Consider the following 71,499-nt stretch of genomic DNA (forward strand, 5'->3'; position numbering starts at 1 on the left):
TCTGTAACAAATCACAAGTATGTGCAATGCTTTGAGGTTAGATGACATGTATGCATCCTTACCTGATGTGAAATATAGGTTACCCCCTTGGATGATCCATCGTCATAGGGTGCCTTTGTTTGCTAACCAAAGCCTTCTTTGCTCTTCCTATGTACTGGCTCATTCGTATGCTAGCCTTCCACTCAAATGTAAGTGCAGTTCCCATCTCGAGCTGTCTACGACGATTACTGCTCTTGTTGTTTATCAAGCTTGACCATGCTTCCAAGTGTGGTGTTGCTGGATTCATCATGAAGGAGTTGAACAAATCATCCATCTCCTAGATTCTCTCAAGAATTGTCCTTTGATTGGTTGTGCGCATCATGCCAACACCAATCAAGATTGTCAACCAGTCATGAACTTGCCTCCAATTGAAACAATACTTTTCAAGTATATGTTATCACCAGCCTTTTTGGAACTGTTAGGTCATCCAGAAATGGATCTCATACCTTGCAGTAAAAGGGCTCATCGTTGTAAGCTCAATGTTCTTCTCTATGGATTCTTCTCAGCTTGTCAAATCAGATCATGAAAGGAAATGCGTTGGCATCATCAATGATGTTCATCACCCATATTCATGCGGTGAAGTGCGCATTTAAGCTTCAAAATAGATGGTCTCAAAGTCAGTCTTGGTGGTGTGCATATGTTCGATGTTCATTCAAATGCACTCACCTGATAACATATGTCAGGAGTCATAGCCATGTTTTAGAGGGTAACCCAAGCTGACGATAATAAAATGCCCTTCAAGTGCAGCGTTGCTCATCAATTGCTGCTGAAGTTCACTAAATCACTGACTGTCTTTGAACAACATTACCCCCCAGTAATGATCTAAATGCTTGTTCTGCTGATTAGCTTTCTTTAAACACCATTGTCCTCAATGCATTGATTCATCATTTGATCATTTTTCATTGCCCCCAGCTGATCTAAATACTGCTTGTTTTTCTTCTCAGGGTCCACTGTATTGCCCTTGGTGGTCAACTTTTCAAGGAGTGTCAAGAAGTATTGAAGTCATTCTTGTCAAGGATTTTGCAAATTCGATTAGTGTTCTTCATGTTGGACAATCTTCCTTGTTCTGGAATCAAATCTCATATTTCAACGATCATGTCTATTCAAGTCTAATTGTTGAAATGAAATCAGAAAGATGTCAATTTTGAAAAGTATTTTTGGAAATCAAGCTTGTTTGGTCAAAGATCCAACACATGCTATTCAATGTAATCTTTTGACTATCTTGTATTTTGAAAACAGAAATGACCCGTTGTAAGATTAAAATGATTTTTTTCATAGTTCTTTGTATCAGTTTTAATCTTTGATCTTAGGTATATCTTTTGATGATCTGTGATGAGGTGACCTTCTGTTAATTTCAAGAAAAACAAAAGACTCAAAGTCAAAACTTGAGGATTCATCAAGAAAGATTGTTTTCTTTTTTAGCACCAATTTTATTAGCATGCATAATAACAAGTAGCTTAATCCATAAAGCCACGACTCTTATGGAAAAGCTCTTCAAGTTTTGAGAGCGCCATTTATCAGTTCAAATTGTTTACTTGATTAAAAAGGGCTTTTTAAAACACGTAATGCAGGCTATGGTTCATGGCTTATGAAAGAAAGGAAAATTCAGGCTCAAAAGGTGTTTGAGGGTTTCAAAGACCTAGGATCAACATCAAACTATTCATCAACTCTTTTTCTATTGTTGTCTTTGTAGAGAAAATGACATATAACCTTATTAACCTTAAATATCAGAATTCTCTTAACATAGGTTATATGCAAATCCAACTTTTTCTTTGATGAATAACCAATCTCAATCATCTGATAACTTCAGGGGCTTTATCATGGATGCCAAAGGTCATGGCTTTCACATAGCATTTCTCATAGTTTTCTAACACGCCCCCAATCTAGGTCTTCTTTCTTTTAACTCTCTCTCAAACGTTGGACTTTTGTTCTAAGCCTTTCACTTTTGTCTTCTCTTATTTGCCCCTAGTGCGGGGTGTGATCCTAGTCAGGGTTTTCTTGAAAAAATATTCTATCAGGCTCAAATGGGGACCGCAAGGGATAATATTTCAAGAAATGTGAAAAGATAACAAAAATGGCCTTTTCTCATTTCAAGCAAGGTCGGTTAGAACCGATAAATTTTGACCTCATCTAGTGTAATGATTAGAACTTGTAAGAGTCATGATTCGAGTCCATAACTATTGAATCCACTACATGTCATTATGCATACTTAAAATTTAGCTATATGATGTGTGGCTTAGTTTCAGGAGGTATGAGTTCAAAATTGTTTGGTCACCTCCTGTCATTTTCAAACATCAAGTCATTTCCGCAATCAAAACACTTTTAATCTTCAAGATTGACTAGCTTTAATTTTGTATGTTGGAGTTTGATCAAAAAAAATATTTTTGTCAAAATACTCTTTGAAAGAAGCATCTCTTGATTTCAAAACGATAAAAAGACAAAGAAAAGACATGTTTCGTTCAAGGATGAGATGTGACCCCAAAACAAAATGCGGAATGACAACTCCACAATAAAATGATGGACAATTCAGCACCATTCTTGGATCAGCTTTTCTGGCCATATCTGTGTTTTGCCGAGCAACTTCGATCACTTGTTATTTTGAGGATGTTCTTGCAACAACATGATTGATGACATCATCTTTCACAAACTCAGCTCGATTCTTGAAACTCTTATGTCTGTTCAACTGAAATGGTCCAGGAACCCCCCATGATATTCACATCTGGTTTGAATTATACCACGGTGGTTGCATGCAATTTGTCGAAGTCCGAGGCACCAAGTCTGGAATCTGGCAGATGCTGGTAAATAAACCCACATGGAAAAGGAATGTCTATCTTTGGCAAAGACATTGGAGCAGTTGATGTTATGGCAAGACCTGACTAGGCAAAATGACTGAGGTTTCTCAATTGAGAGTCATCTTCTGATTCAACTCTCATCACTGTTATGGAATCCATGGTAGATCCTTCAATCTTTCCTCTCTTGATAGCTAGCTCAATTCTTTTGGCAATCCACACAAATTCATGTCAATATTCCAATGTTGTTGTGGTTGGTTGAGGGTTGTCGGAAACCTTTCAACAGCTTGGTAATCTTGGCAGAGCCCAGAAACATGTGGCATCACCATTACCAACGTGTGGAATCACACATTGTCAAAACTGGAAGAGAACCTAATGAATCTAAAACTCCTTTGTCTCCTCTTTGATTCCTCACTAACGATGCATCAAACAGACACCTGTAGAGGGAGCTCTACTCCGATGAAGTTTCAATCTTCTTTCTATTTTTCAGCCGAGGTCTGTATCTTTTCCCTAATTTTGCATTTTCAAGCTAACAACGATGAGAGAAAATTATAGATGATTAGAAACTACTGCATCCCTTCTTGGATTCTCCACTTGCAGATCTACAAACAGATTTCTGCAGAGAGAGCTCTGCCACGGTGAAGTTCTATATTTGCTCCTGTTTTCTAGCTCAAGTCTGGCTTTTCTGCCTACTATAGTGTTTCAGTGCTGAAACTGATGAGCCAAAGTTTTGTAGCGTATGAAAGTATTGCATCCCCTCTTGCATTCCCCACTTGCAGAGCCACAAACAGATTTCTGTAGAGAGAGCTCTGCCACGTTGAAGTTCAATGTCTACTTCTGTTTTTTTCAGGTCAACATCCGATGCAAGAACCAAGGTTGTCATTAGTTGATGACTGAAAGCATTGCTGTTGTTGTTCATGACTGAAAAGGAGAGGTGCAACTTCAATGGGACATGGACGAGCGGTGTTCCCACAGAAGATTGTGCAGACATTCCCTTTCCATTTGATGCTCAACACTTGTTCAGGCAGATCTAAGCCTAGCTACTTCCCCTTTGATGCTCTCAACTTTCTTTGTGATAATGAGCCTCTATCTGACATCTTTCTTCATTTCCATCATCTTTTTCAATCACGTGTAGCAAACCTCAGACATGGGAACCTATTTTTCCTCATGGTACATGCATGATAAATGTATGAACATGCAAACTATATGATGAACTCGCTCTTCGAGGGATGACATATGGTCGTAACTCTTGTATGATGAAACAAGAATCTTGATTCTTGCCCCAAACTCTACAATGAAAATTTTCTGAGTGACGGTCATTGGGTCACCCAAAAGTCTTGAGTTTAAGATGCTTCAAGAAGGGTTTGCCCTGATACAAAACAATGTATACGGAGCACACATCCTAACGGCAGGTTCTAATCTTTTTAAGTGAGACAAAAGGTAGGTTTACTACTTGGTCTCTAAAAAGGGTCTCTTGTTGTCCTAATGATCACCCTCTTGAAGGCAATATAGGGGCCAAGTAGGTAATGAGATGGCACATGTACCAACTGTTACCAGTCTAAGCACTCAACGAAGAGTTGGGGTTTACACAAACTTAAACCTTGACTAAAAGTCATAAAGTAAGCTGCTAGTCCCCCTCCTAACCTGAAGCTTGTGTGTGCTTTAAAAAATTAAAATGTGTGATGCATGAAACAATTCTAAAAATACATGAATAAAACAAAAATAAAACAAGACAAAAATGCAAAAACATAAACACATCAAATACACAAAGCTTAGTCCAATAAGGTCGAAAACAATACCGTCCCTAGTGGAGTCGCCATTCTGTCGCACGTCTGAAAATCCGCGCGGCGATTCGGCTTGGTGATTTTTCTTTATGCGTTTTGCTTTGATTACAAAGTTGGGAGTCGCCACCTAGTAATTTATTGAAGGCTACTAGGAAACCCGGGTACTGATCTTATCAGAGATTCGCGGGTAAGGGACTGGTTGTGGTTAGAGAAGGTATTAGCACCCCTAACGCACCCTACCTGAGGTAAGCTGCTTCGTGGACTTGATATGTTAAAGAAGTTTTAAAAATTATGTTCTTTCATCGAATTTTAGAAATACAACTTACATGTAAGTTCATAATTCTTTATCCGTGAGCAAATCAAAATCTTAAATTCTTCTTTATTCTTGCAATTTTATCATACAAAAAAACATTCATAAACAAAATACAAACAAACACATACACTTTCACTGTATTTTTTCTTTTCTTTTTCTTTACTGTATCTTTTCTTTTCTTGTTCTTTTCCTTTTTTGCTTCCATGTTTACAAAATACAAATTCCAAAAACTCAAAACTAAACAAATATTACATTAAACAATTCTAAAATTACAAAACAGCCATTCAAAAATCCATAACAGTGCTGGGACCAGTTCTGTGAAGCCAAAGGACAGTAAGAACAGTGGCGGCGCGTCTTCCCACGCGCCGCCGCCGCCGATGAAGGTGGCAGAACCAGTAGATCAGGGCCTTTTTCCTCTTCTCTATCTTCCTATGCCGGCGATGAAGGTCACCGTCGCCTTCAACAAAGGAAACAATGCAACAACAGAAGTTGATTTTAGTTTTGCTTTCTCTTTTGGATTTGCTCCTCTACCTTCTCTTTTAGATTGGCCGATCTGCCCCTTCTTTTTTATTTTCGTCTTCTCCTCTTCTGGTCCGGCTTGTGTGGGACGGCGTCTGTGGGGGAGGAGCTGGAGGAGGAAGGCGCTGCTGGGTGCTGCCGGATGAAGAGGGCGCCTCTGTGGGGTTGGTCAGCTGGAAAAGAAAATCGAAACCAGGGGGGAAGATTTGTGGCTCGGTGGAGGCCGGTTCTGTGGAGCTGCTTCTCCGTTGCTGTTGATAGCTGGCAGAGGGAGTGTGGATGGCGCTGCTGGGTCTGTGGGGGTTTCTCTCTGATTGGCTTTCCCAAGGCCACGGAAGGCGGCAGCTGGAGAGGCTATCAGTAGATGATGGAGAGAGAGGAACCGGCTGGGAGAGGGGAGAGGAAGATGGGGCTACGGTGGAGGCTGATTTGTGAGGGGAGGCTAGTCCGGTTTGTCTTGGCAGAGAGCAAGGGAGGAGATACCTGCTGGGGAAGGCTTCGGTATGAGTGGTCCTTGATTCTGTAGGGAAAATGGCGATGGGAGGGGCTGCTGGGTATATTGGCTGTGGGAGAAGGAAGTGAGATAGAGAGGGGAACAGTGTCGGCAGTGAAAGGAGCCAAGCTCTTGGCTGGCCAGAAGAAGAGAAAATTTTCCAACGGGGAGGGGGCTGCCCCGGTTTGGTTTTGCAAGAGAGGGGCTGCTACTTGTGCCAGCTGCTGCTGGTTGAGGGAGAAGAGAAAAAAGTCCTCTGGAGAGGGCAGCTGGGGAAGAAACCAGAAGAGAATCAGCTCTCTTTCCCCCCTCTCCTCGTCCCATACGTCAGGTCTGCATATATGAAGGAAAAGGGAGCAGCGGGGAAGGAAGAGGGACCGGGGACCATCAGTCCTGTTGCCAGCTGCTGTGGGGAAGAAGAAAAACCAAAGGGAAGGGCCTCCTGTCGGCTGGAAAATGGAAAAGAAGGTGGGGCTGCTGTCTAGGCTCCTCCCCTGATTTTCAGCCGAAAGAGAGGGATGAAAAATGGTGTTGGACCCAGGGGGAGCGGCCGGTTTTTGGATGAGGAAAAAGAAAAGTTAAGTTTAACCCTTTTTTTTGTGTTGCCTCTCCCAAATTACAATATCCCTCTTTGAAAATTCAGTATAGCATGGTATTTATAGGAAAAGTTTTGCTAGGTTTTCAAACTAGTCCCTCAACCTTTCCTTTCCTTCTCTTTTCCTCTTTTTTTTGTAAATTTTGGTTTTTCTTATTTTTTGTATTTTTGAAAGCGAGCAATATCAACGTCAACTCAACAAGGAAAATCAGTGATCATAAAATTTACGCGTTAAAAGTTGAACGCGTTCCAAATACCTTTGAAAATTTAAATTCTTTTGAGATGACGTTGAAAATGCTAAAAACGATGCAAATATATCAAAAATGTATTTTTTTTGGATTTTCAATGTTTTTTCGCTATTTTTGGATTTTTTCTGAAAACTTACCGAAAACATGGGTCAAAATTGGGTAGCAACAAATAAGATCAAGTGTTTTCCTGTGTTCATGACATGTTTTCATTTTTGTTTTTGTTTCATGTAAATAACACTCTAAGCACAATATTTATTCACAAAACCACTACATGAAGAATCCTTCAGTGTGTTTCCCTTCTCTTCCAAATTTTTTTTTTCAAAGTTTAGTACAGAAACAAAAATCATTTTGGTGTTTGTTCAAAACTGACGAGTACTGAAAATTCAAGTGATTCCTTAGAAAGGTAACCATACACCCAAAAAAAAACCTGAAAAAAAAAGAACAAAAAAAACCCATGAGGTGACTCCAAAACTGAGTTTTATTTAAATGAATAATCACTTGGCATACTCGCATGAAACCAAAGCTTATCGATCCAAAGTGCATGTGTTTGAGACGAGGAAAAACAATTTTTTGATAATTTGTTCACGAGGCTAAAATATATCATTTGCAATCCCCTTTTGAGCCTAATCCTTTTCTTGTGATAAATAACCTTGGCTAGGATCACACCACACACTGGGGGGCAAGCGCGAGAGACATAGCAAAAAAAAAAACTCAATGTTTGAAAGTGTCCAAGCAACACTAGGGAGCATAAAAGAATTCTCAATCATCAAAGGTGCCTAAACAAAACTGGGTGGCATGAAGAAAAATCCAAAATATCTAAGCTTCAAAAAAAAATAACTGATATGATGATCGACCAAGTGAAGAATGAAGAGAAAGAACCCAAGCCCGACACTAGGGGGCACGATAGATCATTTCGAAAAGACATTCAAATGACAAAAGGTCAAGAAACAAACACAAGTGATCCTTAGTCTTGAAATCCCTTAAAACACCTTTTGAGCTTGTAAATATCCTTTTTCTTCATAACCAACAGCCCAAGCCTATATTACGTGCCTAATCAAGCCCTTTCTGATCAAAGGCAAGCAATCTGGATTAGTAGGCAGTGCTTTCTCATGCGAACCATATCATTATTCATGCAAATAAAGTGAATGCTTTAAACACTGGTCCTTTGAAACCTTCAAATTAAATCTGAAACTTTGACCAACCAAATGTCTCTCCACATTTTCAACAAAAGCAAAACAAAGAGTTTTCATCACTTCTGAAAACCTCTTCATAAGAATCACTTGAATTTCTTCAGAATGAGTTTGCTTTGAATCGATTTCAAAATGATTTCTGTGTCTGGAATAGCTTTGAAATTCTAAAAATTCTGCATGAAAACAACTCCTTGTCAAAAAACCAAATCTTCCTTCATATAGCCTCATCCCCAAACCCGAATTAAATACTTGGGGGCATGATCAAGCTGGGGGGCAAATAAAAATGCATGGTATGATTGGCTCCATTATTCCCTTCCTAAGGAAAATGTCGGGCAAAATTGGCAACCCTTGAGATAAAGGGGCGAAGGACAAAGAAGTATGATGATATCAAGTCTTTCCTAGAGGTCAAGGTCACAAAAGATGACTCGAGTAAGCAAGAGCGAAAAAGCCATCGAAGTCTATTGCCAACACTCCAACTTTTGAGAAAAAAAGACACCATCAAGAAATGGGGACCTATATTTCTCAGGTATGTATACATGCATATTGATCATAATGCATTGCTTTCAACATCGTCAGATCTATGTTTCATCATCACCTTTTGGGTAGTGCGTTTTCTCATTTTGAGTGCGCTTTTATACCCTCACTTCTCAGGTAGTGCGTTTTCTAACCCTACCTCCTTTCGAGTGCACCTTTGAGCCACCATTCCTTAGGTAGTGCATTTTCTAACCCTACCTCCTTTTGAGTGCGCCTTTGAGCCCTCATCTCCTTCCGAGTACGCCTTTGAGCCACCATTTCTTAGGTAGTGCGTTTTCTAACCCTACCTCTTTCTGAGTGCGCCTTTGAGCCACCATCTCTCAGGTAGTGCGTTTTCTAACCCTACCTCCTCTCGAGTGCGCCTTTGAGCCACCATCCCTCGGGTAGTGCGTTTTCTAACCCTACCTCCTTTTAAGTGCGCCTTTGAGCCCTCATCTCCTTTAGAGTGCGCCTTTGAGCCACCATTTCTTAGGTAGTGCGTTTTCTAACCCTACCTTCTTTTGAGTGCGCTTTTGAGCCACCATCTCTTAGGTAGTGCGTTTTCTAACCCTACCTCCTTACGAGTGCACCTTTGAGCCCTCACCAATGTTTTTTGGGTAGGTCACCCATTACAACTCGACCATTCTCCATGTTTTTTTATCTGGGTAGGTCACCTATTACAATGAGACCATTCTTCCACCTGGGTAGGTCACCCATTACAACACGACAACTCTTCCTTTTTTCTATTTTTGGGTAGGTCACCCATTACAACTCGGCCATTTTCCATGTTTTTTTATCTGAATAGGTCACCCATCACAACACGTCCACTCTTTCTTTTTTTCATTTTTTGGGTAGGTCACCCATTACAACTCAACCATTCTCCATATTTTTTTTTATCTGAGTAAGTCACTCATTACAATGAGACTACTCTTCATTTTTCTACTTGGTCAGGTCGCCCATGAAAATAGACTAGGGTAAGCGTGAGTGTGTGGGCTGGTCGCCCCTAGACCACTTTGAATATGTGGGCATGTCGCCCATGAAAATAGACCAGGGTAAGTGTGAGTGTGTAGGTTGGTCGCCCGTGAAAACATACAATTTTTCTTCAAAAAGGGCAGGTTGCCCAAGATAATCTGATCATGTTCTTTTTTTTCTTTTTTTCTTCTTTACAAAACTTACTATGCAAAATCTTTGCTTCATAAGCATTGTAAAGAGGGGGGCAACTGTAATAACCCATTTTTGGGTTATTCTCAATTCACATTTTTTTCCTCTTAAAAAAATAAAATAAAATAAAAAAATATTATCAAAAAATATAACAGTAAAAAGAGGATGCCAGAACGCTCAGAAAATAGTCAAAATTTGGTTGGGGAGGTTTAAAAATACAAAAATTAAAATTTGGCATTATTTCATTGACTGATGATAGCCCTGTTGATAAAGAAAATTCAATTTGAGGAAGAAAACGGGGAAAAGGGGGGGAAACTGAGAGAGAAACTGACTGTGTAGAGAGAGAAACTACCGAAACTGAGAAACACAAAAAACCGGGGATATCGACAAGGAAACTGAGAGAGACAGTCAGGGAGAAGGAAGAAAAAGGATAGAAAGGATAAACCAGCGGGGGAAGAGGACACCGATTGGTATCTCTACACAGCAGAAGCGTCGCTGCTGTCACTGAGTTTCACCGTCACCACCACCGCATCGCCACCGAGAACAGTCACCAGCCCCACCGTCAGCTCAATCGTCTGAGATCATCGCCTCAGGTGATTCTTCCTCCCCCCATAGTCGTTGGTCATAATTCATCTTCTTGCCTGCAGAACATGCATTGTGCACGTTCTGCATGCAAGAAGAAAATAATTAGCCAGTTACTATGCATGCGCACAGTAACCGGCTAATAAATTAACTGGTTACTGTGCTCATGCACAGTAACCAGTCATGGGTCTTTGCTTCTCCAGCGGGCTGGAACATCAGCCCAGCCCACGCGGCTGGGCTGAGTCCAGCCCTGTTAACTAATGACTGGAACATCAGCCCAGCCCTTGTGGCTGGGCCAATACAGGCCCAGCCTAGTCCATTTTATTTTATTATTTTTTTTCCTTTTTGTTTTTGTGTGTTTTTTTATTTTATATATATATAAATTGTGATTTTCCCACGGATTTTTCTACATTATTTTGACTAAGATTGGTTTGTATTTTTATATCATAAAAATACAAATCCGGTATTAAAAATACCCGGTTTTTTCAAAAAAAAAAATTATTTTCATGCATACAACCAAGTCTCTCAAAGCTAAAAAAATCATATCGTATCTTTATACAACAAAGAAAACTTCAAAAAAAATATTATTTTAGCATGTATTTTGGCTTTAATAACCGATTTATTAAAGTCATGAGAACTTTGGCCAATATTTCAAAAAATAAAAAGTAAAAATATTTTGTTTTAATGTCTGGGATTACGAATTTATACGTAAAACGTAATCCTGATATTAAAAAGGTAGTTCTTTTATAGACATTAGACCGGTTAAGTTACGCCCCATAAGATAAGAACCTCCTTACTAAGGAGGGCTTTTCTTGAACCATAGACGGACCAACATGATAAGACCTTAGATTTTTTATCAGACAATAAAACAATGCATCTTACCTTAGGTAGGGCGTATTTGGGGTGCTAATACCTTTCCTTTACGCAACCAGTCTCCGTACCCAATCTCTAAGACCAGTTAGGGTTCCTAGTGACCAAAATATTAGGTGGCGACTCCCATTCCATTTTTCACCGCTAAGAGATAAAGAATTCCTTGTCTCACCATATTTTCCAGAATAGATAAACATACCACACCTGATGATGATGATTGAGGGTGGACGATCGCCGCGGCGCGGCACACGTGCGACAATTGTTAAGATTCAAATACTGCTAAGTGATTGCTGCATGGGTAGTGTTTGGGTTAATATGTATATTTGGTGAAGATTGATGTTATGAGAAATCCTCCATGGATATTATTCTCTATAGCTCTGATACCATGATATAAATTGAAGATGTGAAAAGATCAAGAAAGAGAGAATTTACATGAAGGACGAAAACTTCACTGTGTATATCAAAAATACTTCATACTAAAACTATTTCTTTACATGAGCACTGCTGTATTTATATATAGCTTAATTAGTAGAACAACCTCTAACACACTATATCGTTCTATAGTCATAACAGAATGGGAGAAGAAATACAAAAGATTTATTCTGTTGTATTTACAAATCTTGTTACAGCTGCTAGAGTGGCAAGGGCTGGTGTGTAAATCGTGTTGTAACGTCCTGCATGTCCTGCGTGGTGCTGGCAGAGTGGCATGCATTTGGTGTGTCGTCTAATAAGATTAATAGTTCAATCTATCTAGATAATTCTTCAATATTCTAATTTTATATTTTCCCTGCAAACACGCATAACACGGTCTTTAAGAGCTTCATTACTCTTACATCACTGCCAACTTAAACGTTAAAGAGTTTTTTAAGCTTGACATAAAACCTGTTTTGCAGGTTGTTGTGAAACCAAGTCCAACGGTCTCAATCTGCTCCCTGTCTATCCATCAGCCTACAAAAAAAACCTAAATCTAGTGAGATTTTTCGTCAAACTTGTCTCTTTCTCACACAATTCTAGGGTTGGCTGGTCATATTCATTCGGGCATTTCAATCATCTACATCTATTGTTGTCATTTTATATCAATGGTTTCAAAATCGCAGTCTCCAACAGAATTAAAATAGAATTTCTTGCTCAGTTTTCTTGAATTACTGACTCTGTGGAAGTAGGCTACGTAAAGATCGATAAAGAATTTCTTGCCCTTATGCCTACTACGATTAGGCTAAAGTTTTTCCATCCAATTAAAGGCAAGCTTTGTCCGGTCATATCTAGGCTCATTGACTTGGCAAGAACTTGGACGTGCCTATCCTGACGAAGCTTGTGTTCTCCTCTGGTAATCCTCTGGGATTATCGTTGGAGAATGAATAAATTAAGCAAACATTTAACATTTGGAAAGACTACATATTTTATTTTTTGTATATATCTTGTGTTAATGAAGTTCTCTGGAGATTGTTTATGCACTCATAAATGAAGTTTTTTAATCCAATTATTGGTAAACGAAAGCCATATATCCACCCTATAATTAAAATATTTTGAGAATTACCTTATGATCATAAGCCTAACCTCAAAACTTAAATAAAAATTAAATTTGAATTATGTGCCTTTCTGAGCAATACACGTTCTACCACTTGCTTTTAAGACTTTCAAGTGTGATTTTTGTGCATATTACCCTTTGATTTGTAAGATAAGGAGATAGTATTAAGTGAATTGGGATCCTTATATAATTTTTTTAGTTAACTCGTTAATATTTTATTTCTCTTATTTAATTAAAAATTAATTGTAAAATTTAGAACATGACTAGTAATTTTTTTTTCAAAAAAAAACACCAGAGTATAAATTCTTCAAACATAATGGCATATTTGGAAATCATCAAACCTTAATAACTTATAGAATACATATTTAATTTCAAAAAATGCCCCTGTACATGGATCTCTCAACTCAAAGATGATTTCTGACTTCCATGAAACCCAGTTCCCCCATTCAAATCCTCAAGATTTACGTTAAATGTATAGCTACAAAATGAGATCCTCAATCAACAATGCGTAGTCTCTGTGGTTGTATCAAGGACAAGAACTCTTCCTTCTTCGTCACCTTCGTATCCTCTCGATCAGTCCCAATGAAGGAACATTCATACATGTTTCTCATTTGCTCACTGGGAATGGAGCAGAAAAGGGTCTTAATAACATACAAATATGGGACGTCTTAATTGGTAACATCATCGTATCTTTATTTCACCTTTTTACTGATTCATAGTTTACAAACAAAACAAGGGCACCACCCATCATTAAACTTCAGCCTTCAGCCTTATTTCTTTACACAGGTATCACTTCCATGGATTTGGACATTGATGGGCCGATTTCGCTGTTTGCTTTCTGAGATCAGTAAGAAAACAGAAAATGTCATCAATCTTAGCATAGTGGTCTGTGAAATAACCTATATATGATGCATGCCTCAAGGAATTGATTGCCTAACCATTTCAGCTTGTGTGTTTTTCCAAGCCTTCTCTATCTCTTCGAAGACATCATCAATCGTTGGGCGACCTTTGCTTGATTTTGCCACACATAGTACAGCAATTTGCAAAATGGCTTCAAAATCAACGCTGCTGACCTTTCTGATGAGGCCAGGATCTTCAAAATCTGTTAACGGACGTTTTCCTGCATTTACATCCTTTGCCTGAAAAAGTTGAAGGTTACCCTCTTGCTCTAGAGAACTCTCGCATAGTATTGACTTTCAGGCACGCAAGAATATACCTTTCGGATGAGCTGGTCTCTAGCATCAAGATCCAACTCAATGACTTTTTGCCCCGATAAAAGTTGAAGAGCAACAATACCAAAGCTATAGATGTCACTGGCACATGTTAGTTTGGCATTGCTCATATATTCTGGATCCATATAGCCCATAGTTCCTCTAACATCTGTGAAAACTTTGCTCTCTTCCATGCCAAGCATCTTTGCCAACCCAAAATCTGAGAGTTTTGGTTCCAAATTCTCTGTCAGAAGGATGTTCGTAAGCTGTGAAGCATGCATAAACGAACCATTAGATATCAAATTACAAGATGCATTTGCATAGAAAATGCACAACATTAAGACATATTAATATAAGCTCTAGTGAGGCACCATATTGTGTCAACCAAATATGAAATCTTTCTTGTTCTTTTACATGGATATGAGTTTAAAATCTTCGGCGAATATAAGAGAAAACGACACCATACATTAAAAGTCTTTAAAACATTTTTTTACAACACCAAACCTGATTTTCATGTGAGTTCTCCAATAATATTAATGATCAATTGGACTATTCTCAAATGCCGAAATGGTGAAACTTTCAGTGCAATTTCAGTCTTACACGATGAGAAAACTGGAGAATAAATTAGCATTTACTACCTTAATGTCCCTGTGGACGATGCAACCATCTATAAAATGGTGAAGGTATCTCAGTCCAAGAGCACAGTCTCTTAGGATCTTAACTCTTCTTTCCCATGTCAATACAGTATCTTTCCCTGAATAAAATGGATTGAGGCATATGAGTAACACCCTAGAGACAACGCAAAGCAGACTTCATCTGGAAGTACTATTTTACTTTATAGCTACAGCTTGGCATGAAAGAGAAGCAATCGATTCAAGATGTTAAACAAAACAATACTGAAATTGTTTAGAGATTAATGGAGAGTTACTTCGGAGATTTTGAGACAAGTTCCCAGCTGCACAATATTCATAGACAAGATACCGTTCGCCTCCCTCAATGCAGCAACCGAAGAGACAAACAAGATTTGGATGCCTAACCCTAGAAAGGCCTTCAACTTCGCGCTGGAAAGAATCGCATGAGCTGCTATTATGTATGTGCTTGATGGCTACTACTTGTCCACTAGGTAAAACACCTTTATAAACTTGCCCAGCACTTCCTCTCCCTAAGCTCTTCCTCACCTTGCTGTGGTTAATGGCATTCTCAATCTCAGCCTTGGAGAATCTATAGAGGCCAGACCAGGCGGTGATCTCTTCAGATTGAGGAACAGGTTTAGGACGCTTCCTCTTGCCCTTGCTCACATATTTTATCAAAAGAATGACCAGCAACAATACGATGATTGCTATAAAGACCGCAAATACCACTTTCACCACAGAATCTGATAAGCTAAAAGATCTTTGTGAGTGTTTATACTTTATATGATAATCCACTGGACCATATAAAATTCCAATAAATGAACAAAACAGAATAGCTGTACTTACATTTGATTTTCATGTACCCTTCATCTGTTCATAAACAAAACAATAAGCATGATCAGGAAGTGAAATGGGAAGTTAATTGAGAAATGATATTTGAAAGAACTAGTTTTGGCTCTTACTGAATTCATCAAAAGCAGGCAAACAACTATAGAAATCATCGATCAGAGATTGATTATTCAAATTTGCAGCCACAACAGATATAAGAACTGCCACCCCACAAACTATTTTTTCCTCCTTGTCATCATCTTTGACATCTAATTGTCGCAGCTGAAAATCCCTCGCTTCCAATATTGCCTCGATGCAGTTGCCGCAGCCATCATCGTACGAAGAGCTAAAATCCGAACACGAGGCTACTGCATTTTTGTAATACGTCTGTTCCTTTATTGATGACAAAGAAAAACTTGAGCAAGCACTTCTCCCATTATAGAGCTTATCAAAGCCACATGAATATGGTGATACAAGGTTTTGTCTGGTAAAGCCACCGCTACAGTTCGCCCATTGATCTTCTGGGAGGAAAATATAGCCACTTGTGTTTGATGCACGCCAGGCTAAGAGTTTTGTTAGGACGTTGAGGACATCACGGCAGCAAAGTGTTGTGCCAAAGCTGTTCCAGTCTTTGATTCTCTCTTGTTGGCCTATGCACTCACCGGTTGGCTGGTAAGGGAATTCCTTGAAGTCTAAGACACAGGTAGCTGCAATTGGAGTTTATAAACTTGTTAGTAGAACACATGGAGAAACGTCGATTGTCCATTTTTATCTATATATGCTGCTGAAACTCGAGAATCCACATTCGGCACACATTCATATATATGTTAGACTTGGCTATTTTTTAAAACTAGTCTGTATCATGTGCTCCACACACAATCCATATTATTTATTATATTCCTTCATTTAGTTTCAAAAACTTTTAAGAATGTAACAAATGCCTTCATAGAATTCCGATGCAGGCCCAGTAAGTTTTAAAAAGCTTATTGTAGTCCTTATATTTTATTTTTAACTACAAATTAATCCTCGTTGCATTGTTTTTAGTTGAATATATCATGCCAACTATATAACTACTTTCTGAATTCGAACAAAACCTCTTTTTTTCTATTATATATTCCTATAATTGTCCTTTTTTTTGCAACTAAAGATCAATATAATATAATATTAATTAAAAAGTTTATATGACCAGTTATTAAATAACTTTGTGTTATTTATTTAAGAAATCTTATACATATATTCTCTACCATCATATCTTTCTAATTTATAAAAAAAAAAATTAATAGCTTCAATTATAATAAAAACAAATAGGTTATTAATAGCCAAGTTTACATTAGAAGCATGGGCCAATTACGGTCCAATTAAAATTATCATATTTTTAGGTTTAATTATATATGGTGGGAGTCAACATGTGTATGTTAGGAAGATTCAAATATTCCAATTTAAAAAGGAATAAAAACCGATGAATTAGGAATGATAAAAACATTTCTGGACCTCTTCCTTGATTAAATGAGTCTGAGATCCTCTAAATCTTCACTTTCTTTCTTTTTATAAGTCGATGTTTTGATATACATGTGGACCAATCAAAATAAAAGTTTATTTAAAAACTAAATTTAATTTTCTAACAACCAATCAAAATAGATTTCGTAATGAGAATAACGTAAAATTCAAGCCTTTTTAGCACTCACAGAAATTACAACTTAATATATATATATATATATATATATGATTTCTTCTGATTTTTTATTTTATTAACATTGAATATCCAAGCATCAATACATACAGGCATTATTAAACATTCTTTGCCAAGCAAGATAACATGTTAATATGGTGATTTGAATCTAGACTGGATTATATTTCTTGTTAAATTTGGATGAGAGATGTTTTAACTTTTAATTGAAGATGGTTGCATAGCGACTTTGTTTTTAAATGATATTATTTTAATTTTTAAAAAATATATTAAAATAATATTATTTAAATTAATACGTGTTAATCTAAATTCATTCATCCAATTCATAATAACGTTGAACCGGATCGAATTTTATAAATACATACACATGTTCAAGTCTCCAAAATAAAACGTGGATCCTCCGAGAGCAAGTGAAGAGTCAAAATTGAACCCATTACCATTCAAGTGAGTGAACTGTTATTCACTGGAAATACTCCATAATAGAATATATGGTACTTGGCAATATAACAGCCGTGTAGTTTAAGAAGAAGAAAAATAGAGATAAAAAATGAAAGAGGTAGAAAAGGAAAGCATCGGAAAAAGAAACCTGATGTGCCATCCGGTGAAGGAATATCGTCTGCCAAGGCATGAATGAAGAAGACTGCTACGCACAAGGAGGCAAGAATTGGTGAAGAGAGATATCCTCTCCTGATCATGACAACTTGTGAACTTCTTGTCTAATTAATGCCTCAAAAACTAGCAAAACCCATAAGCCAAAAAGCAACCACTACATAATTTTCACTTGAGAAATCGATGCAGCTGAGATTTTTCTTGTTGCAGAAAGCAATCGCGTACGTACCTATAAATGTTTACTTTCCTTGCAACGATCGCCGCGTCCAGAAAACGGATATGCTTGTTTCTCTGCCTTGTTATATATTCCAGCTAACAAGCACATAAAACCTTGGTGTCTCCGTGTGGTATGAACATGCGTGTGTGTTTTCTTCCAAATGGCAACTTAATTTCTCAAGTTTCACCCTTTTTCCAAGAAAAAAATAATATTAATCTGCTTACCAAGATTAAAAAAACAAAATACGTCCTTGTTAATATCAATAATGATGCCTTCAATCACATGCATCGCCATGTCTCCATGGATGAAAGGACAACGATGTTTTTCTCCTGGGAATATGCAAGAACATTAAGATATGCCCAGTATATAATTAATTATGCCTTTTTTTATTATTATTGTTGTTGTTATCAGCCTCTCTTTTTTTTCTTCAAGAAATACAGAAAGCTTATGAGTGTACTTAGCTTTTCGTAGGCATATTACATGCATGTATATGATCTTTTTATGATAAGTTAAATGATCTTAATTAGAAATGAAATCTTATTAATGAACAGATTCATTAATCATGTTAATGACTTTCACAGTATAAATTAAAAACTGTTATCTGGGTAAATATATATAGTTTAGCGAGTTAATTAATTATCTCCACTACGTGCCTTGTGTTTTAAATGTCTTTACACTTTACATCTTGTATTTTGAAAACCTTCAGATTTTCACTATCCATTTATTTTTTTTATGATTTCACTTTCCACCTTTCATTAAAAATTTGTTTGACCGTTAGAAATTGAGTTGAATTTTTTTTTTTTCAAAATACCATAAAGGACTAAATTGAATTAATTCTAGCATAGATAAAAAGATTCAGTGTAAAAAATCATTCATTTCACTCAATCCCATTTCATTTCGTCGTTCATAAAATAAATTCAAGTAAAATGTGTTACTTTCATCCATAAATAAGCATCTCCTTTTTATTTTATACTGTATTACATAAACATATTCATTTCATGAATAGAATGAATTTCCAAAAAAAATATATATATATATATATATAACCTTTTTTAAAAAGTAAAATAAAATAACCTAATTTTTCTTCCGAAAGAGGAAGTGTAATGTGTAAAATGAGAGTATAATACTTTTATCTTCTTTTAAAATAGGGACATTTTTTAATTTTAAAAGTTTCAGACAAAAAAAGTGAACTCCACTAATCCTAAGGTGAAAATCGTAATTTTCTAAAATATAAGGTGCAAAGTGTAAGTGATAGTGATAGAAGTAATTAACCCATAGTTTAGCTGCTCAAATCTTTAGGCTTTGATCAGATCAAAAGAATCACACTCGATCGATTTGAAACTTGTCTTCCTCCATTAACGAATCTATGCATTTGCTTTAGAAATTTTATTCAGTGCTAACATAGAAAAACAGTAGAACAAATCTCAAATTAATAGCCCAACTATAAAACAATCTTATTGCATCTTCAAAATTAATATATATATATATATATATATCAAGTCTTTTGTTAACGACTATATATCAACAACAATTCATGGATTCTATCTAAAAATCACAACTTAATTGCTAATAAGAAAGGAAATTTATTGGAAAGCAAATTGAGAGCCATGGTATAATTGGAGAAAAAACTTAAAATTTCCCCTAGAAGCTAATTTGGGGCTAACTAGATCAAGGTTGTCAATTCCATTTCATTTCGTCTGAAATGACCGAAATATTTCATACCAATTCAAAAAACGGAACAAAACGGAATAATTTTCATCTCATTTTAAATCTTAGACCGTTTCGAATTTTTCGGCTAAATTTCGACCGGAATATTCCAGTTTCATTCCACATGTTCCGTTCCAGTTTTAAAAAGTCATTGAATCAAATTAATTAAACCAACCAAGTATAAAAAGTTCTTTTTCATTACTATTTTCAATAACAATGATATTAATAATAATATTAAAAATTATTATTATTATTTTCATTAACAATGATATTAATTTTTTAAAATTAGATTTTTCACTAATATATATGGTTTATACTCATGTTATTTTTTTCATGTTTAGACTTTATAGGAATTTGAGCAAAATAATGGATGCTTTAGATCCCATTAGCCTTGATAATATTGACCTCATTTTATATTTAAAATATTTGTGTTAAAACATTTGCTTTCATAATATTTTGATATTTTGTTTAAGTTTAATTACTTTAAATCAAAGATCTATTTAATCTTGACTATTTAGAAATATTTTAAATTTTGAAATTATATTTGTTTGGCATTGTGTTTATATTGCATAATTTATAATTAATTTATCTTGAATTTGAATTATATTTATTGAATTTATATATATATATATATGAACAATACAACCATGAAACGGCATACTGAAACACTCCGAAACTGAAACATTTCATTCCAATTGAAAAAACAAAACACCTACCAAAACGGAATTGACAACCTTGAACTAGACATGTTGTCGGCACTACGCCGTGAGCTACTTTTTAACACGCTAGAAATGTTTCGTTAAGACTTGTTGAACATAGATTAAAAAAAAATGCAAGATCTATTAACACATTTTCTAGTAGTAAGAAATTTTTTTTAAAATAAAAAAAACCACACTCATTTTTGTTTTTTAAATATTAAAACAATACATATTAATTCAAACTGGGTTCATTCATTAAATACACGCCTGGTTATGGACCCGGCTTGGTTCAATTACTTTATTTTTTAAAACTATATTTTATTTAATAATATGATAATAAAGATAGAGGCTCACAACAAAAAAAAAACATATATTTTTCTTGAAAACAATATGACAGGTTGTAACAAAAAAAAAACCTTTCTAAAATTAATGAAAAAAAATCTATATTCTTATTTGGAAAGAAAATAAAAATTTTAATGGTATTTTAAGAAATAATACTTAAAATATATTATAAACTAATTTAAGAGATTAATATATATATAGCTATTAAATTTCACATTAAATAAATTTTTAAAAAATAAAACAAAATAAATAAAGGCAAAAAAGGGTCAGGCACGAGTTTAGGAGGCCTAACACGTCAGGCCCACTGAAATTTAGTCCTGACATGTGGCACACACGTCGAGGCCTAATTTCTTTATTGTATTATTTGAATGGGCAAACAACGCATCATTCACTCATCATTTTCCCATTCATATTTTTTTAAGAAAACAGGTAACGCGTTGTCTGTAATGGCAAAAGATGCATCGACTACTAGTTTTGCCTCCGACCACCTCTAGTTGTCGAGAATGGCTAGAAAGTTGACCCCTCCTTTTTGGACATAAAAACTTCAGTTTAAAGCATTTTTTTTCCTTCTAAAAACACATGTGAAACACCCTTGAATATCAATGAACCCATATCTAAGCTCAAATCAATGTTTAATCGATAAAAAAAATCAAAATCTATCCTAATTTAAAAGACAATCTAGAAGCTTGATCTATTTTTTCTAGCAAGATAAAGAATAAAAAAAACACCTCAATGATATTCCTCTAATGAAATAGAACTTATTCAAAACAAGAACAATGTTTTTTATCATCGAAACATGAAATCCAAGGACTAAAATACAAATAAAATGAAATCTTGGATCAAATTGTATAATTTTCAAACTAAAAGGATAAAAAATAAATATTAATGGTAAAGGCATTGACACTAATATTTTTTTTAAGAAAAATAAAGAAAGTCATTTCTCCAAGATTTTAATTTTTGTCCTATCATTTTTAATTTTTTTCAAAAAATAAATTATTTTTTTTGCAAAATTGAAAACAAACCCAATATCATGATATTTTTCTATGATGTGATAACTTGAAAGAAAGTAGTATAAACCAAATCATCAAGTCGAATTATCAATTAATGCAATATGGGATGATGAAAAAAAATCTCAGATGGTCAAACTAAAAAAAAATTAAAAAAAAACAAAAAAAATTATTTTTTTTAAATAAAGAGCTTCCATTTCACCCAACTTTGAATTTCAATCCCGTCATTTTTAATTTTTCCCAAACAATTAAACCGAATTCTTCTTTGTAAAATTAAGAACCAGCTCAATGTCATGACTCTGTTTTTATCTACGGAAAAAAAAAAGAATCATGAAACAAATCATAAAATCCAATTATAAATCAACGAAATATAAAATGATTAAATTTAAAAAAAAATAATTAAGTTGACAAAAAAATTAAGAAAAAAAATATAAAAATTTACAATGAACTAAACTCCTAAATTCGGGTTGGAAAAACATTCATTTCTTCTTTGCTTTTATCAATTTTCCAGCAACTATGAACTAAACTCCTAAATTCAATTCAAGAAGGATACACACCATCTCCATTAGCAAGTTGTGAGAAGTAACGTTATCTTTATAATTTTTTTAGATTCAAGTATTTATTTTTTCTTATTCAGAATTATGTTATTGATTGTTATTTAAGCTTATTGAATTGTTTTGAGATGACATGTATGCTTTCTAGTTTCTTTCAATCCGTAATTATTGTTAGGAACTAGAGTAAAAAGCAAAAGAATTGTTTTGATTGCTGCAACTCTCATCTTGATTTATTAGGGAAGAATAAACTAAGTTAAATTATCAAGTTTTTGAATGTTTGCTTAGAATAAATGCACAGATTTTATTCCTAAGACTACTACCGATTGAATAAATATTGTTTTCAATATTACATTCCCTTGATGGTAAGAAATTGATTAGAGAGTTTTTTCTAATTAATGTACTCGTAATCCCATTGATTTCCCTTAGCTATAAGGGATATCAAATTTATTTGCTTAACATAAAAGAATATTTAGTTTACTTCGATGATCAACATATTTATAAGAATGGATGTGTGGACCCTTGAACTAATTTAACGACTTATCAATTTATTATTTTCAGAATTATTGTTTCTTGAATTTTTCATTCAAAACCCACGTTCTTTCTTATTTCAATATATTATAGGAAGATTAAATAAAATTTCTCTTGGGTTCGACCTATTTTTACGATCATACTACAAATTTATTTTGTTTTTAATAGTTAAGTCAGAATTATATTTCAATGGTTCTGACGACCAACCAGGAAGAAACGTGATATTTTTTTATGGGTATCTAGAAGAGACATTTGCAAAGCCAGTGGTTAGAGAGAGAAAGAGAAGGGGCATTTTTAATACTTGAAGGTTGCTTATGTGATTATAGGAAACAAGTCAGTAGTGTGGGGAAAATAGGAATATTAATATTGTGGCTTGGCCTAGAAAGCCTCATTCATTTCATTGAGAGAACTTGCAAAAACAAGGCCAAAAGCTAATTGCATGTTTGTAACTAGCATGAAAATAGGGAGATGAGATACCAATGGAATGTGATGTATAGATGAGTCATCGGTCATAAGCATTTTGGGTGGTTGATGGCATGATCTTTCTTTTTTACTTTTGTTTTTAGTGGTTGGTGGCATGCCAATACACTATAAGTTATAGGTCATCTAGAGTCATTGGTTTTCTTTATTAGAAAACCAGGGCCAAAAGCTTTCGTTTTTTTTCATCTGGGGTTAACTCAACTGACCCATAACTCAGTCATTGCCTCAAGTCGACTACCAGGCCAGGTTTAGAAATTATAGTTAATCCTTTCCCACTAGGTTGATATAAAAATTCATCGATTCAAAACTTGATCCGGTTTAGGTTTCAAGTTGAATTGGTTTTGATATTGACTCATCCAAACTTTGGTTAACCCATGACTTGGTTAACCAAGTCCAAACTCAATTTGTTTAACATCAAAGAATTTTTTATATAAAAAAAAAATCAAAAGGATATCATTTTACACAAAAATTATAAACTTGAATTGATTTGGTGATTTGCAAGTTGATTTAATAACCAACAACTTAGCCAAGTCTAACAATTATAATTTTTAATATGTTGTAGTAATTATTGATCATTTTATATCTCAAAAACACTATACTAAATATTAAAATGCATGGGATATTCAGTATAGACGCCAGCATTCTTCACACACAAACAAATCACTCTGGACGACAATGTTTACTTTTTGACAATTCATTTTGATCCTTAAAGTATTATTTTAGGTGATTCAATCCTAATTTAAATCCAATTGCTTCTGATTTCTTAGTCAATGGTGGAATTCGAAGAATAAGGACTGAAAAGAAAAAGGAGTTAAACATGGGTGTCGTGCTAGAAGTTTCAAGAAAGATACACTTTGGTCCTCTAACTTTCAAAATAACACAAATTATATGATTTTGGTGCCTCATTTTTTCCAAATTCAATTTTGCTACAAAAGTTTATTTTTAGTCCCTCGTTGAGAGATGAGAGAGATATAGAGAGAAAGAGATCGCCAGATTCCAGCTGTTGTAACCCAATTTTGGATTCACCAAGATTTTCTCGAATGATATTTTATTTCTATTATTATTTATAAAAATCCAAAAAAAATTAAGAAAAAGTTTAAAATTCAAAAATATATTTTTCTTGAGTCAACCGCATCTTTCCATCAAAACCGAGTTCACCAAGTCAATAGAAAACCAAGTCCACCGAGTCAATACGGGTCAAACCATGTCGACCAGGGTAAAAAATGAGTTTCAGGCCGTTTCGGGTCAAAACCGTCATTTTCGGTCAAAACCGAGTCCACCGAGTCAATACGGGTCAAACCATGTCGACCAGGGTAAAAAATAAGTGTCGGGTCGTTTTGGGTCAAAACCGTCATATTTGGTCAAAACCGAGTCCACCGAGTCCATACGAGTCCAACCATGTCGACCGGGGTAAAAAATAAGTTTCAGGTTATTTTGGGTCAAAACTATTATTTTCGGTCATTAAAATTGATTTTTAGCAGTTGAAACGAGATTTTTCTAATACTGATTTGTTTATTATTATATATAATAAAACAAAATTAATAATACAAATTTGTTATATTAGGCAGGGCAGTTACACTAATTGTAGGCGGAGTAATTGTGCGTATACAATTTTTCTTAAAGCAGATCCGTGTTGTCCGCTGTCATTGGCTATAAATAGCTAGTGAGAGAGAGAGAAAGAAGGAAAAAAGAAAAAAAGAGAAGAGAGATTACATACATACTATTCAGGTTTTTTTTATTATTTCTTCACGAGAGTAGGATATTGATTTTTATTAAAAACAATATGAAAAATATCAAATATATCTTAACCGTTAGATCTAATAGTGTTTACATCTGAACCGTTGATTAATAGGATATAATAGGGCTTACCACACCAGATTAAAACTCAGACACATCTCAGCCCTTGAAATAATCTAAGCTTTGATCCCGTTGCTCCACGTCACCCGGTGTACCGAGATTTCGGTGCGCCGCGTCACACCAGATAAAAACTCTGATCATCCGGACCGTCTGATCAACCTGCAGATCCAGCCAATCACAGCCGCACGATCTTTTCATCAGAGATCCAACAGATCACAGGCTTCAGCTGCACCGGTGTACCGTGATAGCGTTCACACCGTAGCATGACCCAGTGGCATTTTCGTAATTTTCGGAGAAATTCGAGGGTATTTCAGTATTTTACCTATACAGTGACACTCAAGTAATTTTTTGGGTTTCTACTGGTATTTTTGATATTTTTTTATATAAAAATGCTTGTAAATTTTCTTGCATGTTGTAAAAAATACAAAAAACCAAAGTCGACACGTCTCTTTTTCTAAAAAGGATGTTTTAAGGGTGGTGTCTATCTTCCCTTAATCATAACTAACCCCGTACCCGAATCTCTGGGACCAGTGTCTAATTTGGGATTTCTAGTTCCCTCAAATTACTAGATGGCGACTCCAATAAAATCTTTATTTCCCCCAATTGAGAAAAAAACCCTTTTTGTTAAATAAACAAAAAAAGCGGGAGCCGTCGCCCGACGTCGTGTATCGACACCAGCAATAAAGATAGAAAAATATTGTTGACACCGAATTACACAACCAAAATTAGCAATGTTTGTGTCAAATGGTACTATTTGATGAGGGAAGTTCTTATTACGTGTTTTTTTACCTTTGAAGTTCGTGAAAAAACAGATATGAGATCGGTTTGATTTTTTATTTTGGGTTGATTTTGGTTTTTTATGATGATTTATTGGTTTTTTTGAGGCAATGGATAAGTTTATCATAGTTTGATAACAAAAAAAAAATGGGTTGAAAACTGATTTTAGGGTAAAAAAACCTAAAACCTGATTTTTTGGCCACTATAGTAACCGAAATTTAGGCAAATTAGATGACGTGTCATCTAATTGTTTTTCAACCCGTTGCAACAACAAAAAAATAAGGGCTTAGTTGCACGGGCATGCCAGAGCAGGCTTGACAAGTTGGGTTAAGTAGGTTGGCCTGGCTTGTTAGGCCTAGTAATGTCTGACCTTTGCTTTTTTTCTCTTTTTTTTCTAAAATATTTTTTTCCTAATTATTTTTTAAAATTAATGCTTTTTTATATTTTTTTCTCTAATTGTTTTTATTTATATTTAGATTAATATCATTTATCTCTTTCATTTTATTTAGACAACATCTTTTAAATGACAATTATTTTTTATTATGCATTTAAATTTTGAAGAGTTTTTATTATTCATTTATAATTTTTTTATCTTTTGTATAAATGAATTTTATTTTTGAAAATAAAAAAAAATTACTTTTAGATAATATTTCTAATATGTACAGTATTGCACAGTGTTTTTTTCATCTTTTCTTTTACTTGATCAATTTAATTTATATCTCTATTTCTATTATTGTTTGATTGAATAAAAAATTTATTTTAATAAATAAATTTAGCAAATATAATCGAATAAATATTTTATCTTGTGTTTGCGAAATTTGTTTATAATCGACCAAGTTAAGCTTTCACGAAGGTATTGTTTGACATTACAGTCTAACCATGCATTGCAATAGTTTTTTTTATTATTTTAATATACTAATATAAAAAAATATTATTTTAATATATTTCCAAACAAAAAATATTTTAAAAATATCACGTACCCTACTCTAAAACAAGCTTAAAGTAAAGAAGGATGGAAAAATGAATCTATTTTCACTTTTAACACTTCATAAATTTGTGGATAAAGGTTTTATTTTTCTTTCACTTAAATTGCTAACATAACTGCATACTATCTTCTTCAATGTTCTCTTTATTTTTACTAATAAACTCCTATGCTTTTATTTTTTATATATATTTTTCACAAATGCGTATAATGTTTTTGATGTGTTGGATGTTTTATTTCATATTTTTATTAATTAATTTACTAAATGTTTATCACAAGTAATAACTCAACTGAAAATAAAAATAAGAAGAAAAAGAAAAAGAATACGTTACAAGCCTAGAGTCCACACAATGCCTTATCCAAGTTCGCTGCCTTCCAAGACCCCCCGCGCTCTTTTTTAGCTGTTTTGTCTATCTGCATCCACTCTCTTAGCTGCCATGAAAAGCTCCACCTCTTGCTCAAGGTCAGCCCATCTATCTCTCTCTCCCTCCATTTCTCTCTGTTTTTAAGTTTTGTAGCCTTAAGAGCCCCTTGTAATGCTCATTTTCTATCTACTAACTTAGGTTATTCATGCTTGTATTCTTCTGTCAATTCAAGTAAATATTTATTGCTAATTTTGTAAATGCTTCTTTTCTATTCTTCGTTTAGCAATCAATTTTTTCTTTAGTAATTGAAAAGCTACAAGCTGTGGAGAGTTTTGCTTTCTGTGTTTTTCTATGTTTAATTTGAGGAGGTGGCCAGTGCTTATGTAAGCTAATGCTGTGTCTAATCCTAGAGGCCTAGACCGTGGCCATAGCACACCAATCTTGGATTTATTGATGAATTATTCATGCATGTTTCTCCCAATACTATAATGGGTTTTGTCATAATTTACATGCTTTATAGGAAAATCAAGATTTTCTCTTTAGGGTCACTTATGTTGGGTGATATGTGTTAAAACATAGAAGACTTATCTTTGACCTTCATCTAACAGATTTAAGTTATTGAGTTGAATGGTTCTTTGATAATATATTGAATTCGAATTGAAGGATCAAATTGATGACTTTCGTTATTGTGACTCCTAGTAGGCTGGTTGGTCTAAAAATGTAGAAAGAATAATAGTGCATGACTAATACAACTTGATCATTCTCAGATTGAAATTGAAATTACAAAGACTGAAGGATGGCATTGGCGGCAAACCCATTTTGTTTGTCCCAAGAACAATATATTATCAGCAGTTCTTCCGTTGCCAAGTCAGGACTTGCAAGTGATGGCAGGTTTCATAGGCGACAGAGGCTTCATTTCCATGGGGCAGTTTTGTTTAAATTTTGGCCAAATAGCAGAAAGTTGAGATACATTCAGTCGATAAGGTCTCATAGACATCACTATGGGGGGGTGATAAGATGTTCAAATCATCTCTCAGACTGGACAAAGAAGTTTTCTTCATTGTGTAGCTCTAGTAGTAGAAGTATGCCCAAGGTAAACTCCTGAATGATGTTAGCATATTTTGTTTTCAATGTGGAGATAGTTAATTAAAAACCATTTCATTTCTGACCTATGTTTTGTTTAATTTTTGCCTGGTATTTGTCTTTAAGGCATTAGAAAGACTTAATTTTGTGGTATTGAGTGTGACAAATGCCCTGAAAGAAAGAAACAGCTTGGAGTGCTTGAACCTGGCTGGCATACTACTATGTGCATTACTGGTCATTCCATCAGCTGATGCCGTTGATGCTCTCAAAACTTGTACCTGCTTATTGAAGGAGTGCAGGTAATCCATATGGGTTAAAAGATTTTTTGGAATTGGTAATTAGGATCATATCATGTAATTTCTTGCTGAGTTAAATTCAATGGTAACCAGTGGGTCCACTGCACTGCTGGCCAACATATCAATGTAGCTAACTCTACTAATTTAGAATGTTTACCTCAAGCTATTTTCCTATGTGCTTGGGATTTCCCTTACTGTTATTTTGTTGGTCAAATCAGAGCTTCTAACTTAAGAAACAGAACTAGTGGTAAAAAAACTTCTTTTGAGTAGTTTGAATTGCAGAGTAGGTCAAATATCAGACACCATGAAGTGTTAGAGAACAGTGCATAGCATAAATCTAATAGAAGTTAATTTCTTTCTAACATTTCATTGTAAAAATATCCTTAAAACCTGATTTAACATTTTATGTAGGATATATTTCAGTAATCTGTCTGTATGTGGTTTATGATGGCCTAGTGTTATGCAATTTAGAAGATACACTAGTATAATAATGGGTTTAGGTTAGCATTTCACGCTGGAAAAAGAGTGAGATTTGATATGGAGATGGTGTGGTATTGGTGGGAATTAGTTGCTGAAACTTTTGGTTGCATAGAGATTTCCTTCCATTTAACCTACAATTTCATTTGGATCCTTCATCATTGACTTCTACTTACCAGCTTGTTATTGTCAGGCTAGAATTGGCAAAGTGTATTGCAAACCCATCTTGTGCAGCTAATGTTGCTTGCCTCCAGACATGCAATAACCGGCCTGATGAGACTGAATGTCAGGCAAGTTCTGTTCATTCTCTTAACATGCTCACAGATACAACTGCAGAAAGAATATGTATAAGCAGAATCCTCACTAAAAGCATAAGCTTTTAAAGGAAACAGTGCACCTGGCCTGCAGGCCCTGTATACAATGCAGCACAGGCAAGGGGTGACATTGATTTTAGAACAAACAAACCTCTGTCAGCTTAAGCTTTTGAAGTAATTGGTTGTCTAATAACCTGGTTCTACCTTGTACCCGGTGAGGTAAACTATAGTATTCAATGAGTAACCCTCGTTTTGTTATATTTTGTAGATCAAATGTGGTGACCTATTTGAAAACAGTGTTGTCGATGAATTCAATGAGTGTGCAGTTTCACGAAAGAAGTGTGTACCTCGGAAGTCTGATGTTGGGGAATTCCCTGTCCCTGATCCTGCTGTTCTTGTCGAGAACTTTAACATGGCAGATTTCAGTGGGAAGTGGTTCATCACTAGTGGCCTAAATCCTACTTTCGATACTTTTGACTGCCAATTGCATGAATTCCATATAGAATCCAACAAGCTTGTTGGAAACTTGTCATGGAGGATAAAAACTCCAGATACTGGCTTTTTCACTCGATCAGCTGTGCAGAGGTTTGTGCAAGATCCAGTGCATCCTGGAATACTCTACAATCACGACAATGAGTATCTTCACTATCAAGATGACTGGTAATTGCTTCTGCCCGTTCTACTTTTTTATGTCGTTTTTGTTGGTCTCATTATGGATTCAAGCTAAACCATTGGAGGTACTTCCTGAAAAAACATAATGCTTAATCCATCATTAAGCATCAGAAACTAGATTAATTAATAATCACTGTTTATCATAATTATTTCTCCAGGTATATTTTATCATCGAAGATAGAAAATAAACAAGATGATTATGTATTTGTGTACTACCAAGGCAGAAATGATGCATGGGATGGATATGGCGGTGCAGTTGTGTACACAAGAAGTGCAGTTCTACCAGAAAGCATTGTTCCTGAACTTGAGAAGGCAGCAAAAAGCGTAGGAAGAGACTTTAGCAAATTCATCAGAACAGATAATACTTGTGGGCCTGAGCCTCCCCTTGTAGAGAGACTGGAGAAGACTGTAGAGGAAGGGGAGAAGACTATTATAAAGGAGGTTGAAGAAATAGAAGAGAAGGTAGAGAAGGTAGGGAAGACTGAGTTGAGCTTGTTCCAGAGATTGACAGAAGGATTTAAAGAAATCCAAAAAGACGAGGAAAATTTCTTAAGAGAATTAAGTAAAGAAGAGATGGATCTATTAAATGATCTGAGAATGGAAGCAGGCGAGGTGGAGAAACTCTTTGGACGAGCACTGCCTATAAGGAAATTAAGATAGAATTCATCTTAAAAGGACATATTGGTTGGACCATATATTGATAGATTCTTCTTATTTAAAACAAAAAAATCTTCATGCCTTTTATTCTTTGAGAAATGTATAGCCAAAATTACCTGCATTAGGTCATGTGTTGCTCCGAACACGTATCTACACAATAGGTAACCAAGGATGATGGATCCAAAAACGTGATCAAGCTTAAGTTTTTCTTTGTCAAACCCCAGCACCAACTTGCAGGTGACAAATTAATCCGCACTTCACAACCATATTAGCTGTGATCAAGCTTAAGTCTTTCCCATCCATGCATTTCGTTCCCTAAAAGTCAATGCAGATGATGATACCTGTTCCAGCTGAACTGTCTGAATACAACTAAAGTTTTCAGGATTGGAACAATGAAAGCATGAAGAATAAAAAAATTGTTTTTCAAATTTATATCAGAACTTTGCAGTTTACATCACAACATTAAATACTATCATACTTCAGAAGAGAAAAACAATGACCAGAGACAACCAAACCCTCCACTTAACCAGTCCCGAAATAAGGACTTGAAGCATACACACACCTTCCTAAGTAAAGCAAGCAACCAGAAGGAATAACAGGTCATTAAATCCTCCATGAGACTCCAATTCAAGAGTGACTAAAGCTAGTAGCAATAGGTATAACAATCACTAGAATGATTATCAAAAGAAGAATGATCCCAATGCACATCCACTTCCTGCTGCTCTTCTGGTAACCTTTAGCACTCTTGAGCTCTTTGGTACCATCCTTCACATAGTGGCTAGCATTCAACACATGGTGCTCAATATCATCCATCTGCTCCCCCTGCGCCTCCACCATCACTGCCATGTCCAAAAACACCTGGTGCAGCTCCAACAAGCTCTTCTCAATCTCTTTGGCAGCATCATGTCTATCCTGAATTTCCACCACAGTCTCCAACACCTTCCCTTTCCCATGCTCCTGAATTGCACGTTTCAAGAACTCTTCACCCCCACTACCATCAGAGATGATCTTATCAATGACTTCCTCATCTGGGTACTCTCCAGTAACAGTGAAATACCTCCTACCAACAGTGTCTTTGTACTCCGTCATCATTTTTTGCCTTAGACCTTGAAAATCCATCATCAGCTCCTTCAATTTCTTGCGCAAGCCATTAGTAACGGCAATCCTTGTTCTATAAATCGGAGTTCCTTCCTTATACCCTGAGAGGCGCCTATTAGCAGCATTTGCTCGGTCCATTTCTTCAAGCTGGGATTTAATACTTCTGGCCTTTTTCTGGACAGTAACAATATCTGTGTTGATTTTGTTTCGTAGTGATTTTAAGGCCTCGGGTTTATGTAAGGTCTTGCTTTCTTCATTAGCTTCTTGCAGCTGGTCAAGAATCTCACGGATCGATCCCATTTCTTTCTTGACATTCTCAGCTTCTTCAAGGAACACACCAAGGTTGCTTTCCATGGTGTTTGATCCATTTGCCATTTCTACAGCAGGGTCAGGACCAGCTTCAAGATCTTTCATGGCCTCTTTCTTTAGGTCCACATAGCTCATGAAGGATTTGGTCATTAGGTCATTCATCTTAACAAGTTTTAAAATTCACAAACCTGGAAAAAAACCCACATGACATAAAGATTTTGAATCAGATTGTAAAGAAGTTACTACAATTTCAAAGAGAAAGATGACTTAGTTGATTGAACAATACAAAACATTAAAAAACATAAAACAAAGACATTGGCATTGTATGATTGTTAGCTTTGTCGAATCTGAGATCAAGTCCACGTACCAAAAAGATCCCTAATAGTTTTAATTTCAGAAAGAAACACCAATCTAATGAACCACTTAATGGATAAAAAAAAACTTACCTCTCTCAAATGGATAAAAACAGCAACAATTGAATCTTCAGGGAGAGATTCAAAATGGAAGGAGGGTTATTGTTGGATTAGAAGAGGAAACGAGAGATTCAAAATGGAAGGAGGGTTATTGTTGGATTATTGTTGGATCTTAGAATTTTGATATGGAAACGCAAGCTCAGCTTTGTTGTAGATTTGAGTCAAAAGAGGGTGCTTAAAAGGAAGCAGAAATCCCCCAATAGGAGATCAAAATAAACTAGCCGTTAAACTAGCCTCTCCCCAACGGCTATATAATCTCTCGTTATGTACTGGACATTTAAATATGTAGGGTCAACTCTTCCACCAGAGTCCATATACCGGATATTAAAATTTGAAAAAGATGGTGGGGAGAGATTCGAAAATATTATATAATTAATCCCTTTCTTCCGTGGTGCTAAACAGATTCTAAGTATTAAACAGGTTCTAAGTAACTGGTCCGCATTAAAGGTCGGACTAAAAATGTTTTGAATTAAAAGCTCTCTGACGAATTATTAAAGTTAACATTAAACCTCTTTACTTGATTTTTTATATAGTCCGGGATTCAAATTAAAAAGTTAAATTTGTGATTCAGGTCATAAACTTTATTAATTTTAAGAATTTTATTTTTTTGTGAAAAATATTTTTATTTAATTATATAATAACAAAAATAAACCTTAGCAAAATTAAGCATAAATTCAATATAAAGATATTTGTCTGAAATTACAATAACCTCATAGAAAACAAAAATAAAAAATCTAATCCCTAATTACCCTTAGTGAACCCACCAAACTTGTAATCTGAATCATAAACTCCATTTAATTTAATAATTTTTTTGTAAAATTAATTTTTATTTAATTATACATCAAGAAATAAATTGTCATAAAATTTAGCATAAGTCAAATTTTAGGATGTCAATAAACCAATAAAAAACCAAAATAAAATAAATTATGAATTTCAATTTAATAATAATTAAATATTAAAAGATAAAACTAAAAAAAAAATCAAATGAAAAAAAACTTAGGTAAGCACGTAAACTTGGTTGGCACAACGCGTCTGAGCATCTTAAAAAAACTCGGGTTCGTGAGCCTAGGGCAGCAGGCCATGCATTTAGGACATCTTTACTATTTTTCTTATTTTTTTAAGGGTGATTACATATCATCCGCCCCTTGCTTTTTATTTTGAAAAAAAAAATATAGCAAGCGATGCATCTTCTGTTGCTTCCCAAAATCAAGCCACTATTGTTGTTAAAAAAAAAATACATGTCAAGTTATTTTCACCTTAAAACACTATAAAAATCTTCAAAACCATTTATCACCTATTAAACACCTCAAACTCACACAAAAATATCAATAAGGTAAAAAAAATCTAAACCGAGTTTGATTTACTTTTTTAGACATGCTTGGATTAAAAAACAAAACCCACTATCGAACTCTCCTTGTCAAATAAAACTTGTTGGCACCAAAAAAATATATGAGTTTTGACACTTAAAAGTGATCATTCATCAATTTTTTGAACTAAAATTAGAAATGCAAAAACTAAAGAAAATGAAAAATAAAAAAAATCAAAGAGAACTTTTTTAGTGAATTTGAGATTAATTTCTCCTTATTTTACACTTCTATTCTCTATTGCTGAATTTTCTTTTTTTCTTAACATTTTGACTAGCTGGTCTTGAAATTGGGCATAAAAGACTGCAATAAAAAAATAGATAAAAAAAATTAAAAAAAAAACAAAAAGGATACTATTAATTGCTATAATGATTTAACTAGCTCTTCTAGTATATACTAAATTATCAGTTCGTGGTACGTTATTGGTCGAATTAAAAACAATAACATAAAAAAATATTTAGGTGTTGCTAATGTTTTTTCTAGCGGAAAAAATATTTTTAACCATGTGAGAATTGTTTCAATATGACCCGGTTGACTTGACATGTCCAAAGACAACCCGAACAACCAATAAAATCGTAGTTTGACTAAAAATAAGTATTCAATATGATATTTTTTATATAAATATTGAAACGACAACATATTGTATCAATTTGGATCAACCTGAGTTAACATATCAATCTGCATATCGAGTTATGAGACGATGATAACCCTATAGAAAGTAAATTTATTTAACTCAATGTTAAAAGAAGAAATTGAAAATGATAAGTTAATAGAATGCAAGCCTAAACAAATCATAAACTTAATCCCCAATCAATCCAATGTTGAAGGATGAAATTGAAAAAAAAATAATTAGAAAAAGAAAAAAAGAAGTTAAGCTAACCGAGTTCATTCATCAAATTTGTGGTCCATATCATGAGACTAAGATAACCACGTAAAAGTTAAATTGAAAATACTTATGAAACTCAATCCCCAATAAAACTAATGTTAAAGAATGAAATTGAAAAAACTGACTAAAAAAAGATAAAAAAATAAATTGAGTCAACCTGAGTTAACTTACTAAACCTGTAACCCGAGTTATGAGATAGAGATAATCTCATAAAAAGTAAACTAAAACAAATCATGAAGCCTAATTCTTAATCAATCAAATATTGAAAGATAAAATTAAAAAATAAATTAATTAGAAAAAGACAAAAAAAAACTTGAGTCAATCGAGTTAGCCCGTTAAACTTGCAATCTGAGTAAAGAGACTGAAATAATCTTATAAAAATCAAATTATAAAAATTATAAAGTCTAATTCTCAATAAATCTAATGTAGAACGATATAATTAAATTTTTAAAAAATAGATTATAAAAAAGAAAGCCAAAAGAAAAAAAAATTCTTTTTTATTTTTTTTAATTATAATTGTAATTTGCAATATAAATTAGTGCGTGTATTTGGACTTCTATAGTTAATGAAGTTGCAGTTTTCATCAAATAAAAAAAATATCCTTAAATCAATTTATATATCAACTAAAATTAAAATAAATGTGATCAAAACTCTCAAGTTTTTTTTAATAATCTTAATTGTATATATATTATTCACATCAAATCACGAAAACAAAACTCCACTATGAAAATTTAAAAAATTAATAGAGGAAGTTAACCTCCTTATTATTGAATAAAATATTTATTATATAAGTTTTTTTTCTTAAAAAAAATTGGTTATTTATAAACAAAATCCAATTAAAAATTAAGTGTTGGATAATTATGTATGTTTTAATTAAGTTTACCAGCTTTCTTGTAAAACATGTACTTGATAGGGCTTTTCTTTTTTTCCGAAAATAATATCGCAATCTAAAACAATTGTCACTAATAATCAATTTTCTCAACCCATTATCATGATGGGAAAAAAAAAAAAAAAAACTTTGCTGCTCAAAGAGAACAAGAGTACATAATAGATGTAGATTGTTATGTTTTCATGCGCGGATATCATTAATTATTTAACCAAAAAAATATTTACTTGACAATTGGTATTTCGTAACATATTGGTATTAGGTAGGAGGAACTTCTCCTCTCTTTGGACAGGAGAACATTCTTATTTTAGCATGATATATGTATACATTTGAATCCTCTCATATTCTTGTAAAGGGTGATAGGTTAAATTTAAATTGATACTAAAAAATAATATTAAAAGGAATAAATAAAGAATATTTCATATGTTTTTGTTGTAGGAAGTTTGATGTATGTTCATGTTTATATAAAGCCTCGCATTGCATTTTTTATTTAAATGTTGAGACGATATATATTAGAGTAATCTAGGTATATACCATTAAAGAGCTGCAAAGAAATTAATGAAGTATCTTCAAGGGATTAAAAACCACATGCTTATATATAGATGAACGGACAATCTAGAAGTAATCGACTACTCAAATTCAAGTTTTATTGGTTGTGTGATTCACACGAATTAACATCAGTATATATTTTTATAATGACTCTTATAACTTGGTGTATAGTTAAAGAGTTTATTTTTATAATGACTACACTTTGATTGTTATTATCACTATGAAATCTAAGCTTGTTTCCTGTTTTGAGAATACTGGACATGATGTATAGTTAAAGAGTTTCATATTTAGGCTTAGAATCATGGATTCTATTTCTAGGCTATTAAGAATATATTGCGACAATTCAGTTGTTATCTTTATAGCTAAGAACAATAAATATGGTAATTAAAGTAAACATATCAACATCAAGTACTTACTTATAAGAAAACATGTTAAGGAAAAAAAGTGAGTATTAAATTGATGATTGTAGATCATTTGAATAAGGGCATGTCATTATTTAAATTCAAGAACTATATAGTGAAAATAGTATTTGTTAAAGTTGTATGAGCTATATTATTTTTAAAGAAATTCTATTTATTGTGATGTTTTATTATATTTATGTGTACCTTAATTTATTTGTAAAATTCATTTGATTATGACAAAAAATAAACATGTGAATTTGACAAAAAAATCACATATAGAATAATACTTGAGTATATACATTGTAATACATGAAATGTAATTCTCATTATTAGAGGATTTATTATCATGATTAATTCATGTATTTGTTTCATAATAAGGATAAATGATGGGATTAAGTTAAGACATTAGGTTATACTTACAAATCAAGTGGAAGACTGTTAAAGTTTATATTTGATTGAATCTCTATTAATGTGAGATTCAGGTTTTAAAGAACTTTAATATTTGATCAAATAAATTAACTCTTATATTAATATTTTTAATTTCATGGCAACATAGTTATATATCAATTAGAAGTTTAATGAGACTAGACCTTATTATATAAATACAGACTTTTGATCTCTAAGCTCATATACACTTTGTATAAATTTTTACCTATAGAAATACACTATTAAAATTTAATTGTGTTAGATTTTAGATATAAAAAAAATCCAATTATCATTAATTTCAAAAAATATATTTTTAATTTATTTATTTAACGTATTAGATCTAAATATTATTTATTTTATAAACATGTTTAGATATATTAAATCTAACGTAATTAAGATTTGGATTCATCACATATAATGGATATTGTATAATGAGGAACTTATTTGAATTCAAGATAAAATCTAATCATTGATTTGAAATTATCAATTAAGATTTACAAACATGATCTCTTGTGTTCTCATCTCAATTCCGTAGAAACCAGTTTTATTTCTCACGATTCATGCAGGAAACCACTCTCAAGTCTCAATAATCAATACAATCTCATTTTGCTATCTCTTTGGAAAGATTATGATTACACTTATACGTAGGAATCATGAAAATTCTGATTTATTTTGCTGGAAGTCAAAGGTTTCACTATTATATGCCAAACATGATAAGTAGATATGTTGTGAAAAGTGGAATTCAAAATTAGGCAATTTTACTGTAAAAAAAAAGAAAAAAGAAAAAGCAATTCTTGAACAGAGCCAGAACCCAGAAGGTATCAAGCTGATAAAAAAAGAAAGGGAGGGGGCAGATGGACATACACCTCTGTTTATTGCTCCACGTGCATCAAGTAGCAACCACATGTGTGTCAATCCAGTGGAGACTCCCCACGTGGACAATGGTTTCATACCATCTTAGTAATCCATGAAATGCAAGATGCTTAGATTTTGGATCAAAACTGAGCAACGCTCTTGTGATTGTCATCTCCAATAAGATCTCACCGTTCTTCAAAAGGCATATAACTCGAGCATATGAACGTTTCAAGTGTAGCCCTGAGTTCTCGAAGGATTGATCCATAATGTCTATGTTGTATAGATTGATCCAAGATTCCTTCACGTTATATTCCTTCATAACCCAGATCTCAAAATATCCGTCTTTTCTATAGACAGATGCAGAAAGACAACCTCCTAGAACCATCAGATTATGATTAAACTTGTCCAAGCTGCCACAGTCAGGCCTTGGAACTTCGTAAAACTTCTCTTCTGATAGGTCAAACGAGACAATCAAACGAGCTGAACTACAACGGTATATGGGCCAAGTTGCCCAATTTAGTCTCCCATTGACCAAAACCTGTGATGGCCGCTTGCCAAAGATTTGGTAAGGAATCTCCCCTAAACTTCTCCAGGTGAGGCTGCGAAGGCTCAAAATTTCAACGCTTGATTGTGGGAGATTACCTCCAGAGGGACGGATACTTCCTCTATGGCTATAATATACAATCTTAACAACTTTGTAATCATTCCCCATGGAGGAAAAACCAAATCCAACCACCACCTGCTGATTCGGATACTGTGCAGAATCTGGGAGCTCCAAAACATCCATTGTGAAAGGATTGTATATAAAGAGTTTGCTGCTGTGTAATGAATCACATAAGCATAGCAGACCATTACATGAAGCTGTCACATAGAACTCAGGCAAGGTCGGTACGCGGATTTTCTTGACAACCTCAATTCTGTCTCCTTCAGATGAGAAATCTGCAACATAGAGTTGGTTAGGAGTAGAATCATCCGAGGGAAAATCTGCAACATAGTGTTTGATAGGATGGACGCTGTGTAAGATTAGACATGGATCCTTTTTTGTGGTGCGAAGAAAAAGCATAAAGACAAGAAGACTGTCTTGTAATAATTTGCGCCATGATCGGCAAACAAACTTTACGTTAACTAAAGATGTCACAGGCAGTCTTGACAGTATATCTCCAGCAATTTCTCGTGGGAGACTCTCCATAACATTCAAGAGTAATATCTGGTCTAATTCATTTGATGTCGGTTATTGTTTTACCATCTGCATTTCTTGTCAAGTTAAGGCCACTTTAAGGGTGGCTTTCGAAGTGTTTTTAGGTTATAAATATATTAAAATAATATTTTTTATTTTTTTAAAAAAATGTATTTAATTAAAGAATATTAAAAATAATTAATTTAAAGTTAATTTTTTTAAAATATAGTTATACGGCAATGAAAAACAATATCTTAACCCATATATGACAAGGAAATGGCCGGCTGTGAGAACAACGTTGTGATAAGCGTTGTGTCCATATATAGATAAGATCCTTTATCAAGTGAAAAAAGACAATGAAAACAGTATCTTTGATCTGAATGCCTTTGTTTGGGCTTCACTTCAGGGCGGAAGGGATCCAATAAAATTATTATTTAATTTAGGTTATTAATTTATTGAATATTAATTTATTAAAGTTATATTGTACATAAAATTTTTAGTGCTTTTTGGTGCACACATTAAACCTCACAAAGACGGTGTTTTCGGGTAGAAAATATATATGGTTCTTGTGGTTTGATTATTTTTTTTCCCTTAAATTTATCATTTTATTAATTATGAAACTCGATGTGATATATCTTAGATTTTCATTAACGGATCATGTATGATCCTCAAATAGATTTTTTTTATGGATAATTTGATGAGATAAAATCTTCTAATTTTAATTAAAAGTTTGTAAATATATAATTTCATATGCATTATTTATATATCAAAATATAAATAATAAAAAATATTTGAATACACATCAAACAAAAATTGTATTCCAAGATAAAGTATAAATTATAGAGCTTGGTAAAAAAAAAATAAGTTTTTTTTCTTTGATGAGTCAAGAACTCATCAGGTTTGTGTGCCTACATTAATTGATTGTATTAAATATATTATTGATTTGTTAGTTGATGATTATATTATTCTTTCATTGTACTATAAGAGTTTTGCAGTTGTTTTCTTTCAGATATTAGGTTTCTTAGTTTTAAGGTTATAATCTTTTGTGGTTTTTATAATTTATTTTTTTTTCTAATTTTCTAATTATTTTATAATTTTTCGTTGTTCTTAATGTAAACACCTGTTAAAAAAATTTAATTTTGTATCTTACATTTTTTTTATAATAAAGATTATATATTTAATATCATTTAGACTTTTTAATTGAAGTAGAAAATCTGATCTCATAAAAAAAAGGGTTCTATTTGATCTAATTTTAAAAGTTTAGGAACTGGAAAAAAAAAAAACTATTTTCTCTTCCTCTGGTTAACATTAAGGGGATATGGATACCTGATTGAAACTTCAAGGGAGAGATTGAAACAATCGAAATCTCAAAAAGACAAGCTAGATTCACTCAAATCTAATAAGGGTAAATTAAAAATAATTACTGAATTTTTAATCACATTGTCCCACACTCCAGCCATCTTTTAGAACAAACTGTTTTGGAGAGTTTCTTGAAAAATGTAGGTGTGGTTATTTTTTAAAATATTTTTCATTTTAAAATATATTAAAATAATATTTTTTTTTAAAAAAATTATTTTTAAGATCAGCGCATTAAAACGATTCAAAACAAAAAAAATTTAATTTTTAGCAAAAAATAAAAATTATTTTTTTTTTAAAACGCAAGTTGACCCATGTTTTGAATGTATTTTAAACATATGCTTATTATATCATATAGCATAGTTTAAATATACTCCTTAAAGGATTGTCAATATTGAGGATTGTTCCTGAAATTTGCTATAGATATTATGGTAACGGATATGTATACACAAAGATTAGTGATGATGTGAATAGAATTAATGGATACAAAAATGCTTATCATGAATACTTATGTAATGTTTGGGAACGCGGTTCAACCCGCGTTCCCAAAAAGTTTTAAATTTTTTTTATTAAAATTTAATATGATTTGTATATTTTGAGTTGTTTTGATGTGCTGATATCAAAAATAATTTTTAAAAAATATAAAAATATTATTGACATGTATTTTAGCACGAAAAGTTATTTAAAAAGCATTCGCAACTACACTGTCAAAAAAAAAAAACTCTAATCTTGTCTCACATCTTATTAATTCTCTCTTAAAGCAAATCAAATGAAATAAGGAAACAGTTGTTGATTCATTACCTAAAAGACTACGGAAAGAATTATGATTGCAGCTATATTATTATTATTATTATAAATGTGATGGGTTGGGATTATTATTATTATGTCACATATGCACGCTTCAAATTTCCTTTATATAAGTGGTCTTATGACCTGTTTAATTATGTGTTTCTTCGTATTTAAACTGCGGTCCAAGTGGAAAGCATCCACAATATTGCCTTTTATCTTGAACCACACAGACAGTCCAAAACACATAGATAAATGGGTTTATTTATTTATTTATTTATTAATATAGATGTCTGAACAGTTTACGCGTATTTCGACTAATCCCACAGATCCTAAAGTTAACGACCATATAAACCTCCCGTAATCATTATATTAACAATTATATAACTCGAAAATAAAATCAAAGGATAAACAAACTTTTTTAATTTCAAACTTTTACCTATCTCTAGACCCACCTATGGATAATTCTTATTATTACATGTTTCCAAGCAATATGTTTGCAGAAAGCGAATGTATAGCTTATCTTATTGGAAAAAACAAATATGCATGCTGTTTTTTTCCCCCCTGATGATGAATGTAGAGTTTTTATTTATAAAAAAATTATTCCTAATTAAAAGAAAACAACTCAAAAATTGGATTTTTGAGTTATTTTATAAAATGCATAAAATAGTTTTTGTTAATATCTTGGTTTCGTCCATTTGAAAATTTCAAAAATTGATGAAAAATAACCATGCAGGCCCAGCTTCCATTTATTCCCATACCATCATTAAAAGCATTCCCTTCTTTTTTTCGTATTTAAATTCTCTTTTGAATAACAATATTACCATATCAAGATAAAATTAAAAATTGATAGATAAATCCTCTCTTGGGATATGATCTACAATTTCGTAAACATTACTCTAATTTAGATAGAAAAAAAATCCATTCCAAAGAAAAAGAAGAAATTAGATAGAATCACTCAAATAAAATTCTAATACAATGAAGTATTGATTTAACAGTTAAAATATTTCTATATTTTTATAAAAATAAAAACATAAGTTTAATCTAAAAAATATATTTATTGAAAGTGACGACCATAAATTTTTTCCCTTTAAAAAAGATAAAAAAAAAATAATAAATTCCTGATATGACCCACACAAGAGGCGCCATATATACAGCCACCACAGATCTGGGTAAGACATTGGTGAACAGTAAAACACTTGAATCCTAGCGATATTTATCGACAAAACACTCTACCCCCTCTCCTTAGGTAGGTAAATCACCACTTCCAAATTTGTTGAATTTTCCTATCGTTATAGACACAGACCAGACAGAAAAGACAACCCCCAGCTGAACCTGACAGCAACTGTACTTTTCGTAGATATCATCAAAAGAATCAGAACAGAAACAAAAAGCTGTTGTGATCAGTCATGGGGGCAGTGAAGGCAGCTATTGGGGATGCAGTGTTCACTTTCATGTGGGTGTTTGTGTCTTCCATGTTTGGTTTGTTTACAAACCTGATAGTTACTGCTCTTGGCCTTCAAACCCTTGCCTGGGCTCCTGTGCTTGCTACTACTTCTCTTATCTTCACCTTTGTTTTCTTGTTTAACTTTCTTGGTGAATTCTTAGGTGGTGCCACTTTTAATCCAACTGGTACTGCTTCTTTTTATGCTGCTGGGGTTGGTGGAGATAGTCTCTTCTCCATGGCCCTCAGATTTCCTGCTCAGGTATACAGATCATTCGCATTTCAAACATGGTTGAATTGACCTGAATTATACTTGATCGTTGCATTCATGTCTTTTTTTTGTTGATCATTTCTTCTTCTTCTTTTTGCTGGTATTTGATTTCTTTGTGTTTGGTTGCTTCTAATTTTGATTAGAGTCAACTTTAAAGATTTATATATTTTTATTCAAGTCCTTAACTTTTTTTTTTTGTTTTGTTTTCTTTGTAAAGCAAGATAATGGAATTTGAGTGGATCTCACTTTCCTAGGGTCCCTCCTTTTCTTTCCTTTTTGTTTTTATGTTTCTTTCCTAAGTTTTCTTGGACCTTTCAAGTTCTCTAATAACCTTTCTTGGACCTTTCAAGCACAATGTTTGGTAAATGTTGCTTGTGTGTGTCTTGAATTTTCTGATGGAAGAACATTGATCCACAACGATCCATCTTCCAAAAAGGAAGAAACGTAGTTTTGAAAGGAACAACCATGACTTACTTTCCAAAGAAAATTGACAGCCTCTGTCCAAGGAAATGACCAAATTAATCTTGCCAAAGCTATTACGAAACAGGATTGAATAGTAATTGTCAAAATATTAACTATTGAATGTCTCCATGACAGGCAGCAGGGTCTGTGGGAGGTGCACTGGCTATCTTGGAGGTGATGCCAGTGCAGTACAAGCACATGCTTGGGGGGCCTACTTTGCAGGTGGACTTGCAAACTGGAGGCCTCGCTGAGGGGGTTTTGACTTTTTTAATGACTTTTGCTGTTCTAGTAATTATCCTCAAGGGCCCTCGTAGCTCACTGGTGCAGGCATGGTTTCTTGCCACTGTGACTGTAACATTGGTCAGCGCAGGTTCTACTTATACTGGTCCTTCCATGAATCCTGCATATGTGAGTATCTCATCTTTCTTTGCCTTTTAATTTAGGTCACCTTTTCTTCTAGAAGATATGTGCAGTGCGAATCTTGCAAATTATGTCACAACCTACCTTTTCGTGCTCGTAGTTCAGATTTTAAAGTTCAAGTTCCTAAACATTTCTTGCATGACTCAAATTGTAAATCTCCATGTAAGAACAGAAATTAATGATGTTTTTGTTTCATGAATTGTACTCCGAAGGCCTCTCTCTGACATTGCCTTACTTAGGAAACCAAGTACCTGGCTCATATTGAGACAAGGTCTCGTACTGTCCAGGCTCTTTTCTTTTTCTTTTTCTTTTTTATCTTGTGTTTCCGGATCAGTTTGTGTGTACCTCGACTAGCCTTGATTAATCTCATGGGTTTTGAAGTTAATAATTATATAAACTTCTAGTAATTTTAAAATTTATAAAACTTGAATTGATAATTTTTAGAAAATAAATCTAGAACCCGACCAAGCTCATTCTTCTCTCTCTATGTGATAGCATGTAAACATGCGTAATTGAGGGTAGCGAATATAAGATAGGGAAGGTTAGAGGCATCCTTCCTTTCTGATAGAAAAATAGCTTTTGATTTCTGATAGGAAGTATTGTGGAGGCATGAGATGTGATAGCAGGTGGAGATGCAGTGAGTGTCAATATATAGTTAGAGCAGAAATCAACAATACTGTGGATGATATTACCCGTATTAAACTATTATTACCCGAGATTATCTTTTTATAGAGAGGGAATATCTAGCATCTTGTTTTTGTTATTTCACGAGGTTAGAATCAGCAGATTTCTTTGCAGGATGGGAACTGAGGGCTTTTAGAATCTTGTTTCTAGCATATTCATCTTTCTTTCTTTCTTTTTTAACGAGTGGTTTATTTTTCTCTTATATATGTTTATCATCTTCCTGCTTGCATAACCATGGAGGCGTCATACCTGCACGACGAGTCTGTGTATCGTATTAATTTATCCCTTACTGGTCTCCTCCACAGGCCTTTGGATGGGCATATGTAAACAAATGGCACAACACATGGGAGCAGCTGTATGTTTATTGGATCTGCCCCTTCATAGGAGCGATATTGGCTGCCTGGGTGTTCCGCGTCGTCTTCCCTCCGCCAGCACCAAAACAGAAGGAAACCTAAAATGACATAGCTCATGAGCTCAGCTCATTGTTGTTTTGAATTGCTTGATAAGTCGAGAGGTGTCGATTGCTGTAAAAACTCTTACCATTTCATTTGATCAGTCATGATAAGCCATTTTTGGCCATTTCTTCTTGCCATTGTCAATCTTGGAATTTGATACTGGTAGGGAAGATTATTTTAAGTTGGATTGCAACGACCTGGACCAAGTCGTGGTGTTGTTCTTGCCGTTTCTTTGTGCAGAATTCACTCCTTGTGGAAGGGCTCTTGGTTCGTATAGCATACAAAAATTACATGGCAAGATTTCGGGTGAAAAGATTTTTACCTTTTTCTTTACTTTCTATTCTTGCAAGGAATTAATAAAAAATTATACTTCTTATTTTTTATTTTATTTTTGCCTAAAACATTGTTTATGTTTTTTTTTTCATGATTTTTAATTCTTTTGAGTTGCTCTGATTCGTAGAAAAGGTTTAGAGCATCTCATTATGTTTTTGATAATTAAAATTACTAATATATGCTAATGATAATTAAAATTACTAGTATATAAATTATATTTTAGCTTTTATTATAATAATTTCATTTTAAAACATAATGACGATTTTCAAAAATAATATCTCCATTAAAATATATTTTATAGGTGAGAAATAATAGACATTTTAAAAAAATGAAAATGAAAATAAAAATTAATTAATTGTCATTTCTAAATATAGATGGCCTAATTAATTAAATACAAAATATATTAAAAAATAAATTATAAAAATGAATTTATTGATTTTTAAAATATTTTCATAGAACTTATTATTAATTTGTTTTTTAAATATAAAACTATATATATTTCACTTTTAGGAGGTGAATTCATTGTTTACCTTTTCACATTACAATATTAAAATATTAAAAGAAAACCACCTTGAAAAATCAGTGTAGATGCATAATCAAAATAAATGGTTAATTGGAATAATGTAACGGTGTTTTTATCCCTTTACCCTACAAATTTAATATGGGCTTTTAAGAACATTAAAGTCTTTCATATTGTGTATTTATCATTCTGAACCAAAATAAATAAATATTTTCTCATTTTAATTGTATAATAAAACAATGTATATACCCTTGAAAACATAAAAAAGTAAACCTGGCATTAAGGGGTATTTTTTTTATTTTCACAATAGTTTTTTAGCTATTATAATTTAAGTTGAGGGGCACTTTGATATTTGCACAAATATAAAAAATAATAAAACATTAAAATGTATAGTAAAAAAATAAAAATATCCTTAAAATCAAAAAAATTAAGCTTAAGTTCAAGGGGCGTTTATAGCTTTTCATAATATTTTTTTTATTTGTAATTATAAAGTTAACTCATGGACAATTTTATATTTTGCTAAAAAAACAAAAAGGTAGGTGTGTGGAATACGTCCTCACCCTTTAAGCGTCATGTGTGGCGCCTCTCAACATCCAGAAATGTCTTTCTATCATGTCATTAGAAGCATTGTTTTATATTTTTTTTATTGGTGCGTCATGTATCTTTGTTGGTGGTTTAGTTTGGAGTCGATAGGCCTTTCCTTGTCTCTCTCCTCCCTTATTGACCCTTCTAGTTGTTGGCATTTCAATTATCCCTATTTTTTTAATTTATAATTTTTTTTGCCTTGATTATTTTGTAAAGATTTTGTTTTTTTTTTAATTTCATTCTTCAATTTTAATTTACCAAATATTATATTCTCCAATATGATCCTCAATCTTTGGATTTCTATATTTTTTTGTCTCTTTTGTAAAAGTTTTAATGATTTTTAATTTCATCATTCAATTCAAATTGATTGTATTATGTTTTTTAATTTGGTCCTTATTGCTTTGATCTCCAATTCTTTTTTTTTGTTCTTTTATAAAAGTTATTATTATTTTCAAGTTGATACTCGATTTTATGAAAAAGGTTCGGTTTTATTATTTATATGTGTTCTATTTTTTCCTTTAATTTTTTAAAATATTTTTTTATTTTTTTTATTTAACATTGGGTGGATTGAAAATTAAGATTTATAACTTATTTTGATTTGGTATCTATCATGATCTTAAAAAAAATATCATAACATTGAGTTGATGTCAAACTTGAAAAAAAATGATTTTATTATTTGCAAGTGTTTTTCTAAAGTCCTTTAATTTTTAATTTTTTGTATTAAATTTCTTTATCTTTTAGCATTACATTGATAAAAAATTATATTTTATAATTTATTTTGATTTATTTTTTAAAATATGTTAGTAACATATATACTTTTTAAATAAGTTTTATTTATTGATTGATGTACATTCCTTTGATTCAAAGAAATTAATCGTATAAAACCGCTTTATTTAAATTATACACAAATCTATATAAAAAAAAAATATTGCACTTTACACTAATTTCATATCACCTCTTTAATTAACACTAATTCAAATTTGAAGTACAATTAGTATTCTATTACGAAAAGAAAAGAAATCCACGGTCTGCGTTTGTCACAGAAAAAAAAAACTATAAAATGTCGTGTCCTCCCCTTTCCAAATCTCTGTGAATTACATCTCTTCCTTGTATTTTACGCTTCAGAGAAAAACTGAAAAAAAAAAAAAAACACCAAAACTTCCACAGTACCATCTTCCACTCCCCCTCTCTCTCCGGCTTGCCATTTTCGAAAAACATTTACGTTTTTTTCATTTCCTCTCTCTCTCCCTCTTAAAAATATCAATAACAAATTAGGAGAGCTGGATCCATCACAGGAACCAGCGCATTCCTTGACATTAAAGCCGCCGCCACCACCACCCCCAGTGGCCACCTCCACCTCCACCTCCACCTCCGCTAACGGCCAGATCCGTTACCGCACTCCCTCCTCCGCCGAACTCTTCCTCGAAGCCGGCACCACCGCCACGTCCCCTACCAACTCCGATAGTAAGTCGTCTACAATGAAACGACCTGGTTTGCGACACGAGTCATTAAGCGATAAGATCAAGAAGTACAAGGGAGTGTTGCTTGTGATTTCGATCCCGGTGCTGTTGATTGCTTTTGTGCTGTTCGTGATGCCAAGTCGTGAAGACTACGAGTATGGAGGAGTGATTCGAAGGATGTCGCCGAATTTTGGTACGGATTCGAGGAGTTATGCGGTTATTTTTGATGCCGGCAGCTCAGGGAGTAGAGTTCATGTTTACTGTTTTGATCAGAATTTGGATCTTGTTCCTATCGGTAAAGAACTCGAGCTTTTCTTGCAGGTATTTATTACTAATGCTTATTTATTTAACATTCATAATTAATTAATCAATACAATGTGAATTAGTATTGTTATTTTTTTAACAAGTTTGAATTTTAGTGAGGGATTGTTGTTATTTTATATGTGAAATTGGTTGATTAGTGTAGAGAAATTGAATTTGTGGAAATTATATGGTGGTGGGAGAGGAAATTGGATTTAGATTGGAAATGAGAGAATTAGTTAATATTGATTTACAGGCTGTTTGGAAACTGAAGTTTTGAGTAGAAATGAAATCATTTCAACACCATTTACCTAATGCTAGTGTTTGTAAAGCTTTAAGCAACACAAATGAATTCTTCTTGGGTAAATGTGTATTTTCATTAACTCAAGTTGGAAAACCTATTCCAAAAAAAAAAAATCAATTAGAAAATTAAATCAATTCTATCTGCTTAAATAGTTTGGTTTTTACTGATAGTAAAAGAGTTTGTTGTTGTTGTTGTTGTTGTTTTTAGTGGAGGTGAATTTGTATTTTGCTAGTGGAAGTGGAATTCGATTCAATTTTGAGGTTTAAGAGTGAAAAGAGTGGTAGAAAATGTATCAGATCTGATGTCAGGAATGTATTAGGTGTGATGCCATTGTTACTTCGCAATGTTCTTCTATATTCTTTTGCACCTTTTCATTTATTTTAATCTCTTAGGTTGAAATTGCTTGGTGAGTTTTGGAGAAATCAAAATTAGTGGTTTTAAAATGCTAATAGAGGGGTTTTGAGCTGTCTGTTTCATACTGTTTTGTTATACGATATGTGTTTCTGATGTTTGTTTTGGTTATACAGCTTAAACCAGGTTTGAGTGCTTATGCAAACAACCCACGAGAAGCAGCAAACTCCCTTGTTCCCCTGCTTCATAAAGCTGAAAGTTCTGTGCCTAAAGAGCTCCGACCAAAAACACCTGTTAGAGTTGGGGTGGGTAAATTCAGATGATTCTTGTTTGCATTTTTATTTGGTTGAAACTCATAATAAATAAATTTATGATAAAATGATGCAATGCCATGTATACTACTCAACTTTAGATTAGTTGGGGTTGCTTAATTACTGTAATTGGCTTTTAAATGTTTCCGCAGGCTACTGCTGGTTTGAGGGCATTGGGAATGGATGCATCTGATAGAATTTTGCAAGCGGTAAGTCATTGTTTCATAGTCTATATATTGCTTGTATTCTCATGATTTGCCATGATATTGCATACTTATAGCCTTTTGAGCTCCATGTTTGAAGGTCAGGGATCTCCTGAGAGATACAAGCACCCTTAAATCTGAGGCAAATGGGGTCATTGTTTTGGACGGCTCTCAAGAAGGTTCTTATCAGTGGGTTAGTTTCATTGACTTTTTTATACACATCATGTTTTTACTTGTGAAGTTAGTAAGCTGCTAGTTTTCAAAACTTTTTTTTTTCCATAACAAAATGCTGGAGATTGTAATGACTAGAGCATGATGAGTAGGGTTTAACAGTATGCTATTTTAATACAAGTATGAAAAACTGTGTGGTGTCCCCATATTAAGTTGAATTCAATAAAACGGTGTTAGAATTGCTACCATAGAACTAGCTAATCAGTAGTTTCATACATTGGACATAACAAAGAATAGTCCTGCCAAATTTTTATTGGGCACATCAAATTGGCTAGAAGTTTCCTGCTATGGAGAAGGCTAGTTCCATTTGGAAAGGCTTCTCTTGAATTCAGATGAAAATATGAGTCTTCATGCATGGTTTTCTTACTAACATAAGTGAATCACTAAAGTGCAAGATACTAACACTTAACTGATTATATTTGGTGTTCCCCTGCACTAGTTTCTCCTGCTTTTTTTTTCTATTTATGCTACCCCTTTTCATGTGATAAAATGAACTGGATATCAGTTGTATGAGCAGTTTTTACATCATAGTACCTCTGCATTGACTTTTGTTGTAGCCCTATGGTGTGTTTGTGTTTCTTCTCTAGTAAGCTTCACTTGCTGATATTATGATCGTATATCATCCATCATTGACCACAGTTTTTGAGATAGACAAGGAGAATTCCTTGAAACAATGTGCCGATGTATTATTTTATTGCATTTAGAAGGTCGTAACATGTGACATCTTGAATCAAAGATGGGGTTTTTTTCCTGTATTCTGTCCATAATATTGTTGTTCGGTCTTTTCTTACTTTATCTGGCCTGCATTTTGCAGGTGACAATAAACTACCTCTTAGGAAATTTAGGCAAGAAATATTCAAACACAGTTGGAGTAGTAGATCTTGGTGGTGGATCTGTTCAAATGGCATATGCTATCTCTAAGACGGATGCTGCAAAGGCACCAAGGTTATCTGATGGAGAGGATACATATGTGAAGGAAATGCTTTTGATGGGAACCCAATATTACCTCTATGTTCACAGGTTGGGTTCATCAGTAGCCGTAGCTTTTGCATTTTATCAGGCTGTCTTAGAATTTTCTTATGTACAAAAAGAATTTTGGTAAAGTTATTAGCTGTACTGTGGAGACAAGGTTGAGTAATTTTATGACTGCAAGTTCATAATTTGACATTGGCATCCTTCACGTGCAGCTATTTGCACTATGGTTTACTAGCAGCTCGAGCAGAAATTTTGGATACTTCAGAGGACTCTACCAATCCGTGTATCCTGGCTGGTTATGATGGTAATGAATCACTTAATTTGTAAGAGGCGTAATGAGTTTTGCTTTTCATTTTATCATGTTGATTCATCTTCTTTTGTGATTAGAGGAATTAAATTTCATGTAAATAATTTGTTGCTGCACAATTTGCTTTTCAGAAGATGAATAAATTGTGTATGATTAGAAGACATTAGTTAGAATGTTAGTTTTCTATGTTCAATGCCAACCGTTTAACAAAGTATATAATTAAGAATTTGGCTAACATGCAACTTGATGAACGAGACATGATACACCATTAGATGTGGGGCACATGCAATGGACATGCTTTTTATCATGAAATTTTCTCTCAATTATTCCTCTCTCTATTGTTATCAGTGGAATGATGGTTGTAATGATGTGTGGTGTCTTTTATGATTTAAATTTTCAAATACACCAACAACTGTTTTCCCTCTAAATTGCTTGTTTTAGATTGTGAACTTTTGCTTTAGCAATTAAGTTTCATTCAGGATATCTCTTAAAAATATTATAATTAGCTGTGGTTATAGTTTAAACAACAACAACATCTTGCATATATGGTGTTCAGATGAGCAAATGGACTCATAAATATCCTTTCATTTGCTGGTCTTCGAAACAGGGGTATACAACTATGGGGGGAAAGACCATAAAGCATCGGCTTCTCCATCTGGTTCAAACATGGAAGAGTGCAGGAGATTAGCTCTTAATGCTCTCAAAGTTAACGAATCAGCTTGTACACACATGAAATGTACATTTGGTGGAATATGGAATGGTGGAGGCGGGGATGGCCAAAAGAACATGTTTGTTGCATCATTTTTCTTTGACAGAGCTGCTCAGGTGCTAATCATCCCTAGGTTTCTTGTGAAATTCATTATGGGTTACAACGTCTCCCTTGCAAATTTAGCGTGCTAACTAGATTATTTACATTTGTAGGCTGGTTTTGTTGATTCAACCGTACCAGCTGCCAAAGTTCAACCTTCTGATTTTGAGAATGCAGCGAAGCGCGCTTGTGAAACTAAACTAGAGAATGCTAAATCCATATACTCAAGTGTAGACGATAATGATCTTCCATACATATGCATGGATCTTGTCTATCAGTATACATTACTTGTAGATGGATTTGGTAAGTCCTTTGCACTTGAGCGAGTTGTCAAAGTTCCCACTAACTTTTGCACCTAAGAGCTTATGCTAAGATGATCTTCTCTTATTCTCTGGTCATTCTTTGCCTATAGCTTTGGATCCATGGCAAGATATGACGTTGGTGAAGAAGGTTGAGTACCGTACTTCTCTTGTGGAAGCTGCATGGCCACTGGGCAGTGCCATAGAGGCTGTGTCATCATCAGCATAACTCCAAATTGCGCTATCAGCTTGGTCACCAAAGTGCATGATTCAGCGGCGATTCCTGAGAAGCAACATTCTCTGAAGCAAGAGAATTTAGCAGGATCCGTATTGCTTCAGGAGTCCGTACAGAGTGGGAATGGAAATTGGATTTTTTGGCTATAGATTGGGAATAATGAAAAGAAAAGCTCCATTTGTCATCATTTATAATCACCTTACATAGTGTTTTATTAACATTGAGCGAATGATTCAATTAGATTAGTTCATTTTGATTGCCTGCCCTTCATTTTTCGTCCTGGTTTTTTTTTTTTCCTCGCAGAATTGAACGATGGTGCAAGGCAGACCATCTTCCTCTACGTTCTAGGTCTTAGTAACGAATTAGATTTTTATATTATTATTTCCGATTTACCTGAGGCCCAACTGCTCAATTCTTGACCTATTTGTATAATGTTGTATAGTACTGCAGGCATTAGAGACGAGTTTCTTATGAAACGACAAGCGCTTTTTGGATGGGAAGAAACAGGGAGTAGCCTCCCAACATTAGAGCGGCTTACTTCAAAGCTCACAAAGCCCCATTCTGGATAAAAGACCCAAGTGCACGTAGACTTGACCTGGATAGCTCTACATGACTAGGCCTAAAAAAACTCAGGTGTATAGGCTTGCGTGTCCAAGTTGAATTTATTTCTTTTTGTTTATTAAGAGGCGATCTGGGACTGGACTAATTTGAGATTGAAAATTGGCTAAGTTTAAGAAAAAAATAAGAAAATAAAGAACTCGGGTGACCTGGTTGGTCTGATGACTTGGTTAACCAGTAAGATTCAGTTAAAATTTTGTTAAAATTTATTGATTTTTATTTTTTTTATTAAACGATATTATTTTAATTAAAAAAATAAATTGATTTAGACAACTTAATGACTCGGTTAAAGTTTAAAACCTAAATCTTAAACTGATTGAAGCTTAAAAATTATGATATTACCTATTGGAAAAGATGAATTATTTCTCTCTCATCCATCAGTTACAATAATTTATTTCTCTCTTCCCTCTTTTAAGCTAAAAAAAAATATATTTTCAGTTTATTAACACACCAAAAACCTTTAAAAACTAACTTTTACATCCATAAAAATTACTCTTATAAAAATTACTTATATAATAATATACCTCCATATATATATTTTAACCTCATATCAAACATACCAAATGCGTGCAGTGTGAATTGAAAAAAAAAAGAAGAGTTTTTCATCTTCTCAAAGCCATATTTGTCTAAGAATACAAATATTTTTCTACTAAAATAATATGTTGTGGTAAGAACAAAAGTGTCCCAAAAAAAAAACAAAAACATTGTTAAAATGTAATTAAATCAAATTTTTTGGTGGAAATGCGAAATCAGAAACTCGTGAATTTCTAATTCTTACAAGACATCATCATAAGTGATGGTAAGGAAATAAAATATAGAGACCAAGAAGAATTAAAACTAAACTACATGGACCAAACTGTAATTTACCACGCGGATTCCCCATTTTGTTCCTCTCCCTGAACCCAATCACGCATAGCCACTTGGGATACCTGCTTTACGACTGCCTCCCAGGTTTTATGTACAGTAATTCCCTTTCTACCAGTACTGGTACCAGCTTAGCCCCTTCACCCAGTAAAGCGCATACATAAATGGCGGCTCCAACATTCATTTTGCCACTCTCTGCCGCAGCAAGCAAAGCAAATATCCGTCAAAATCTTGAAACTCAGAGCTTACATTTAAATACAGGTGCCATTTTCTATTCATTGACTTCTCTTTATAGCTAGAGCTCTCCGTTTACTTCATTCAGTCATTTTCACAAACAGTTTGTGTTCCGTTTGAACAAGTTCTGTCCAACTGTAGAATGCAAGGAATCAGAACCATAAGATGTAACCTGTCGAGATTTGTAATTCTAGCTCGAACCCATTTGATTTTTTCACATTTTGAACCAACCCACTTTGCAAATCTAACCGTTGAGAGGCCACTGAGTTCGAAATTTTCAACTGCTTTCTCTTCTTTCTCCACGTCAAGTCTTGAAACCCCAATCACCCCCAAGCATCTCAAAGAGCCAGAAGAATGCTCTAGTGATAATGACGATAATGGCAGTGAAATGGAAAATGACGACGACGACGATGATGTTAGAGGGTTGAATTTAAGCGACGATGGTCCTTTTCAGGATGCGAAGACCATTGTGAATATATTACAAGAATCATGTGACAATCGTGTGGAAATGAAGAGCAAGATTGAGCAATGTGGGATTAAGGTCTCACAAGAATTGGTCTTGGAGGTGCTTTCTAGGGTACGAAATGATTGGGAGGCGGCGTTTACTTTCTTCTTGTGGGCAGCTAGGCAGCCAGGTTATGCTCATTCTGTACGTGAATATCATTCCATGATTTCTATTCTTGGTAAAATGCGAAAGTTTGATACAGCGTGGGTGTTGATTGATGAGATGAGAGGAGTTAAGACCGGTGTATCACTGGTGACTCCACAGACTTTGTTGATCATGATTAGGAAATACTGTGCGGTGCACGATGTTGGTCGGGCTATAAACACATTTTATGCCTACAAAAGATTTAAATTTGATATGGGGATTGAGGAGTTTCAGAGTCTTTTGTCAGCTCTTTGTCGGTATAAGAATGTGCAAGATGCTGAGCAGTTGATGTATTGCAATAAAGCTGTATTTCCGCTTAACACGAAGAGTTTTAACATTGTGCTGAATGGTTGGTGTAATTTGATTGGTAGTCCTCGTGAATCAGAGCGAGTGTGGAGGGAGATGAGCAAGAGGGGAATTCGATTTGATGTTGTGTCGTATGCTAGTATGATGTCTTGCTATTCAAAGGCTGGTAGTCTTTATAGAGTGCTCAGGCTCTACAAACAGATGAAGAAAATTGGGATTGAACCAGATAGGAAAGTTTATAATGCGGCCGTCCATGCTCTTGCGAAGGGTAGGCTTGTGAATGAAGCTTTCAACCTCATGAAAACAATGGAGGAGAAGGGTGTTTCTCCTAACATTGTCACATATAATTCACTAATTAAACCTTTATGCAGGGCAAGGAAAGTAGAAGAGGCTAAAGAGGCATTTGATGACATGTTAAAGCGCTGCATATCTCCAACCATACGCACTTACCATGCCTTCTTTCGCATTTTAAGGACAGGGGAAGAAGTGTTTGCTCTCTTGGAGAAGATGAGAAAGATGGGATGTCAACCAATTAATGATACCTACATAATGTTAATTAGGAAATTTTGCCGGTGGCGTCAGCTAGAGAATGTCTTTAAGTTGTGGGATGAAATGAGTGAGAATGGAATCAGTCCTGATCGTAGCTCATATATTGTGCTTATTCATGGTCTCTTCTTGAATGGTGAGTTGGATGCAGCCCACAAATATTACACAGAAATGAAGGAAAAGCAGTTGTTACCCGAACCAAAGATAGATGAAATGCTTCAGACCTGGTTGTCTAATAAGCAAATAGCAGAGGGTCAGACCACAGAATCAAGAAGCAATCAATGTCAGACCACAGAATTAAGAAGCAATCAATTGGATTGCAGTCAGTCACGCGAGCAAACCAGAGGCATTCCTAAGAGAAGTCATGAAAGAAATTTTATCCGACAAGCTGAAACGAGAAAAGTTGTGAGAGAGCGAGGCTTTTCGTTTTGGGAGCCCTAGGTTCTTGTGCAATGGGTAATTTATGCAGTCAGTGAACCTGCAGCATCAAGCTTCCAAGAACCTCAGCAACAATATATGCACCAAAAACATTGGAAAGCACATCGTCATTTCGCACCATAACAGCATAGTATCTGTAAAATGCTGCAGAATTTATCTATAGGATTGCAGATACATACATGTCTGTGGTGTGATTGGAGAACATCCTATGTTTTGCATTATGCCTTGTTATTCTCACTCTTATAGTAGAAAAGTTTAGCAAGAAAAAAAACAATAATAAAAAAAATGCTTAGAGAGTCAACACGGAAGTTGAGTTAAAATTGTTGCTTTGTTCTCTTTTGATTTCCTCCTTTCACATTACATGTTTCAACATGCGCATATGGTGTGCTACCAAAAACAAAACATATGCATTACAGATGGAGATGGGAAAACAAGTCCAACAGATAACGAAAGATAAAAGAACTACAAACTTAACTATATGTTGTACAACAAAATTATGAGTGGGTATCTGCTAGAAAATTAGTAAATACAAAAAGATACATCAATGAAATATTTATGTCGATAGATTGTAATGAATTTTACAAATAAAATATTCATTTGATATATTCATCGGTAAAGACCGACTAAAATACGTTTTGTATATAACGAGAAAATTACAGTAAAAAATAAGAAATTAAAAAGTAAGAAAAGAAGAAATTGAAAAAAAGTTAAAAAGTACGATGATGTGTCATTTATATAGATGACATTACTGACAATATTAAGTAATAAAATCTATAAAGCTGTTGGTAATATTTAAGTTATAACTCTTAAGATTGTGTTTACTTGTTTTATAGCTTTTTCCCATAGAAATTTGTTACATGAATGTATGACTTGTACATGTTAGGGATTGTTTGAGATTTTGTAATATTGTATTTGTTTTTATAAGTTAATGAAATTCATTTGGAATTTTTGCTTTAGGTGTTTTAGATGAAATAAATAATGACTTATTTAATGAGTCCGTTTTATATTTTATCAATTTTATTGTTGAGTTGAAATTTTCGGTAAATGTATAGAAATATGAATACATATAAATAATTAATAATGAACTAAGAGTACTATTAAAATAGATTGAATAAGTTTGATTTAAGCCAATGTTTGCAAATTTATTTAGTTCACATAATTAATTAATACAATATTCTATATATGTTTGATATAAGTAATGGATGATCATTTATGGATGTATCGAGATTCATCCAAAAGGCTACATAAGATGAATTATTGTAATGAGATTTAGAATTTTATTAATTAAGCACTATTTAATCTAAAAAAATATTAGTGGATACTTTTGTTGTTGATGATGTTTAGGAGTGAAATGATGTTTTGAAAACCAGTTGACATATACAAGTCGATAAAGATGATGATAGCGATGAAATCAACATAGAATATTGCGATGAAGATGACGATGACATAATTGAAGAAGAAGAAGAAGAAAATTCTGATTAATTTGCACAACACGAATGCGTAATGCTATAAACTATAATGTAATATTTCTGGATGAAATTAACTTTAATGTAATGACAATGACATTAATTTATTATTAAATGACAAGGAAACATTTATTTTATGTGATTTTATTATTATTATTATACATAGAACTAACATTATTGTGTTGTGTGTGTTGTTGTGATCTTATGAATTTGCAGGAAGAATAGGTAAAGAATACAAATACAATCTGGCAACAAAAAATGTTTTACATCGATGGAAATAAGTCAATCAGTATATTTAAGAGAGCATTGAAATTATTCCCTTCTTCTTGACACTATTTATTATGTTAATTACAGAGGGTATTACTGACAAATTAATTCTATCGGTATATTCCAAAGAGCTCTGAAACTGTTCACTTCGCAATTACACTATTCATGTTGTCAATTACATACAGGATCACCAACAAAATTAATTCGTTGATATTTTTCAAAAAGCTCTGGAACTGTTCACTTTTCAATTGTACTGTTAACTATTGTTATTTACAGATAGAATCATCAGTAGATTAAAAAGTCATTGGTAATATTTAAGGTTTTTTTTTTAATTTTTGATTAAATTGAAAAATGAAATTAAACATTATAAATGGAATCACTAACGGACTGAAAAGTCGTTGGTGATATTTCAAGGATTTCTGAAAAGTTTTGATTAAATTGAAAATTTAAATAAAATATTAAAATATATTTATTTATATAAGAGGATTTAATTTATAATCAATTGAATTATAAAAGAAGTTGTAATGGAGATAATATTACTTTTTAATTGGGATTTTGGTTTCTTTTTATCTTCATTTCATTCAATTTTATATTTTTTCTTAATTAATAAATGGCAAAGTTTGGGTCCCATGAATTTATATAATTGGCCTCCCATAAAAAAAAATCATCACATATATTTTGTATAAAAATTAATTATTATTGTTGTCGTAGTTGTCATAGATATTTTATTAAAATGAAATTGAGGAAGGTTCATACATCTACAAGTAAATCCAACCAAAATACAATATGATTCTTTAATTTTATATATATATAATCAAACAACTATCAAAGATAAAAGATTTCATTAAACTAAGATTAAGGAAGGCTTTCTATCTATATGTGAAGCCAACTAAAAAATAATAAGATTCTTTGTATATCGCTTACATAGCATTAGAAGGGAAAAAATACAATAAAAATTTACAGAGAAGCAGAGATCTAGAATCCATCTCTAAGTTTTAGAGTGTGTTTGACAGTATAGTTGTAAGTGCTTTTCAAATAGCTTTTCGTGCCAAAATGCATGCCAATAATATTTTTTTATCTTTTAAAAATTATTTTTGACATCAGCACATTAAAACAATCCAAAACATATAAACCATATTAAATTTTAATAAAAAAAATTTTAAATTTTTTGGGAACGCAGCTGCAGCCGCGTTCCCAAACGTTCCCTTAATATAAAGAACTATTCTATAAGTGAATGGACAATTAAATCTATCTTCTTCGACAATCCATAGGTTGCTGTGGTATCTTGATCTTCCGTTTATTACTTTTTTCTTACAAAGCGATCTAAAAATTAAATTATTAGTAATGTATGTAATGAATGAATATTTATTGTTTTTGTTTTGATTTACCTTTAAAAAAATGACCAAATGGAAAGTAATAATCCATTATCTCTATTCTCGTAAAGTAATTAATCCATTTATAAATGAATTTGACGAATTATCATATTCATTATCTTTAGATTTAGCAAAAAATCTTAGACTCTCAATGTGACCTATAAATCAAAAATATTTTATCTTAACAAGTTAAAAATATATTTTCATGGCAAGTCAAAGATATTTTAGTGATATTTTAATTTTTTTTCTTTAATAAATAGTGCCCAAGGGCTATAATAGAAAAGGAAATATCCTTTAAAATCAAGTTTATTTTTTCTCCTTTACGGATAACATATCTATTTTTAAAATTTTCTTTTAAATTATGATATAATTTTTCTAAAATGATATTCATTTAATCATTGTAGAGTCATCAATTATAAAAAAATAAAAGTTCTGCAAGTATTAAGCATGATTAATTACCAGTCATCCCATCATGAAATGAAATATTAGATTGTCAAAACCAAAAAATTATCCAAACATTTCAAATAGTAGGTTAGCCTACAAGTCCATGGAATCAATTCAGACATCATCAGTATGCAAAAGCTTCCATTATGATACCAAGACCCGTATAAGGGCCTAAAATCACAGGAAACAAGAAAATGTGTTAAACTAAAGAAATACTAGATAAATTAGATAAAATAAAAAGAAAAATCAAAATAAAATCGTCAAATGTAGTCGAATGAATGCAAAATTTGAGATTATTGTGAAAAAGAAGAAGAAGAAGAAGGAAGAGTGTCGGGTCAAATGAAAAACAAATGTGATGGATACAATCAATTTTACCCATTCAAGTTTTAATGGCAGCATAATTGAAACAGAATAGTATAAATATCTTCATGTAGTAATGAATTCTAATGGAATCTATGATTTAGAGCTATTTTATTAAAAATCATAAATCAACCCAAATTCATAATCAATTCTTCTTAATTAGTAAATAGGATGTACGTATTGATTTTGATCACATGGAACTACTGAGTTCTAATCAAAGCAGTGATATATCAGAAAATAATAGATGAAAAGAATTACTCCCATCATTGACTGAGAAGAGTTCATCTCCAAATCCGATGGCTTTCTCGATACAAATTATGGAGAAAAAAAAATAGTATAATATATTTATTATCATATGGAAAAAAACTCAAATCAATTTGAGGATATACCAAAAAATTATAAAGAAATAGCTTTCTTTCATCATTTCTTGATATATCGCCAACTGACCTGGGTATATCTCCAAGTTTGTATTTGCAATATTGAATCCGTAGGCAGACAATGGGGTTTATATAGGACATTAATATTGGATGGTTTTTTATCCTGTTTGTTTTTGCGTTTTAAAAGTATTTTTAAAAAAAATTAATTTTTTTTATTTTTTTGCTTTAAATAAATTTTATTTTAGTGTTTTTAAATCATTTTGATGCATTAATATCAAAAATAATTTTTTAAAAATAAAAAAATATATTATTTTAATATATTTCAAGATGAAAAGAATTTTGAAAAACAACTACAACCATATTTTCAAACAGATTCTTTGGTAAAAACAAGGTAAGCAAATCTTGTCGGGTAAGAAAAATTGAATGGAAGGCAACAACTTTAATGTAATTTATGTTCAGAATCTAAATATTGTATTGCACATTGATGTCTTCCAAGATGTCAGATTTTCTTCCTTATAAAACCTTCGTTATTGAAGATGGCTTCTCTGTGATTTGTTCCAAAAGGAAAAAAAATAAAAAAAAATGTGGAAAAGTTGGATAAATCTAATCTGGCTTGTATCTTTCCATCTATGTAATAGAATTAAAAAAAAACATCAAATACATAATTTATGTAACAATAATCCATTATATATGGAATTTACTCTTTTTACCGTATGATCGGCTTAATTAAGAAATACTTAGAAGAAAATCTTCATCTAAATCAGCATATTATGAATCAGAAATAATCAAATGAATGCTTAACACCCCTCCCTTCCCAAATTTCTTAAATTTTCTAGGCCCTTTTTTTTTCTTATTAAAGTATACATCTCCGGTGATGAAAAATAGTTATTTTACTACATTTTTACTTTAATTTTGTTAGATAATGATATAAAATTATTTTTTAAATGGTTCCATCTCACCATTTTCATTGTATTTTTTTTAATTAAAAATAAATAATTAAATATAATATAGTGGTGGATATATATGTTGGAGTTTCAAATCCAAACAACTTTTATTTAAAAAAATATGTTAATTTTTTATATTATTCTTTTAATTTTTATAATAATAATAATTTTATATTCATGTGGGATCACCTAGTGATCGTCTGCATTCCAAAGTAGCCCTTTAAATTAATAGAGATTTAAATAATAGTTCTTATTATGTGATATAGAATAATATTAAATTATTCTTAGTGTATCATTTAATAATATAATTTTTTAAAAATTAAAATGATTTTTTAATATAATATTAAAGATTTAATGATAATTGAAATTTCATCACTTTTATGAAATGATAATATTAAATTATTCTAATTAAAATTACTTTTCATGTCTTGTGTTGTAAAATGATTGAATGGAAAAAGAGCCCCATGTCTTCTCATTTAAATTTTGTAAAATTTAATTTGAAATATTGATAAAAATTTGGAAGTGTTGAAACAAACTTCCCTAAATTTTTAATTAATAAGCATGTCACCCAAAAAAATAATTTAAAATCACTCATTCTTAATGTTATTTTCTTTATTAAATGAAAGCTTTACTACTCAACACCAATATTAACTAAAAGAAAAATAATTTAAAGGAAAACATTCCTTTAAATTCATAAGAGATATTGTTACCTATTTTTGGAGTCCCAATATAAACAAAAAACAAATCAGAAAAACAAGAGAAAATACAAAAAAAAATTATTAGATGAAAATAAAAAATAAATCAGTAAGATGAATATACTAGAACGCCCATGAAATTGCCGAATAGTAGTTGAGAAAAATCAAAATATACAACATTGTAAATTTTGACAGTGTATTTTGGACTGATGAAGGCCCTATTGACAAAGAAAATTCAATTTGAGAAGGGAAATTCAAAATTGAATGTTTAAGGACTCAATTGGAATTTTTCAAGGTTTAATTGCAAGAAAAATTGATTTTTGAAGTCAATTTAGACTTTAATTGGAATAAATTAAAGTCCAGGGTCGAATTGTAATTTTAAAGAGTTAATTTGATCAAATCAGGGGCTTAATTGTATGAATATTGAAGTTTGATGGACAATTAGGGACTTCATTAAAGAAATCCAAATCCAAGGACCAAACTGAAAAAAAATGATTTAAGGGCTGAAATTGACTAAATTAGGGGCTAAATCGAAAATTTATTCATTAATTGAGGGTCATAATACACAAATTCAGAACCAATGACCAAAATAAAAAGGACGATCAACTTAGGGGTTGATAATTGAGTTTATCAGGGGTGAAATTGCATGAAATTAAAAGTTTGAAGACAATTATGAATGCAGTTAAAAGAAATTGGAAGAACAAGGACTCAATCAAAATTTTTCAATCCCAAATTAAAAAATCTAAATGACGCATCATTCAGACTTCATGAAGAGAATGTGCGTGACATATCGTTTGATAGACTAACCTCTGTTTTAACAGTTTTGGCTGATCGAGTTGGCAACTTCAAACGAATGAATGTGGAGCTACATACCTTTAAATTGCGCAATGTTGGATCCAAATGAAATGTGTGAATCCCCTCTACCAACTTCAGGTGGTCTTAGGTGATGATGATGTCAGAATTGCTCCGACAAGGCCATAAAAATAGGTAACTCAGTCAATTGTGACTGAAACATAATAGTGTAAGAACCGACCTTCATTTCGTATGTTCATACACAAAGGCTCCTAAATAGGTTCTTATCAAAGGTTTACAACATTTGTCTCAAGATCAAAAGGTCAGAAATGAATTCAAGACCTCTTAAAACCCTAACAAAACTCTATAAATACCCCTCTTAAGAAGAAGAAAAAATGAAGAAAAAAGGTAGGAAAATATTGAAAAAACAAAAACCCATGTGTAAAGGTTTAAGAGCTTAGTATAAAGATTTCATAAGCTTTGAAATGGTAGTAAGTTGGTGAAAGGAAAAACTTTCCAAAGAAAACAAAAGAGAGTAGTTGTTTTAGGTATATTTTCTAATCCAAAACGAGGCTCTTATGGCCTGCTCGAGTTTTATATATATATTGATGTTTAAGTCATAATCAAATTAAATAAATGCTAAATTATTAATCTATGCATGATCTCCAACATGTATATGCCTTTTTTTGATTGTATCTAGTCTGATTTGGGTTTTACTTTGCTGGGTTTGGGTTATAGTGTTCTTAGTGATCTTTATTTTTTGATGTTTGATCCTTTTAGTTCAATTTTTTTTAGTTTTTGTGTTTTTTTTTTGTATTTAATATGTTTTTTTTATTTTATTTTTTGGGTTGTTTTCGGGTCAAATCAAGATTTTTGGTTCGATTTATGGTCGAACCAAAAATTTTAGGTCAACCTGGTCGAGCCAAAATTGGATCAAAGATTTAAGATGGTTTATCATGTTTTTGTTAAAAGTTTTTTTTTGGTTTAAGGATGTGTTTGGAAAATACCCCTTAAACCTATTTTGGTAGTTTTATTACAAGGAAAAATGGGTTTTTTGCTAAACAAAGCCTAAATAATAATTAAAAAAAACATATTTTTTTTTCTTATGTATGGCCAAATTCTGAAATTTTCATGCATCTTTTATTTTTTTATAAAAAATTGCATTTTTATCATACTTTGAAGAAAAAAAATACAAGAATCAGTGAAAATGTATCATAACTAGTTTATGATTATCCGTAAAAACTTGGTCTACATTTCAAAGACACCAAAAAACTTTATTTTGTTTCTTTTAATATATGAGATTATGAACTTATACATAAGATGTTTTCCCGATATTAAATAAAAAAACAATTCATTTTATTTTTTATGTTTTTGTATTAGAATAGTTAAGTTTTAACTTGATAAGATAAAGATATTTTTATTGAGAATGACTTTTCTTAAATATTAAATAAACTAACAGTTAAAAAATATAACATTACCTTAGTTGACTTTTCTTAAATAATATAGCTTATCTCAAATAAGTTGTACTAGGAGTTGATATCTTTTCTTTATATAATCAGTTTTTTTATCCAAATTCTAAAATTAATTACAGTTTTTAGTGACCAAAATACTATATGACTACTCTTATTTCCCCTCTTTTACTAATAAATCATAAGAATTCATTAGCATTTCTATCCACATTATTCTTAATAACATCGATTCAAGATAATGATCGACACGAGCTGCAAATTGCAACAAGAGAAAGAGACTAGAAATTATGAATACTTATTTTAAATAAAATATATTAAATAATATTTTTTTATCTTTTTTTTTTACAAGATGGCATGTGATTTTATCTCTTCTCATGAACCATAATTTCCCACATGCGACTGCTAATCAAACAAAAGGTTTTTGACTAGTAAAAGTAGGCAAAGCCCAGAATGACAACAAGCATCTATACCGGGCGAGACAATAGATGGGTAAGAGAGCAAGCCCACAATTATCAACACGAAAAAAATTGAAGCAGTGGCTGCAGTGCACGTGAACAATCAAGTGCAGATCCGGCCTAGTAAAGGTGATATACTTGAAATGCCGTTCATCAGATTACCTTCTCTCTTCCTGGCAATTTCACTCAGACACTTGAAATTTCATTGATTGATAGCGAAGAAGAAGCAACTTCCATCACTCCAGCAAATGGTGAACTATCAATTTGCTTCTAGTTGATCTTTTTACATGTAAATAACACTTTGTTTGCTTCAACAAGTCATTTTCACAAACAGTTTGTGCTCCATTCTGTGATCTTTTATTTCTTCTTCTGATGCTTTGGCTTTTGAAATTCTCGAGTCATTGCTAGAATTACAAGATTAACATTAATGGGTTCTTCGGTTCTAGATTGTAAAAAACCCGCATTGCAGATCCAATCACTGGAACAAATCCACTTTAGTGCATTGCTTTGCGGTAGGTATGAAAACATTTCTTACTCATAGAAATGACTTAAATTTGATATGGGGACATTGAGTTTTTTCGGTCTGTTTTTCACTCTTTGCCGGTATAAGAATGTGCAAGATGCTACCACTTGATCTTTTGCGATAAAGATGTTGTGTACCAGCTTAACTCAGGGTGCTTCTTAGGGAATCTCTCTCTTATGACAATGATGGCTTCTAACTTTCTCACTTCATTGAATAATCCATGCACGAAAAGCCGATGAGGCTGAAGGGGTTTTGGATTATTTCTTGTGGACTCATGGTACATCCTCCCTACAATTTACAAACTTGCTGTGAATTCTTTTGTATTCTCATTACAGGGGAAGAAATGTGTGCACTCTTCAAGAAGGTGAGAGAGAGATGGGATGCCAGCTGATGTATGCACATCATGTCTAAAATTCTGTCTATGGTATTAATATGACAATGAGTTTAGATTGTGAGATGAAATGCGAATGTTTCAAGTCCTGATCGTAGCTTATTTGTTTTGTTGGTATATTAGTTTTTATATGGAAAGTTGGATGCAGCCTGCAAATATTGCGGTTTGGAACAAACAAAGAATGGCTATTGCTACAACTGAAGATAGTTGAGATGCTCTGGTACTTGCTGTCTACTAAGCAAATAACTGATTCAAGAGGTGATCAATTGTGTTGCAGTCAGACAGTAAATCAAACCAGAACCATCTCTAAGAAAACTGATAATGGGAAAGACTTTCTCCTGCAAGCCGACTCTAAAAGAGTTGTGATAGCCTGAGAGGGAATGGATTTTCTTTTTGGAGCGGTTGGTTCTTGTTTAATTTATTAAATCTCAATCAGCAGTTCTCAACTTACAGCATCGAAAGCTCTATGAACTCATGTACCACTTTTTAACTCACTCAACTAAATGCCAATCCCAAGCTAGTTGAGGTAGGTTACGTGAATTCTTTGTTCTCTATTTATGTTATACTAGATGCCTTCACAAAATTTGCTTCCAACAATGTGTGCTAAGCAGCTGAAACAGATGAGTATATTTTGAGTTGTTTTCCTTTATGATCCCCTTTTATGCATGCCCCTCGTTTGAACTTCTTTACTTTTAAATTGATATTTGATCTTTACATATGGCGATGGATAAAATTGATCCAATACAATTACTTTTAAATTGCTCGTTTCTTTTTTCTTTTTTCGCTTTTCTATTCCATGGCAAATTAGATGTTAGCCACGTATATAGATTTAAGGTATTGTGGGGTGCCAGATTAAGGAGGTCCGATATCAGTTTAAAGATGTGTGGTTGATTCCTGACTCAGGAGTGATATCTATGAGCTGAAACTATTGTAGGATGTCATTTTCAAGGCTCAATAATGGGGCTTCAATCAACTTCATTTTCATTTGAGTGGGAAGTGGCATTATTATGCCAGTCAGTTATATCAGTGCTCTTCTTTTGACCAAGGGTTATCACCATCAATATCATCGTGAGAGCATGTTACCAAATACCAACTGGTTTTAAGAGAGTAGTCTGTTGGATGCCAAACCACCGGTATGCTCTCTGACATGAGAAAGGCAATCTTTTGTATTGGCTCTGTCTTTGTGCAAATTCCTTTCGATCATTTTAGAATATGATTTGGGTTGCTATAGTTGGTAGTTGGTTAACTAGTGATGTAGTCTGGCTTTTTAATCCATAAATAAAATACAATGATTTTCCTTGTTATTTCTAGGTTTTCTACTTCTTAATGGGTTTGTAATCTATAAATAAAATAAAATGATTTCGCACTAGACTAAAATGATGACTTGAAAGATCCATAATTTTTTATCCGACTGTTGGATCGAAAAACTCGCCCAGACTCTTGGTTTTTTGTAGTTTTTGTGATTTTCCTTGTTATTTATAGATTTTTTGCTTCTTCGGATTTCTTGCTTCCATCCTTGTAATTTTGGATTTTTGTTTTTGTTTTTCTAGTCGAGGTAAGGTTTTTGATCTATTTAAGGCCTGTAAACCTCCTAAGAAGAAGTAAGACTTCAGTATTATTATTTTAGAGAGAATAAAACCTGTGAATTTAAGGTTCACATCTATAGTCCCTTTTGCTCATAAAGAATTATGTGTTCTTTGTTTGTTGTTATCTTTAGCTTCCACCTAAATCAAGTAAAGCTTGTTGAAGGAACTTGTATTCTTTTTTAATTGTTCACTTTGTCGATAAAATTGACCTTGATTTATCAAAAGAAAAGGTCAGAAATTAGCTGCTAAGAATTGCAGGAGAGCTCGGAATCTGGATAGTTGCTTGTGTTGAATCTTCCATTTTAGTTGAGGTTGTTGGCCAGTTCATGTTGCTTCCTTGTCAGTTGCGCTGGAATTTTTCTTTCCTTTTCAAATCTTACGATCTTTACATGTTGGGAAAGATAATAGACTTGAACTATTTACCAACTATATGCATGGTTTTTCATAGAAGCCTTCATTAAGAAGTTATTAATCATTGGAATATTATATTGAGTTTATTCTTGCTGTGCGTGAACAATGTGTTCTTTTTTCTTTCTTCCCCTTGAATTGCAACAATGAAGTTGTTGTAGAGTAGCATTTTTCTTCCTCTGGGTGAATGAACAATTCTCAACTAAAGCCAACAATTTCTCAAATCAGTGTACTTTGGTTTAGAGCTTTTATGCGTGTGGCTCTACACTTCTAAAGCTAATCATTGTACGTGCTTCTCTGTTTGTTAACAGTGTAGCTTTAGGAACACCAGACGCTGAACAGAGGACAAAGAGTAGTAACAGGAAGTTAAAATCTGGCTTCTCGTTTTTGTTTTCTGCGCAAGGACCAATAGGTATTGAAAACAAGTTCTCCATTTCTTTCTCTAAAGCATTTTTGCGATAAGGTTATGGAGAATAATCCATAACCTGCGGATTCTTGTGAGTTCCATGTTTGGCCTAACTCATCATGTTGTGGCTCAAATGAGAAACCCGGTCCTTCAACATTTGACATGGGGTAGCAACTAGCTGCTAGGTTAGGTGAGCTACACGTTGATAACGACAAGGGGTCATAATCAACTTTGACCATTTCATAGTTGGAAATCAGCTAGCTATTGCATGTTCATACTGCATGCTTGTCATGCCTATTGACCAGTCCAACATACATCTGTGCATCACGATCTTGCGTTCACAGTCAAGGAGATAACAACCAATCACATGTCATTCTAGTGCAAATGTTTTCAAGCTGCAGCGCACCATGCATGTTTGGATGAAAAGATGTGGAATCAAATGCCTATGAAATACTTTTCTTATCAATATAATGATCAGATAAGGATGATTTTGGCTTTTGATGGGAGTGGCGAACCAGGGGAGTTTTCGTTTCTGTTTCTACCTTTGAGGTTAATTGAAAGTCAAGGCACTCAGAAGAGCGTGGGGTGTCCTATTGACCATCCAGGAGGAATACCTTTAAATTCTCATCTGATATTGGCTTTACCTTTACCTAGGTATTCTTTGTTCTTCTGTCCATCTATAAAGCTCAAAAACTGCGACTGGGACAAAAATCATGGGCTACTTGTCAAGGGACGGCGAGAAAAAATAATTTTTATATTCCATTTTTGGCACGTGGGTATGTGAATTCTAGCTGAACAAGTTACCTAGTATATGACTTGTCCAAAAAAATACAGTTACCTATTATATGGGAAAGGAGAGCGGAACATTAGATAAGTGAAAACCCCTGAGACTTTTGCTTTACATCACACATGACATCATTCGGAGCATAAATCTTATTCCTCATGGTAAATGATCTAGCTGGAATTGATTAAGGGTTGATTTTGAGCGGTTAGGGAAGAATTCATTGTAGATAGGTTATATGGATACCATATCAGATATGTTTATGGACATGTTTAACCATAAGAGAAGGTCCAGTAGCTCCGAACTAGAAAGATAATTTAAAAATCATAACTTTTTATTTGATCGTTGGATTAAATTTAATTTTTTTACAGGAATTTCTAGAGGTTGTTTTTTCTATAATAGCCCTCATGTGAATTGTCAGATCTTGAGATATCAAAAATCTAACTCTCAGCTGTTTTGGGTCAATTTTGTTGTTTTTTTAATTTTATGTGTTGTTTTGGAATTCATGATTATTTTGTTTGTATTTTTGAATTTTTATTTTGTTTCCTAGTTGGGATAGGTTTTATGGGCTAATTAAGGTTTTGTAAACCTTGGAAGGAGACGATCTTTATCAATATTATTTTCCTCAAGCTCTGTGTTTATTGATTTATTGATTTTAGCTTCGCTGCATTAGTAACAAACAAAATAACGTGAACTGTATCATCGAAACAAAAGCATATTCCAAGGATAAATATCTAGTATCAGGAATTGTGGATAATCATACACTCTTTTTGGTTATAAGATGTCCTCTAGCATATGCTCCCAAAAACCAATCAAATTCATCCACCCATTTGTCTCATTCTTCAGCTTTTGTCCAATTCTGGCTCCTCATTTTTGCTCAATACCCTTTTGGCCCCGTTATATCATGGAAACCTCCCCCATCTTCCCATCCCTAGGAACAGCAATTTTTTCTTCTTTTATTCTCACTTTTTCTTCTGCAAATGGTTGCCAGGAAGTTTCACCTTACTGAAGACAAGTTAAATAATATTATCTGATATCTTTTCCTTGCTATCAAACAACGAACATACAGTTTAAAATCAACCCTCTGTTATTGGATAATGCTGTTGTTTTCCAAGTCTACGAGGCATATCCTTTAAATTATCCAAAATCAGCATTATGAGTTGCATTAAGGAAACCATCTCCCGTAGTGATAACGAAATTAGAAGCAATGACCACTCGGATGATCACACGCGGATGATTCAGAACACGAAAACGATTATTTGCGGTGTTGGTGCTTGTTTTTATAATACTTAGAACACGTAATTAGCACCATGAATGTTTGGAATCAAGGAGTCATGATCCTTCCATGACCAAAGCTGCTCTGTATTTGGTAAGACTTTGAAAAAATAATGGGTTAGGGGAGATTCTGCGTTTGGTATATGTTACTAAGACTAGAAATATCAGAACCCCACCTGCAAAAGGCACGTAATCAGTGCCATCTTTTGCACCACACGTGTGATTGAAACCTGTTTAAGAATTGACCCTCTAATTCGCTGATTGTCAAATGTTAATTTATGGAAGATCCTTGACTAACATGAACACAGTAAGCTGGTTTGTCAAATCACTTGTGTTTTGAAAATAGAACAGGGAGGAAAGATTTCAATTGGTAGTTCAAATTGAAATAAAATCAACATGTTAGAAGACTGACGTGCCAATAATTCCTTGTTTAATCTATAATTAAATCAAACTTGAATCCTCATCTACTAAGTTGGCCTAAATGAGGGGCTGTTGATGAAAGGGAGGGCTGAGGATTTTCATCATGATCTTTGCATATTTATTACAGGCTTCATCCCAGCGGTTCAGCTTTGAAGATTACAGGAATAGGTTCGTGTCTGAAGTCCACACCACAATTAAATGAAATTGGATTATTTTTTAGCACAAAAACATTTGATTAGACAAGTTTTTGTTACTGATATAATTATATAAAAAACAAATTAAAATAAATTTTCAACTTTAAATTCTAATCAATTTAATATTAAAAAATTTAATTGAAAAAAAAGAATGATGAATGAAGAAAAAAAAATAGGAAGGGAATTAGAATTGACATTGTTTTTCATAAAATAAAATAAATAAATAAATAATTATTTTTCATTTCCTTAAATTTTGATCCCTCACTTTTAATTTTTAATTTTCTAGAAAGAACCAAATCTAATTTTTTACGGTGAGATTGAGCACACCAATCCGATAACGGGTTGATTTTCTAGACCTCGATAACCATATAACAAATAAGTAAATATAAATTTTAAATTTTAAATTTTAATCAACATAACATTAAAATATTAAATTGAAAAGATTAAAAACTATAAAAATAATATTAAAATCCACAAATGAATTGTTAACGATGAGTTATTTTATTATTTTTTTGTTAATTTTAAGTGGTGGTGCTTGAGTAGCAGGAAATTAGTGGATAAGAAAGAACAAGCGTGTGCTCTTTCACGTCCAACAATTAATATCAATTTTTCTTTCGTAAACTTTACGCAGCACGGTCCATTTTTTCTTGGAGCTTTTTGGCTTTGTTTATTGTCGTGTAGTTTATTTTATTATTATTATTATTATTATTATTATTTATTTTGAATACTGTCCTTGGCAAGAAAGATTGAAATGGAGTTGCTTGTCTCATTGTAAACGTTAACAGAATCACTAATCAATAAATTATTAGCTGATTTCGTCAGTTTATTTTCATATTTAAGCAACATTGAATCAAATATATTTGTTTAGATAACGTTAATGTCGGCTGCCCATATAGTTAGGTCACAGAATAACTTTTTACTAGACAATAAAGAACTTACTCTCTTTTTTATCCACACCACCACCCTATCACATCGCCAGAAAAATATCTATCATCTCTCAGTGTTAAAGCCTCTATTATCCAGTAAATCTCCATGCTTTTGGCCCATTTTCCTTCCTGTACATTTTGTCCTTTGTGTCTGCGCTCCACTG

General features: G+C 33.0%; 7 protein-coding genes and 1 long non-coding RNA gene across 9 annotated transcripts; 5 read left to right on the plus strand and 3 right to left on the minus strand.

Moving 5' to 3' along the window:
* Positions 1-13,118: 13,118 nt before the first annotated feature.
* On the minus strand, positions 13,119-17,677 carry LOC133669902 (serine/threonine-protein kinase CDG1-like). The gene is made up of 9 exons (XM_062090228.1): positions 17,569-17,677; positions 15,430-16,002; positions 15,314-15,337; positions 14,764-15,210; positions 14,474-14,589; positions 13,841-14,101; positions 13,563-13,763; positions 13,407-13,462; positions 13,119-13,242 (listed from the first exon to the last, which is right to left on the minus strand). Exons 1-9 carry the CDS (start codon positions 17,675-17,677, stop codon positions 13,119-13,121), a joined length of 1,911 nt encoding a protein of 636 aa, XP_061946212.1.
* Positions 17,678-27,073: 9,396 nt separating this feature from the next.
* Positions 27,074-30,725, plus strand: LOC133669800 (violaxanthin de-epoxidase, chloroplastic-like). Its single transcript, XM_062090091.1, has 6 exons — positions 27,074-27,203; positions 27,873-28,198; positions 28,315-28,487; positions 29,155-29,251; positions 29,544-29,935; positions 30,106-30,725. The coding sequence occupies exons 2-6, from the start codon at positions 27,902-27,904 to the stop codon at positions 30,605-30,607; spliced, it is 1,461 nt and encodes a 486-aa protein (XP_061946075.1). The 5' UTR covers positions 27,074-27,203; positions 27,873-27,901; the 3' UTR covers positions 30,608-30,725.
* A 287-nt stretch (positions 30,726-31,012) lies between these two features.
* On the minus strand, positions 31,013-32,666 carry LOC133669801 (syntaxin-related protein KNOLLE-like). Its single transcript, XM_062090092.1, has 2 exons — positions 32,458-32,666; positions 31,013-32,199 (listed from the first exon to the last, which is right to left on the minus strand). Exon 2 carries the CDS (start codon positions 32,171-32,173, stop codon positions 31,232-31,234), a length of 942 nt encoding a protein of 313 aa, XP_061946076.1. The 5' UTR covers positions 32,174-32,199; positions 32,458-32,666; the 3' UTR covers positions 31,013-31,231.
* Positions 32,667-37,720: 5,054 nt separating this feature from the next.
* Positions 37,721-39,125, minus strand: LOC133669695 (F-box protein At3g07870-like). The gene has a single exon (XM_062089925.1). It carries the CDS (start codon positions 39,038-39,040, stop codon positions 37,886-37,888), a length of 1,155 nt encoding a protein of 384 aa, XP_061945909.1. The 5' UTR covers positions 39,041-39,125; the 3' UTR covers positions 37,721-37,885.
* Positions 39,126-42,334: 3,209 nt separating this feature from the next.
* Positions 42,335-45,128, plus strand: LOC133669533 (aquaporin SIP1-2-like). Its single transcript, XM_062089718.1, has 3 exons — positions 42,335-42,876; positions 43,483-43,755; positions 44,757-45,128. Exons 1-3 carry the CDS (start codon positions 42,580-42,582, stop codon positions 44,904-44,906), a joined length of 720 nt encoding a protein of 239 aa, XP_061945702.1. The 5' UTR covers positions 42,335-42,579; the 3' UTR covers positions 44,907-45,128.
* A 2,301-nt stretch (positions 45,129-47,429) lies between these two features.
* Positions 47,430-52,398, plus strand: LOC133669784 (apyrase 2-like). Its single transcript, XM_062090063.1, has 9 exons — positions 47,430-48,125; positions 48,936-49,064; positions 49,223-49,279; positions 49,374-49,466; positions 50,319-50,524; positions 50,692-50,783; positions 51,394-51,611; positions 51,708-51,897; positions 52,007-52,398. Exons 1-9 carry the CDS (start codon positions 47,823-47,825, stop codon positions 52,120-52,122), a joined length of 1,404 nt encoding a protein of 467 aa, XP_061946047.1. The 5' UTR covers positions 47,430-47,822; the 3' UTR covers positions 52,123-52,398.
* Positions 52,399-53,652: 1,254 nt separating this feature from the next.
* Positions 53,653-56,105, plus strand: LOC133669783 (pentatricopeptide repeat-containing protein At5g15010, mitochondrial). The gene has a single exon (XM_062090062.1). It carries the CDS (start codon positions 53,987-53,989, stop codon positions 55,784-55,786), a length of 1,800 nt encoding a protein of 599 aa, XP_061946046.1. The 5' UTR covers positions 53,653-53,986; the 3' UTR covers positions 55,787-56,105.
* Positions 56,106-64,377: 8,272 nt separating this feature from the next.
* On the plus strand, positions 64,378-69,149 carry LOC133669495 (uncharacterized). Of its 2 annotated transcripts, XR_009833902.1 has the most exons (3): positions 64,378-65,865; positions 66,274-66,472; positions 67,645-69,149. It is a non-coding gene; the product is annotated as an uncharacterized LOC133669495 (long non-coding RNA). The 2 variants fall into 2 exon arrangements; XR_009833903.1 differs by lacking the exon at positions 66,274-66,472.
* The last annotated feature ends 2,350 nt before the right edge of the window (positions 69,150-71,499 follow it).

Source organism: Populus nigra, chromosome 12, assembly GCF_951802175.1.
Source record: "Populus nigra chromosome 12, ddPopNigr1.1, whole genome shotgun sequence".
Lineage (NCBI taxonomy): Eukaryota > Viridiplantae > Streptophyta > Magnoliopsida > Malpighiales > Salicaceae > Populus > Populus nigra.

Coding starts and splice junctions, on each gene's coding strand:
- LOC133669902 (XM_062090228.1), bottom strand. CDS start 17,677: ATGATCAGGAGAGGATATCTCTCTTCACCAATTCTTGCCTCCTTGTGC. Junction 15,338..15,429: donor GCCTGCTTTTGATGAATTCA/GTAAGAGCCAAA, acceptor GTTTATGAACAG/ATGAAGGGTACATGAAAATC. Junction 13,463..13,562: donor AAAACACACAAGCTGAAATG/GTTAGGCAATCA, acceptor TACTGATCTCAG/AAAGCAAACAGCGAAATCGG.
- LOC133669800 (XM_062090091.1), top strand. CDS start 27,902: ATGGCATTGGCGGCAAACCCATTTTGTTTGTCCCAAGAACAATATATT. Junction 28,199..28,314: donor GTAGTAGAAGTATGCCCAAG/GTAAACTCCTGA, acceptor TTTGTCTTTAAG/GCATTAGAAAGACTTAATTT. Junction 28,488..29,154: donor TGCTTATTGAAGGAGTGCAG/GTAATCCATATG, acceptor TGTTATTGTCAG/GCTAGAATTGGCAAAGTGTA.
- LOC133669801 (XM_062090092.1), bottom strand. CDS start 32,173: ATGAATGACCTAATGACCAAATCCTTCATGAGCTATGTGGACCTAAAG.
- LOC133669695 (XM_062089925.1), bottom strand. CDS start 39,040: ATGGAGAGTCTCCCACGAGAAATTGCTGGAGATATACTGTCAAGACTG.
- LOC133669533 (XM_062089718.1), top strand. CDS start 42,580: ATGGGGGCAGTGAAGGCAGCTATTGGGGATGCAGTGTTCACTTTCATG. Junction 42,877..43,482: donor CCCTCAGATTTCCTGCTCAG/GTATACAGATCA, acceptor TCTCCATGACAG/GCAGCAGGGTCTGTGGGAGG. Junction 43,756..44,756: donor CTTCCATGAATCCTGCATAT/GTGAGTATCTCA, acceptor TCTCCTCCACAG/GCCTTTGGATGGGCATATGT.
- LOC133669784 (XM_062090063.1), top strand. CDS start 47,823: ATGAAACGACCTGGTTTGCGACACGAGTCATTAAGCGATAAGATCAAG. Junction 49,280..49,373: donor CTGATAGAATTTTGCAAGCG/GTAAGTCATTGT, acceptor CCATGTTTGAAG/GTCAGGGATCTCCTGAGAGA. Junction 50,525..50,691: donor TATTACCTCTATGTTCACAG/GTTGGGTTCATC, acceptor CTTCACGTGCAG/CTATTTGCACTATGGTTTAC.
- LOC133669783 (XM_062090062.1), top strand. CDS start 53,987: ATGCAAGGAATCAGAACCATAAGATGTAACCTGTCGAGATTTGTAATT.